Below are 72,089 nucleotides of genomic sequence, written 5' to 3'. Positions count from 1 at the left end.
ACTTTCCCTCTCTTCAGTTTACCCTAGTTCTCAAATTATTCAAATCTCCTGAAGCTATTTTCACCCAAAATTATTAGTGCCGACTGAATGAACTGTATTACAAAGTGCATCCAAAGAACGGGTGTTGAGGCATGGACACCTTCATCCTTAGGATTTCGTTTCAAGTTCAAATAATTGAAGATTTCTGTTGGCATTTGCTTCACTTCTTTATTTTAAGAAGTTCCGTCTGAAGTTATTTTCATCCAAAACCTCTGTTATTTTAATTTAAGAAGGTCATTTTCATCTTTTATAGTTAAGACGCAAAGATCGTGTAATTTTCTTCAGAGTTTTGTTTCTCTGTTCCTTTTTTATAGTTCAATACAGTTATGCCAGATATCCAATAAATTCTGTTTACTTCATCTTTAGGTATGATTCTTGTGAACTGAGCTATTCACCTATACTAAAACGATCAAAAAAGATAATTTCTATTATTTGGGGTTCTTTTGTTAATGTAGTAGAATATGGTATTTCTAGTGATGAAAAGATTAAAGTCCAATGTACTCTCTGAAAAAAAGACTACATATACCATCCTAAATCCGAACATCGAATTTGAAGTGTCATTTGGTAATAAAGTATCCATTGAATAACGCAAAAGAGGGTCAAAATAAACCAATAAATCAAAAAATTTATCGAGAGAAGATGTTATTGATCATACTCAAGAATAATCATGCTTTTAATTTTGTAGAGCATAAAGGTAGTAGGAACCTTTATTGGTACTTGAATTCAGTAGGAAGCACATATCAAGAAATACAAACAAGTCAAATTTCTTGAATATATGCTAAGAAAAAAGAACTTTTAAAATTGCAATTTATTCCTAGTAGAGTATGTTTGACATCAGACATGTGGACTTCATTAGCATTTAATAGGTATATATATGTAACGACCTATTCTTTAGGAGAGGATGTTAATCTTTTGTCATGTTCCTTCGGGTGCGATTTTAGGTTTCTTATTGATAGCTTTCCTAAAGAATGGGGAATCGAAAAAAGAAAAATATCCTTACTTCGGATAATGTTACTTACATTATTTTTTATGCGTTTACTAGTTTGTGAGAGAAAGTTTCTTCATTTCCTTTATGAGAATTATTTTCTGAACTTAATTTTTAAGACGGGCTTCGAGAAAGCTAATGCAGCTATTACAAAAATAAGAGAAGGTGTTAAACATATCAAGAATTCATAAATAATAATAAAATTTGTAGAATGTCTTAGTAATCTTGATCTACCACGTTCTAAGAAACTTCGATAGATCAAATGTTTGAAAGTACTCTTTTTAATTGGCAAGCTTATATTCACTATAACTTGCTTGACATTAATTTTGGACATGGCCTTTCTGAAAGATGACTGGAAAAGGGTTGAGATTATAACTAAGTTTTTCAAGTTATTTTATGATATTACGACTTGTTTCTTGGATGTAAGCACCCTACGACTAATTTGTATGATTATAATATATGAAAAACTAAATATTATGAGTAGAATAAAAAATAATGGAGATTCTGTAATGAGTGAGATGGGCACTTCGATGTTGGAAAAGTTTAAAAAATATTGGGAGTCGTATAGTGTAATTTTATCTATAGTAATTGTCCTTGACCCTGATATAAATTAAAGTTTATTAAGTTTTGCTTTTCAAAGTTTCATTCTAAGGAGATTGATGATGAAAAAGTGAAGGCTATTGAAGATAATTTATAATTGTTGTTCAAAGAGTACTTGATATCTTCAACTACAACCTCATTATCAAGGTATCATGCTTGTAGTAGTGGTAGCAATAAAAATGAGGAATGATTTTGATGAGTATGAGAGTTAGTTGGAGTGAAGTACCGGTAAAATATAACTAGACTTCTATTTGGAGGAAGCCAATCTTAACCATAAAACAAATCATAATCTAGATGTACTTTACTTTTTGAAGGATAACAAACATAGGAATATGGAATTCTCATTAATGTCACGGCATGTCTTGAGTGTTGCTATTATTACATCAACCTCTGAACATGCATTTAGCATTGGTGGTCGTGTCACTAGAAAGCTTTGAAGTTCTATTCTTCCCGCGATTGCTAAGGCCAAGTTATGTACTCGGAATTGGGTTTGTAGAGGATAATATAATTAATCTTCTATAGATTGATTTATTTTATTTTTGCAATAACTAATAAATTGTAATATCCGTTTATTTTAAAGATTTTGATGAAACTCTGATGAAGAAAAATGAAATTGAAGCTGATCTTTAACCTTATCTTGCAAAACTTAGAGGTAAGAATATCCTCCATTTTTCTCATTTTCCTTGTTTCTCTTTCTTTTGTTTTTAATATACGAATTTTCTTTTGTGGTGCTCAAACGTGACGTATAAGCAATTATATCGACGTCACAACTTGTGGAGGTACAGATAAGGCCAAGCTTCCTAAGGAGATTATTAGTTAAAAGTTGTTTTTCAACGGACAAAGAAGCAAATCTTGGCTTTAACAGAACAAGAAATGGAGACAGAGAGAAGGAAGAAATTTTCTTCTTCAATTGTATACATTTTTCTATCTATTACAAGGCCTTTATATAGGTATGAAAAGTGAAGAAAATATGTCATGGAATATGTCATTGAAAATAGAAAATATGTTGAAGGTGTTGGTTTATGTTTAGTCAACAATGGCTTACCAATTGGAAGAGTTGGTGGAAAGAGTTGGTGTGGATGTTAGGAGGAAGCTTCCTCCTTTGATGTCACACATGACATCAAAAGGAGGTCTTTACCTCTATAAATAGATGCACTCCTTCATTTGTAGAAACCATCCCAAAAATAATTCAACACATTGTAGTGAGTAGAGAGTTAAGAGAGAAATTCTCTTAAGTGTAATTGGAAACTCTCCCCTTCCTTTGTTAATATTAAAAAGACAACTGTTCTCTGGTGGACGTAGGATTATTTTGATCTGAACCACGTTAAATCTTGTGTTCTTTCTTTTACGTTTCTGCTAACAATTGGTATCAGAACAATAGGATTCTTTAACGATCCAAGGAGGAAGAACAAGCAAAGATGAGTTCCATGAAGTTTGAAATTGATAGATTCAGTGGACGCAACAACTTCAATATCTGGAAAATCCAGATGATGGCGTTACTGCGGAGGGAAGGTTCAATCCATGCTATTGACGGAAAGTATCCTAAGGATATATCAGCTCCCGACAAGGAGAAGATTGAAGGGGATGCATTGAGTGCAATCCAACTATCCCTTGCACCTAACGTGCTTTGTGAAGTGAGTACGGGTACCGAAGAGACGGCCAAACAGTTATGGGAAAAGCTAGAAGGGCTATACCAAGACCGATCAGTGACAACAAGGATGTTGTTACAACGGCGTCTTCACACATTTAAGATGGGGTCAGGTACTTCGTTACAAGATCATTTAGATGCGTTCAATAAACTTGTCATGGACTTACAGATTGCAGGAATTAAAAGGAGGAGGAGACGCTTGCATGTGCTTTGCTATTTTCATTGACTTCAGGAAATCGTGATATGGAGAATTCAATGATGTATAGCAAGGAGCCTATCAAGCTTGAGCAAGTGCGGCAGGCACTTAACTCTAGTGATGTGCGGAGGTACATTGAAGGAGATAGAGATGACCAGGCAAGTGGGCTCTTTGTGAGAGGCCGGACTAGCCAACAGGGAAAGAGCAAATCAAAGCACAGATCAAAGTCTCGTGTGAACAAGAAGAATACAGAGTGTTGGGGTTGTGGCAAGAAGGGGCACTTTGAACGAGACTGCCCAATGTCAAAGTCCAAGGAAAAGGCGAGTGCATCCACAGTTGAACAGGTACATGATTTTGATAATGATTATGTACTAACAACATCGTGTAATAATAATAGTAGTTATGGAAACAAATGGGTGTTAGACTCTGCTTGCACTCTACATATGACGTTCCGAAAAGACTGGTTTAGCAGCTATGAGAAAAGTGGAGGAACCGTAGTAATGGGCAATAATGCAACTTGTGCAATAGTTGGCATTGACTCAGTTCGGGTTCGCTGTCATGATGGAGTCATGAGGACTATTACACAAGTCCGTCATGTTCCTGATCTGAAGAAGAATTTGATCTCCCTGAGTACTCTGGATGAACAAGGCTACAGGTACATGACCGAAGCAGGAACTATAAAGGTGACTAAAGGTTCTTTAGTCATGCTGAAAGGCAAGCTGGAGAACGGCCTTTACACATTGTCCGGAAGCACCATTGTTGGCTCTGCAAATGCATCTACAGTGCAGTTATCTAATGATGACAAGGCAAGACTATGGCACATGAGACTGTGTCATATGAGCGTACGTGGACTGGAGATGTTGAGCAATCGTAACCTTTTGGAAGGTGAGAAGATCAGCACACTTGACTTCTGTGAGCACTGCATTCTAGGGAAGCAAAAGAAGGTCAGCTTCAGCACTGGCAAATACAAGACAAGAGGAGTGCTAGACTACATCCATTCAGATTTATGGGGTCCCTCTAAACTTCCATCGAAGGGCAAAAAGAGGTATCTTCTCACTTTTATTGATGATTTCTCACGAAAGGTTTGGGTGCATTTTTTGAAGGCAAAAAGTGATGCTTTTGAAGCATTTAAAGAGTGGAAGATTTTGGTTGAAAATCAAATGGAGCGGAAAATCAAGTATCTTCGCACAGACAATGGCTTGGAGTTTTGCAATGAAGAGTTTAATGAATTCTGCAAGGTTCATGGGATCTCAAGACATAGGACTGTCAGGCATACCCCACAGCAGAATGGAGTTGCCGAGAGAATGAACAGAACTCTTCTTGAAAAGGCTCGTTGTATGCTCCTACAAGCCAAAATGTCCAAAGTATTTTGGGCTGAAGCAGTTCACACTGCTGCTCATATTGTCAATCGATCTCCAGCATCGGCAATTGACTTTAAGACTCCGAATGAGGTATGGTCAGGTGAACCCTCTAACTATTCATACTTACGAGTATTTGGGTGTCCAGCTTATTATCACGTTAATGAAGGAAAGCTTGAACCAAGGGCTAAGAAGGTCATATTCGTAGGGTATGTGGATGGAGTAAAAGGGTACAAACTTTGGTGTTTGTCTTTACTCAAATTTATAGTTAGTAGAGATGTCACCTTTGATGAATCCTCTATACTTGATCCCCGTAAAGTTTCCGTGGAGTTTTCAGGAAACAAGAACGACGAGCAGGTGGAGCTTCCGGTGGAGCTTGCCAAGGAAAAGGATCAAGAGACTCAGGTTAAAGATGAGTCAGAAGATGTAGACCTTGAAGAACTTGTTGTCAATGAACCATACACAATTGCAAAGGGGAGGGAGAAGAGGCAAACACGAGAACCGGAACGCCTTATAGATCAAGCAAACTTGATTGCATATGCGTTCGTAGCTGCACAAGAAGAGATTAAAGATCTGGAGCCCTCCTCGTATATTGAAGCAACTTCTTGCAAGGATGCCGCACAATGGCGGTTAGCCATGACTGAAGAGATGGAGTCTCTTCACAAGAATCAGACATGGGTCTTAGTGAAAAGACAAAAGGGGAAGAGGACAGTTGGATGCAAGTGGGTCTACCGAAAGAAAGAGGGAATTCCTGAAGTGGAAGATGCTAGGTTCAAGGCGAGATTGGTTGCAAAAGGATTCAGTCAGAAGGAGGGAATTGACTACAATGAGATTTTCTCTCCAGTCGTGAAGCATAGCTCAATTCGCGTGCTACTAGCATTGGTTGCCCAATTTGACTTGGAGCTTCAACAGCTTGATGTCAAAACTGCTTTCTTACACGGTGATCTAGAAGAGACAATCTATATGGATCAGCCTGAAGGTTTCCTAGCTGAGGGAAAAGAAGATCACGTATGCCAACTAAAGAAGTCTTTGTATGGTTTGAAGCAATCCCCTAGACAGTGGTACAAGAGGTTTGATGCATTCATGACTACACATGAATTCTCAAGGAGTGCATTTGATAGTTGTGTGTATCACAAGAAGATGTCTGGTAACTCAATGATTTATTTACTGTTGTATGTTGATGATATGCTTATTGCTGCTAACAACATTACAGAGATAAATGCTTTGAAGAAACTGTTGAGTAAGGAATTTGACATGAAGGATTTAGGAGCTGCAAAGAAAATCCTTGGTATGGAGATTTCAAGAGAAGACGGTGTTGTACATCTTTCTCAGAAGAGGTATATTGAAAGGGTTCTCAAGAGATTCAATATGCATACGTGCAAGCCTGTAAGTACACCATTAGCTCCTCATTTTAAACTTTCAGAGTTACAAATGCCTCAGTCCGAGGATGAGGTGGAGCATATGTCAAAGATTCCTTATGCCAGTGCAGTTGGTAGCATTATGTATGCTATGGTATGCACACGTCCAGATATTGCTCAATCTGTAAGTGTGGTAAGTAGATACATGTCCAGCCCAGGAAAGAGGCATTGGGAAGCTGTCAAGTGGATATTGAGATATCTCAAAGGAGCTTCTGGTGTTGGTCTGACCTTTCGAAAAAGTGGTGGAGGTATTTCAATTCTCGGTTATGTAGATTCTGACTATGCAGGAGATCTTGACAGAAGAAGGTCCACAACTGGATACATCTTTACCCTCGTTGGCAGTGCCGTTAGTTGGAAGTCGACTCTGCAGTCGATTGCCACTTTGTCTATGACAGAAGCAAAATACATGGCAGCAGCGGAGGTGGTGAAGGAAGCTATCTGGTTGAAAGGTTTAGTAGCGGAATTGAGTTTGGTTCAGCTGGAATCAACTCTTAGATGTGATAGTCAGAGTGCTATTCATCTAATGAAAAATCAGAGATTTCATGAGCGCACTAAACACATTGATGTCAGATTTCATTTTATTCGAGATGTTGTTGAAGAGGGAACTATCAAGGTCGTGAAGGTTATCACAGACGATAATGCTGCAGATATGTTGACCAAGATAGTCCCACTCGCTAAGTTTGCACACTGCAAGGACTTGGCGGGGGTGTGCATCAACTGATGCAACTCCGAAGAGAACAGTTGTTAGGTGGAGGTGGTATGTTCAACAATGGTTTGATTCTTCTTGTTTCTTACAACGGGGTTGCTCAGTAAGCTTAGAAGTTTTGGCCAGAGTTGTTCACACACACGCTCGAAACGCAAACCAAGGTAGAGATTGAAGGTGTTGGTTTATGTTTAGTCAACAATGGCATGCCAATTGGAAGAGTTGGTGGAAAGAGTTAGTGTGGATGCTAGGAGGAAGCTTCCTCCTTTGATGTCACCCATGACATCAAGAGGAGGTAGTTTTATGTCACCAATGACATCAAGAGGATGTCTTTACCTCTATAAATAGATGCACTCTTTCATTTGTAGAAACCATCCCAAAAATAATACAACACATTGTAGTGAGTAGAGAGTTAAGAGAGAGATTCTCTTAAGTGTAATTGGAAACTCTCCCCTTCCTTTGTTAATATTAAAAAGGCAACTGTTCTTTGGTGGACGTAGGATTATTTTGATCCGAACCACGTTAAATCTTGTGTTCTTTCTTTTACGTTTCCGCTAACATATGTCATTGAATATGTCATTAACCATTTGAGAGAAAGATCATGGAGGAAGAGTAGACATCCACCATATTTTGATTTTTGTCATAACACTCCCCCTTTGATGTCCATAAATAATGTGTCTCGTTAAAACCTTATTAGGAAAAAACCCTATGGGAAAAAAATCCTAATGAAGGAAAAAGAGTAGACATATTTAGAAATACGCCTTTTGGTTGTCTCGTTAAAAACCTTGCAAGGAAAACCCAATGGGACAAAACCTTGTAAGGAAAAAAGAGTACAACGTGTATTAACTCCCTTGATGAGATCATCAGTTCACATCGTTGAGCCTTCGTATCCCAATCTTGTACACTAGTTTCTTGAAGGTTGACGTCGGTAGATATTTGGTGAATAAATCAGCCATATTATCACTTGAACGGATCTGTTGCACATTAATATTACCATTCTTTTGAAGATCATGAGTGAGCAATAATTTAGGTGAAATGTTCTTTGTCCTAACTCCTTTATGAATCCTCCCTGTAATTGGGCTATGCATGTTGTATTTTCTTCATACAAAACTGTGGGTAGTTTGTCACACTTCAAACCACATTTGTCTCGAATAAGATGTATAGTAGACCTCAACCATACACATTCTCGACTTGCTTCATGAATAACAATTATCTCAGCATGATTAGAAGAAGTAGCAACGATTGATTGCTTAGTCGATCGTCAAGATATGACAGTGCCTCTACATGTAAACACATAGCATATTTGAGATCAATCCTTGTGTGTGTCAGATAAATACCCCACATCGTCATAACCAACAAGATCGGTATTGCAATCATTGCCATAAAATAAGCCCACATCGGTAATACCCTTTAGATAACGCAATATGTGCTTGATTTCATTCCAATGTCTCCTTGAGCGGAAATATATCTTGCTAATACATTAACTGAAAAAGTTATGTCAGGTCTTGTAGTGTTAGCAAGATATATTAGTGCACCAATTGCATTAAGATATGGTACTTTAGGACCAAGAAGCTCTTCATTACTTTAATGAGGTCGGAGTGTATCTTTATTTATATCGAGTAATCTCACAACCATCGGGGTACTTAATGGATGTGTTTTATCCACATAGAAGCTCTTTAAAATCTTTTTAGTGTATGCTGATTGATGGACAAAAATTCCATCTTTCATATATTCAATTTGTAGACCAAGACAAAATTTTGTCTTTCCAAGATCTTTCATTTCAAATTCTTTCTTTAAACATTCTACTGCTTTATGAAGCTCCCCGTGAGTTCTAATGATATTTGAATCATCAACATACACGGCGATTATAACAAATTCAAATTCGGATCCTTTTACAAGGACAAATTGAATTATCCTTGTACCCTTCTTTCAACAAGTATTTGCTCGGGCGATTATACCACATGCGCCCTGATTGTTTCAATCCGTATAAGGATTATTGAAGCTTTAATTAATAAATTTCTTGGGAACCATAATATGCTTCAGAACAATTTAAATCCTTCAATTATTTCCATTATACGCATATCAAGTTTTTTTTATGTATTGCCAGATTAAAACCTGAAATGACTACATCCACCACAAGAGAACATGTCTTTATATAATCAATGTCAGGATATTTACAAATCTTCTTGTGACACAAGTCGTCTTTATGTCTATCGACTTGTCTTTTTTCGCACAAGAGCATATCTATACCTCCACTGGCTTTATACTTTCAGGTTTGGGACTATCCGTCCAACTTCACATTTTTCAGGTGAAATCAATCTTGATTGCGTATATTTTATTTTATTTTGGTCAATCATTTATCTGTCCAAATTTCATGACAGATTTAATCTCAAGATCCTCGTCAATATTAATAATATTGAGCGCTACATTATATTAACAATATCGTCGACGGTCATTTTATGTTGGTTCCATTATTACCTAATAAAGACATAACTTATTGAGATCTCTTTATCTCATTATTTTTAGGTACCTGAGCCTCTCCCATGATGTCTTATGAAGTGTTATGTCATGGTGCTCTTCTAGGGTACTTGCCTCCTTATTATGACCATTTTGAATATTTGTCTCTCTCCTTCTTCAAGGAGTTTTATCTTTGGAACTGATTGGTCTGTTACGCTTCATGCGTGCCATAGACTCTGTCCCTTATGGACTTTATTCTATTTGGAGCATTAGCAGCTGAAATATGACATTTAGCTTTGGGTCAACAAATGTGTCTGGCAATAATTTGTAAATGAATTATCACTTGAACTTCAAGTTCATATTTTCTTGTACGAGGATCTATATGTATTCATAATAATTTATTTCACATATCACTTTCTCAGCTGCCCATTTTATCCCCCTAATGTTGGGATCACCAACACATTTCTCAACCTTCTTTGGGAACTATATTTGTGCATTTTGGTGGCATAATTAAATCATATAGCACATCCATATTTCTATATAGAAATTATTTGGTTCTTGACCCTGAACCGATTGTGATAGGGAGAAATTTTTATAACTTGGCTAGATGCGTACAAGCGATGTTGTATATTAAATAATACATCTCATACCAAATTTTGTTTTTGGGAATTTTGATTTAGCTATAATTGGAGGCATACAAATTCTGCTAAACCAACTTGGATTTAAACCAGTATTATTAAGATAAATCATCATAATTTATATTCTGGAATTGTGCTCTAATAACTTGAGCAAGCAATCTTGCAAAAACCAAACTGCAAGTTGATAACAAATGCACATGTGACCATATAATAGATGCATCTATTAAAATCATGTAATAGTAAATGGTCCACATGGCAGGTGACTTGACCTATATATTTATCACCTTTTATTTGTTCCGGAAATCAAGGGATTCAATCCCAACCTGTAACTGGTATATCATGAGAATAAGCATCGCAAGAGAATTCTTGAAGAAACTTTTATTACTTCAATATATGCCAATGTAATTCTCAATTAATTTTTCGCATCGTAATTGAACCGAGATGGCCAACTGGTCATGCCAATTAATATTTGTTTTAGTAAACCTCTAGTTTACTTGTGGCATATGATTCCAGCATCATGCTTATATTTTTGTGTAGTACAAATAGAAAGAAGATCGGGTAACCTTTCATATTTATCCGGTATGATTATAGAAATATGAAGATATTCAATCTTTCTTTCATTTATAGTCTCAATATGCCAACCACTTTGACTTATACATTTGAAACTCAAAAAGTTTCTTTTGAGACTTTACAATATCAATGTCATGAATAATTTTATTCATCCGGATAGTAACAAATTAGTTTTTTCGGAGCTCTTAACAACTTTTATACTACAAGATCTTATATCATACCATTCATATGGTAAATGTCTTCTTCATGGAGAAACTTATATCATAATAAATTGTCATAGTCAGAATCATCATAAGCAAAATCATTTCTTGCTTTAATTTTGCTTTTAATAACTTTTTATAAGGCATGACAAAATACCTTTTGGCGTATCACATGTACACGACCAATGACATATTCATGTAACCATATAATAATATTTATTCTCTTTATTTCACTCAAACCTCCCTTAGAGGTGAGTTGTGTGGTATTCATATAATCATGAATTGCACGTCTTTATTCATTACTTTTATCACATATTGACACATTCAACTTTATGAATGGGTTTGCATTTTCAATGCTTATCACAAGTCACATTCTCTTCAAGGAATGAATCATAATCATCGACGTGCTTTATTATTTTCATACCAATTTGATGGTAAACATTGCTTCACATTTTGAAGGACTATTTTGAGAACCCTTATTGTTCTTCTTTTATAATCATAGTGATGATTATTATTATTTTGATATTTGGAACGCCCACGTTCATTGTTCAACCACTTGTCTTCATTGAAACTTATTATGCACTGCTATCACATTCACTTCAAGAATAGAGCAAATCAAGTGGGACAATTTTCATGCTTTTTCATGAAAAATATATTATTTTTCTTTAGTCATCATTATACCAATATGTTACATTGGGACTCAAACCCAATGTTTTACCAATATAAAGGCATGTTAGACAATAATAAATTGAGACTTAAACCCAACTCTTATCATTATAGAGCATCAGGACTTGATCGCGATGTCTTACCCTCAATCAATGGCATAATAGGCTAAACAATATTGAGATTCATTCTCAAGCCTTAATTTCAATCACATGCCAAGAAAGTTATACACAACTAATTTGCAACTTAGCAAATCAAATTTTCTTTCTAAAATAAGTGTACAAATCTCAAATCAGCGTAAAGCTTTATTAATTATTTGTAGCATCTATATGAAATACAACCGTTTGTAGTCAGAATATTTCTTCTAAATTCTATTAGAATTTAAAAGGATCATAAAATCATTGTCATAATATTTATTGAGTCTTTCTCAAAAATATTGTTGTTTTCAGGGTATATCCTACCTATTGGATTTGATTTAACGCCAACCTTCACTCAATTCAACCAAGCAATTAGTGAATAAATTTATCAAAAGTACACTATATAGGTAACAACACATATATAATACTAATACATAAATTCAGCATTTATATTACCTGAAAAGTGATATTATAGGTAACAACTTACCAGTTGTAGCTTGTGCATCATTCATCTAAAATACTTAAAAATGGTAAGTCAGTAGCAAGCATCAAGTAGGTCATGGATACTCAAAAATACCTCTTCTAATAGTCATACTAATCATTATTTGCTTTCAAATGATACGACCATAAATTATGAAGTACACTTTCTCAATAGCTGGTTTGTTTTCCAAATTTCAAAGAAGTAATTAATCAACCTAGATAAAGATGTGAAGTATTTCTTGTTTTATTCAAGATGATTTATGCTTTTAATCAGTATGTCCATTTTTTTTATTCCTTTTTTTTGGTACTATATGCAAGTGTAAAAATCCAAAAGGAAAAAAATATTCATCCAAGTAAAAGAAAATGTTAAAAGCGGCATGACAGATTGAAGATAGTTAACACACAAATATGCATAAGAAAATTTATATAAAATATCCTTGGTTACCATGACATGCATCATATCAACAATTAACTGCTACTATGATTTTCACATATAGAACTTCGAAAATTTTATTCCATTCATGTAATATAAAAGATGTAATATTAATATGTGCTTATGCAATACAGGTGTAGTACGAAGTTGTGTGCATATGAGATTTTAGAGGAATGACAAGTGTAAGATAACCATACCTTCTTACATTTCATTACTTACCATATGTAGTTTCTGTTTACATTTAACCATGTGATGATATGTATAGCTTTTAATTGTAATCTTTCCGGATGTAGGAAATTTTTTGTAGATATATATACAATTGGTTAGAGACTCGTGTTGATAACGTGTTATGAAATATAACTCAAAGTAACAATATGAAACAAGGAAATAAAAGCAATTTAGTAAGACATGAACAAGAAATGGAGATAGAGAGAAGGGAGAGATTTTCTTCTTCAATTGTATGTATTTTCCTATCTATTATAAGGCCTTTATATAGGCATGAAAAGTAAAGAAAATATGTCATGGAATATGTCATTGAAAATAGAAAATATGTCATTGAATATGTCATTAACCATTTGAGAGAAAGATCATGGAGGAAGAGTAGACATCCACCATATTTTGATTTTTATCATAACAGCTTGAGCATTGTTCAGCCTGTAATTTAGCTAGTTTTTGAATTTTTAGAGTTTTTCTAGATGTCTTAGCTCGAGCCTAGTTCAAGCTATAATTTTTCTAGTTTTTGAGTTATTTTAATATTTGGAAAAATGCATAAGTATCCCCTGACCTATACCCGAATTCCAAACTACACACTCTACCTTTGTGGGGGGTTTTATTACCATCCTAAACTATTTTTAAGTAGAACTAGTATCAGTACCCGCGCGATGCGCGAACAAATCATTTCAAATTGCGGTGTAGGTTGTTTAAATCATGTACAAATAACCTTAAAATATAAACCTCTCAGATAAAAATTATATAACATGAGAATTTAATTATGAAACATGATATGAAATTATTGTTCAAATCTCGTAGTGAACAACCAATCTTTTTAATATATAATTGTAGCAACCTAACCCCTTGATTTTGGTACTTGTATTTCATTCCGTTATCGATATTAAAGAATGCTAAACATGCCATATTGTGATCTATCTTGTTCGAGCACATTAGATCACATTATCTTAACAAAATTCTTATTATCACTTTATTTTTATCTCGAAGTCAAATATATCTTATTCATCACATCACTTTTACATAAATTCTTTTTTTTTCTTTTCTTATAGTTATTGTATTATTTAATATTTAATATTATTATACTATCATATAATTTTTTATTAGCTTATAATTAAATTAATGTCTTGCTTTTTATCCTTCTAATAGTATTTAATAAAAATAAATATTTTATTCTTGAAATTTGGTATATTTTTATGCTTTTATCCTCTTATTCATAATATTTTAATCATTTAAATTTATCAGTAATATTTTTAAATATAATTTTATTATTTATTTATCTATTTTTAAATTAATTTAAAGTATAAGTATCCTCACACTACCTCTATTTTTTTTTATGTACATTCTCTTCCCTACTACAAATGTTAATTAGCTTTTTTATTAATGTTTTACCTAGAGCCAAAATAATGGCATATTTTGTTTTAAATTGTAACTTTTAATTAGTCTAAAATATTAATGCATAAGTTATTTGATTTTCATTTTCCAAATGTATTGAGTTCTCATATAATTAATTTTGTATTAGATGCAGTTAAGTTTTCTTTCTTTTTTAGCTATAAGATACAATTTAATTTTTAATTTTCATTAGTAAGATTACCAATATTAGAAATTTATTTTGTATTTTTAAAATTTATTTAATCATAGAAAAAATTTCTTGATTGTTTGAATACATTATTTTTAAATATTGTAGTAATATTTTTACTGTCATTTTAGTTCTTTACATAATATTTTTTTAAAAAAAATCTCATCTCAAATTCAAATAATTCTTATCATTCTATTTTCTAAAATGGACCGCATTTTTAAAAAATTATGCTATGCATTCAAACTCAAACTAACACACTCGATTCAAATATTAATCATAGAAAAACATTTTCTTAATTATTTGAACATATTATATCTTTGTATAATATTTTCACTATCATTTTATTTCTTTACATAATTTTCTTTCTTTTTTAGTTTTAAGATGCAAATTTAATTTTTGTAAAATTACCTATATTAGAAATTTATTTTGTAATTGAATTTTTTTATTTTTTATTATTGTTTTATTTTTCATAAGTAAGACTTCAATTTCGTGGTATTATCCATAATTTGAGCATTCGCGTCATAGTTTTTAGAACTTTCTAATCTCAAATTCAAATAGTCTTTTCTTTTAATTTCTAATAGTAAATTTCTAATAATTTTACATAATTTTGCTATTTTTTAATATAATATATAGTCTTATTACATTTTATGTGACTTTTCATTAACTTGTAAATTTACTTAATATCATTATCAACTACTTTTCTTTAATAATATAAGATAAATATATAATTTTTTAATTATGAAATAAATGTTTATTTTATTTTAAAAACATTGCTCGAAAAAATTAAATTATTTAAAATTGAATAATATTTTTAAGTATTGTATATTTATTTTATTTTATTCTCTAAACTTATGATTTATAAATGTCCTTACATTATCTCTAATTTATTTTTTATTGTTCAATTTTTTTAGTTATTGATTTTAACTGTTAGACTTGAGTTATGTGAACTTATATTATGACTTTTCTTTGTATAATATAAAAAACTTTCTCATCTCAAATTTAAATAAGTTTTACCCTTTTTCCTATGATAAAAAATCTGATTTTTTATTTTTTCTTTATTCTTTATTTTTTACTTTATATTATTCGATACCTAATATTATTGCATTATCATGTGAATTTTTATTAGCCTATTTGAATTTAATATCTATTTTTACCACACTCATTATAATATAATATAGATAAAAATTTAAAAACTTTCTCATCTCAAATTCAAATAATTTTTATCATTCTATTTTCTTAATTAGACCATATTTTCAAAAAATTATGTTATGCTTTCAAATTTAAACTAACTGAACTTAATTCAAATATAATCATAGAAAAATATTTTCTTAATTGTTCGAACACATTATATCTAAATGTTATAGTAATATTTACGTATAAAATATTCGTTTGTACGATTTATCAATATTAATATGAATTTATTATTCTTATTATTAAAATATCTTTTGTTGATTATTTAATTTTTCTCTTACCTTATAAATAATTTGTATATTTTATGTAAGATCTTATGTTGCTGCTTGAAATTACTTAATTTTTAAACTCAATAAATTCTTAATATCTTAAGAAGTAAATTTTAGTTTAATTTTATATTTTAACTTACTCCAAAGTATAAATAGTTATAGGTTATCTCAATTTACGTCTTTATATATTTTTAGTTTTTTCTATTATAGTTTTTAATTATTTTTTCACCTTCATATTTCTAGCTAATATAGAAAAAAATCTATGAGTAGATCAATATATAAATATAAATATAAATATAGATATAGATATAGATACAAATATACATATATATTTAATTATAGATATATAGATTAGATTTGTCTAAGATCTATTTAGATTATGTATAAGATTCATTAAACTACTTCCATTAATTATGTTTCTATATATAATTTTAATTATTAATGTTGTCCTAAAATTGCCAAGTAGCTTCATTTTAGCTTACCACTTGGCTTAACCACAATGCATACTACTCTCCTTTTAATATAATATAGATTATTTGCACCCTTAAAGCTGACGTGACAAAGTGTGTGTATTTTTACCATTTTTTCTTACTTTTTTTCCTTTTCCTTTTCCTTTTTCTTGTCTTTTTTCTTTTACTTCTTTTTTCGTTTCTTCTCACCGGTGACTTTGTCTAACCGTTTTCTTCCGATTATTCTATTTTTTTTCTCCTTCTATCCATTTCACACACAAATTAAACTCTCAAAAAGATCTATTGATAAGCAAAGCAAATACACTCAGATTTGAGGGGAAATAATTCATCATCGAAAAACCTTCCCACACCGGAAAAAATTGAGGTATTGAAATTTTAACTGAAAAAAGTCTTCTATACTTATATTCGTTTTTCTTTCTTTTGCTCTTCCTCTCACACATAAATTACACTTCAAGAATTTTTTTTTATATAAAGCAAAACACATTCAGATCGAGATAAAAATCTGTCATCGGAAAATTTCTTTTTTGCCGGAAAAAATGGTGTCCTTGAAATTTCGATGACCACCATTTTATGTCGCCGGTGACCAAAACAAAAAGAAATAGAATGAAATAACTCAAAAATGAGAATAATAAGAAATAAGAAAAAAAAGAATAAAAAAGCACTAAATATACGTGTGACAGCGCGTGTAGTTCACCACTTGCCAAGAGTTTCCTGTCTAGTTTTAGGGTGGTATTTATTCCATTTAAAAAAAATTAGGGGGTAATAGGATTCCCGTAAAGATAAAGTGTGCAGTTGGAAATCCGGGTATAAGTCAGTGGATACTTATGCATTTTCCCTTATTCTTTTTTATGAATTTATGATTGGTTTGATCTAAACTTTTAAATGCTTATTCGTCATATTTTTACAACATCAACCCCAACAATCTATAGTAAGATTTAGATCAAACCAATCATAAATTTACAAAACCCTTTTCCAGATTTTCAAGGTTTTAAGAAGTCTTCCGTGAAGCTTCTTTTTTTTTTGGGTTTTAGCTCAGATCTTCAAACCAAAAAATCAGTTGTTAAAGTCCAATTTTCAGCTTCATTCACAATATCCAAGCAATTTACAATAACATACAATTAAATCTCTTCAAATTTGATATAAAATTTCTGCACTTCAATAACCCAACAACAGCTTAAAAAAAATTCACCAAGAAGGTTTCAAATCAGCAGCTATTTTCGAATTTCGACACACAAAGAATGGCTACACAAATTTTCCAACAACAATCAACCATTTGAATTAAAATTTTAGCCTCAGATCTGTTGACCTTAAAACTAAATCAATGAGCTCGATCCTTTAACACACATGTACAACTTCAAACAATCTTCAACACACTTCAAAATTAGAGTTTCAAAGTCCGTAGAGCAAGTCAAACAAGAATAATGAAAGAATATTTTTGGTGTATTTCAGTGTTCTGATTTCTTTTTTGTATGCATGGGTCAACAAGGAAGAACAAAGCACAAAGGAAGGTAGGGGTGCTTATCGGGCGGATCGGACGGATAATTATGTTTAACGGTTTGGCTTAGCGATCATCGGATTATAAATGTAGTAATTTGTTAGCCATCCAATAAAACGACGAGCAGATTGATAATAATTATCGGGCGGTTATCGAGCGGTTTAACGGATAAATCAAATAATTTTTTTTGAACAATCGTAATTTGTTGCTACATGATAGAATTTGTTAAATCTACGTAATTTGTACCCGATTGTCGAATGAGTCAAAAAAGAAGTATTTCCACCTATAAATTAAGGCTATTATGCTACCTAACAAAGCTATTAATAACTTTAGAAAAGACTAGAGGTTTTATCTCTAAATTATTTTGAATTATTTAGGTACTAAAAAATATGACATGAATGCACATGCTTTCATTTTTACGTGACCTCGCATAATACCAGGTTACATACAAGATTTTAGTTTTTTTTTTTCTTTTTAAAATTCAATCTACTCGACAAAGGAAAAAATGGAATAAAAAATGGATTCCAATGATTTTACTAACATAGGGGTAAAAGTATAAATATAAAAATTCTTAACGGGTTAACGGTTTATCCGATAAGAAAATTAAATAATCCGCTCCCAAACCGTTAAACCGTTAATTACAAAATCTCAATCCGTTCACCAATCATTACCCCGATAATCCGATATCAATAAGCCAATAAGTCATCGGTTCGGTTCGGTTAACGGTTACCTTTTGGTTTTGAACGGCACTAAAGGAAGGGTATTTCGGCCACATCAACAAATTTGATCCAATTGGATTGCCATTTCAGCTCTACTGGTACGACTAACTTTTTAAGGGCATTTGTGGTCCAAAACATAGACGGCAAAGATAGTTTTGATACCAAAAACAAACTGAGGGTAATTTGAACTATTTCAAATAATTCAAGGATTTTTTTGGCTCTTTACCGAACTTAAAAACATAAGTCCTTATGGTCACACAATAACCCAACTTAAGGACCATTAGGTTTAAAAAAAACGAATTTCTCTTTTTTCTTTTCTTGGTCCCAATGTTCATGGTCAAGTACACGACCACAAGTATATCTGCGAGGCAGAGACATTTTTTTGCGGTTGCCCTAAAACACTTTCCTTAATATATGCTAGAAACCAAAACCAGACAACAGCTGCAAAACCCTAGCACCTCCTCCTCATCATCATCAGCAGCTGGTTTATTAGCTTTCAAGCCTAGGCAGGTGCTTCTAGCTCAGTCCTCAAAGTCCAATCTTGTTATTATGGCTAAGAAGCATCAGCCTCAAGAAAACAAATCCCTTTTACACCAATCTATACTCCATTATCTTAACCTCAATGGCTTCTCCAAAACCCTCAAATACTTCCTTAAAGAAACTCAAACTGAGGTTTGTTTTTACCCCTTTTTGCTTTCTTGAACATTTTACCTTTTAAAAATGTGACTTTTACCCATGATTTTTGAAAACTGTTGTGTTATATGTTTGCTACTATTGGTTGTGATTAGAGGGTCAAATGGTCTAAGTTTTAGTCTCAATTCAGATGGAAATTCCTATTTTTGAAATGAAATTTAGATATCCAAGAACCGGTGACTTTGTCCCATCTGCCTCGCATTGATGATCAGAGTCAAGAACTACATAGAAGTAATATAAGTTACAGTCTCTATAGTTAAAATTAACACTTCTCGAATAATTACTATGTTATATACAGTGTTATCAAAAGGCGTGCTTAAAGCGCGCTTAAGCGAGGCTCAAAACATGTTGAGCGCCTTGCTTAGCGGGCGCTTCAGCCTTGTCATCAAGGCTCCAAGGCATATTTTTCCTTACCAATGAGCTTAATCCTTAAGAGGCGACTCTAAACAATTGATACTTCACTTTATCTTAAATTTTCTTCAATTTTTTTGTCCATATATTTGGCATTCATGCTTACTGATAATAGTCTTGGACTACACATACATATTTGTAGTTTTTCTCTATTTGCACCTTTCTTCGTTAAAACCCACTCTTTATTTGTGCTTTGCGCTTAAAGCCCCTACCGACGTTAGAGGTTTTTTGCACTTTTCGCCTTTGATAACACTGGTCATATAAATATTGAAAGAGGGAGTAGTGTTTTTGGGTAAACCAAAAAATAAAGTATACCAATATTCTGATTGATGGAGTTCGTTGAATGCTGTTTACACTGAATTCTTTGTTGGTGTTTTGAATTTCTGTCTAAATGAATTGCATTCTGTAATTAAAGTAGGATGGTTGGTTGGTTCTCCTTATTAATAAAAGAAAGAGGATAGCTGGTTTCATGAGAAGAAGCTGAGTAGTACAGAGTCAAAATATCATAAAAATCGGAGTTTGTTTGATTGACTCGTATGAATAAGTGAGAGAAGGGAGATATTAAGTAGGGGTGAGGTGGCAATTATTAGGCTAAACAGTGAGTTTGCTGAAAGGAAATGGTGTTAAGGCTTAAGAGGAATACTGTGGGTGATATCAAGGAAGAGAACATACAAACAGTCTAACACTAAAATACAATTGCATTTCACTTTGGGCTTATTGGTGTAAAATGAAATATTTTTATGATGTTGATGTTGATATTCTCATAGATTTCCTTAGTTCTCTCACTGATTAGTTATGGAACTGCAAGGCTACAATTGTAACGTTCGACACCATCTTAGTGCTTGTGATTAATACAACTTTTGCTTACCATCTAAAAAATGGTGTTAAGAGGAATGACATGCCGAAATTCCTTGGAAACTAGAAAGTCAAGAATTTTTTCTTAATTTTCCTCTTTTCTGTTATTCGAAGGGGAGCCTTGGCGTAACTGGTAAAGTTGCTGCCATGTGATCAGGAGGTTACGGGTTCAAGCCGTGGAAACAAACTCTTGCAGAAATGTAGGGTAAGGCTGTGTACAATAGATCGTTGTGGTCCGGCCCTTCCCCGGGCCCCGCGCATAGCGGGAGCTAGTGCACCGGGCTGCCCTTTCCTCTTATCTGTTTTTCTGTGGAGAAGAAAATGTTCAATAAACGAGTTCTTTTTTGCGCTTGAAAAATGTGTTTTTCATTTATATCCCGGATTATAGTTTTCCACTGTAAAAGAAGAATATTGCCTTCTCTTTTATGAAGAAGAGCAAAAAATGCTACTTATTGAGGTTTGCTATGTAGAAGTAGCCTCCACTTTAGTGAATCACATTTTATGTCATATCTGGCATTGTGCTCTACAGACTGAAGTATGTGCTAGGTCTCAATGGTCCCGTGTGTGAGGGTTTAAAGGATTTGTTGAGAGAATACCATATGTACTTTTGTGGTTGATTCCTTCATTTTGATGGAAAATCTTGATGTCACTATTGAATCTTCAACTTGCCTGTTGTACAGTCATTGAGGTCTTTGTGCTTTTGATGCAGGGTGACAGTTGGAAGTCTTGCTCCCACAGTTTGGAGGATATATTTTGCAAGTATCTAAACAACTGGTATGTTGAGAAGTAATCACTTAACTAGACTTATCGTGACGATAACTGTTTGTGTTGTACTACTTTCCTCTGTCTTGGCATATGTGGAAGAAAGAGTGCTTGATTTTAAAACTTCTCAAGTACACATCTATATTTACTATTTGTTGACTGAGAAAAGCAGGTTTTGGGGGTGGGGAGGGGAGAATAAATGGTCTAGGATTTAGAGGTAGCGGATGCACATTTGGTCAATTGCATTCAACCAAAATTTGCTTTGTATATAGGGTGCCACTACTAATATATCACTATCTTTTAAAGACATATACATGTATACATGGATTTTTTGCGGAACATTACGGGTGTTGGTGACCCCTCATTCTATAACATAGGTCCGCCTCTAAACACAATTGATATGGTAGTTCCTGTACGCGGCGTGCAGGTCGATAGGTTCCTTTAGCAAAGCTGCTTTCTTCATGTACTCTCTTACTTGACTGTGCAATTATTTTAGTAATTTTATTTCGGATCCCCTTTTCTCATGCTACTTCACTTGCTGTAAAATATGCAGTACCGATAAGGATACAATCTCTAAGGGCCACCGTGAGGCAGGTAATTTTATCGGTATATCTTGGTTCATCTTAAACTTGGTTTCTTTCGTGAAGCTTGTATTTGTGATGTTAGCGGTGTTGTTCTTTCTTGATTTTATCTAATGTGATTTGGTGTGCAGGGCCTGATGGCGCAAATGGGAACATCGTCGCTACTAATGCTGCTGACTCGCAGGAAACAATTAGTAAGAAAAAGAAGAAAAAGAGAAGCGAAGACAAAAATGGCGATGTTCCAGATGCTTCTCTTCCGGAAAGTGTTGATAAATCGGTGAAAAATACTACTACAACTCAAGAGGTTTTAGCAGATGATAAGGTTAGCAATCCAATTTAGATGAGTGATTGAATATCTGATCATCTGTGTTATTGCGAGAATAATCTGAAGCAACCGAAGAGTCTGTTGTTATTCGATTGCAGGTGGACGTGCCCTTGAAGAAGAAGGAGAAGAAAAAGAAGAAAACTGAGGAGAAATCAGACGGTGTAGTACCTATAGGCAATGATAATGATGATGTTACCGAGAAAACAACTAAAAAAGATAAAAAGAAGAAGTCCAAGGAAGAGAATGGTGCTACTGACTCTAAGGATTCCAAGAAGAGGAAAAGATCAGCTTCTGATGAAAATTCAAACGAGGGAGTTGAGGTGGTTGGAACCGAAGAATCAAAACGCAGAAAGACCGATGGCTTGGAAGAATCAAAGGCTATTGCCGAACAAGAACAAAATGGTGAAGTCAGTGTTGGTAATCATCAGGATGAGTTGAACAATTCTGCTAAGCAGAAATCATCGAGGAAAGAACTTCATGGATCAGCAGAGGTATGCATGCGTCTATTTTCTACTATTACCTTTTTGACCTTAGATTGTCAATATGCTTAAGTCTTAACAAGAGAGGTTCGCAATTTTCTGTCAATTGTTAATGTCATAGTACAACTCTTGAATTGTGGTCGTGTACTGAAGGGACTATGATTTAAAAGGATTCCTAATTTGCAGAACAATCTCAATCTTTTAAGGTTTCTGTCATGCTTGGATAAAGTTTTCGTTAAATAATCTTGAATCGTGCTTGATTTTATTTATTATTACCTATATTCTGAAAATGCATTTTGATTGCTTGTGCAGCCAAAAACTGTAAATGCATTTCAAAGAGTGAAAATCGAGCAAGTGCAGTTTAAAGATGATAGACTTAAAGATAATTCTTATTGGGCAAAGGTAGGATCTGATTCTGAGTCTTCCATCGTCTTTACTCGTTTAAGTATATGTTGGTTATTCATTTTTTTACCATGAAACCGACGTTTCCACCTCTCCACGTACCGCTGTTCCAGGATGGCGCAGACATTGGCTATGGTGCAAAGGCACAGGAAGTTTTGGGCCAGGTTAGAGGAAGGTATATTTTCCAACTCCTGTCCAGACCGTTAATTTACTCTTGATGAGGTTGAATTAAAATTAAGGGATAATTACATTTTTGGGCCTCCCTAAAAAATAATAGCTGGAAAATGTATATGTTTTGCATATTAAGTATAAATATACATACGATATACATAAATATACATATGATATACATAACCAGTGTAAACACATATTTGGGCTGGCGCCCGGGACAAAAATGAAAAAAGCCCTTGAAATAAATTATAAATGACTGTTACCTAGTAGATAGCTCTTATCATGCTGAGGGAAAAGAAATTTCTGGACTCGGGTAGGAATACTTAGATTGCTTACATTTGTTAATGTCACTATGCCTTGGAAAATCACAAATCTTCACTCATCAAGATTCACTAGCAATAAATATCATTTTGCACTAAGCTTTTCACTTGTTCTCTACTTCCTTACTCTCTGCTCATCTTTTTTTAGGGGGCTGGGGTGGGGGTTATTGAAGCTATTAATTGCTATGCTCTATAGTGAGAGTCGTGATCATGTTCATGGTCTGCATAGGTTCTACCTTGTGTTTCATTGGCAAAGTTTAATTATGCATTCTATTTTCTCAGGGATTTCCGACATGAGAAGACCAAGAAGAAGCGAGGTAGTTACAGAGGAGGGCAAATCGACTTGCAATCACACTCGGTCAAGTTCAACTATTCGGATGAGGAGTAACATTCTTTCATGCTGTTGCCCAAGTAAAACTTATAAATCCTTTAAAAAGAAAAGGAATTCTTTTTGTAGTTGTGGGTTTTGAATTTATAAGCAGAACGGTAAAAGATTTTGTTAAACTTAGAAGTTGACCCTATCAAGATAATCCCGCCTTTGAAACACTGAAAAAAGGGTCCTTCGCGTTTTCTTTTTCTTGTTTCTTAATTTCTTTAAGTGTGTTTTTAGCTCAGAAACTGATAATTCATGAATTTGTATTTATATTAATCAATCAAGTCTCTTAATATGAGGGACTGGTGTTTCCTTTTTATTTTCTCAATTGGTTTTCTTTGTCATTTTATTTATTTTTAACTTCTTCATTTTCATTAGTGAGATCATAAGGTTTAGTTCCCTGTTTTAAGGGTTTAGTTGATTGGATCATTGAAACAGATCCCACAATAATTTTTTTTTTTAAAGTCCAAATAGGTTGTTGTGAACAATTGAACCCCATGGGCCATGATATTGTAGCAAAGGTGGCATGGCATGGATATATAAAAGGATAATTAATTGGAGATTCCTTTTATAAAACAACGTGTAAATTTTTTGAATCTTAACCCGCTGATCTTAGGTTAACTAACTTGGAGTATAAGATAAATTAATGGAGAACATGTCACTTACCATGGTTAAATGATAAGCGTGTATATATTGATATTAATTGATTTCTGAATTTTTATCTATTGGTTCAGAGGAAGCAAAACGCGTTGTATATTTCACTCGGGGTGAAATATTGATTTCATACTATGCTTCCAATTGTTTATTAGGAATGTAAAGTGAAAGCAATATTCTTCTTTAATTTCTTTTCATCCAATTCTATAGCGATTTTGCATTGGATGGAATTCTGATTTGTTTTGAAAGGGATAAAAAAGTTGATAGAGAAAGATTAGTTCGGATTCAACGATAGGCTTTAGTGTTTGGAGGTTGCTCCCTATATATATATGTGCGAAAAATAAATATAATTAAAATTAGGTATACATTATAGAACCTACACTCTCCTTGAGAATTTAAATTCGGAATCTATCACGAACAATGTCTTACCTCTCTCCTATTTACCTCAAATCCTGTATATCGTCCTAATCAAGCATAGCATAATACCCCAACAACATATATATATATATATATAAAAAATTTCACTAACATGTCTTTACTAATTTTAGCACAAAAACTATTGCGTAGGGTTTGGTATATGATTTAGAATAGAAGTTTAGTGCAGAAGAAAGAAATAAACGCAATGGACGGTGGAAGTCGGCCATTATCCAAGTCACATGCTCGTCATCTCATGTTTGTTGGAAACGGATCAATCTTTTTCACCATGCAAATCCAAATCGCCTATAAGCCAATGAAAAAGGGAGAGAATATATGGAAAATGTGTGTCCTAGGCACCTTGCACCTAACATCGCTTCGTCGATTTGTAATCTGTATTTATAAGTAATAAATATTTTAATTATATTTATTTAACGTACACAAAAATTCCTGCTTGTCGCTACTGTAATATATTTATTTATTTATTCAAATATTAATACCGCTTAGAAAAATTCTTGTGTACGTAACTGAGTCTTAGAAAAGCTGGATCCAAATCAAACTCATACAAAGCTAGTCTTAGAAACTGCAATCAACTAATAATTCTGCAATAATCAGCTCGATTTTGATATCATAAGGGATTGTGGTGGGATGGATAGGAACCTTCCATGCTTAACCAAAAGGTTTGAGTTTGAGCTTTGCAAATATTTTTTTTGGTAGAGAGCACTTCCCCCTATAATGGGTAATAGGCGACCACTAGTTAAAAAAAGGAGAAAAATCGATTATCAAAACCGACCGATGTTGGTCAGTAATTGGCAAAAATCGGCCGAAAACCAACCGTTTCGTGGTGGTCGGTAATCGTATGGTCGGTAGAGCCAACCGACCGACTTCGATCGGTCAATTAAATTCCAAAAAATAAAAAATTACCGAAAAATTAACCGTAGTCAGTCGGTTTTTTAATCATGTAACTAAAAAATGTACCATCTGGGAATCGAAGCGAGGTCTATACTCAAGATACTATTCTACCATTAGAACATTAGTGCTCTTTGTTTTAAGACTGTCTTTTATTTCATTTATACTCTTTAATTGTATTTTCATGCAAAAAAAAAAAAAGATGTCGATCGATTTTATTAAAAATAAATTATCAACCAAAATTGTTCGATTTTTTAAAATGACCCGCCGAAATAACCGATCGATTTTTGAATATTAATTTTAATTTATTTTAAATGAAAAACCGGCCAAAGTTGGTCGATTTTTTGAAAAATAAAGTTCGCGAGAAGCAAAAATAGTTTCCCGCATTTTTGCGCAAAAAAAAAACCCGACCAAAGTTGGTCGATTTCGTTAAAAAAATTGAAAAATAAAATATTTTGAAAAAACCGATCGGCTTCGGTCGATTTTCTGGCCGTTTTTTTTACGACCGAAGTTGGTTGATCGACCGCGGTCAATTTGGCCGAATTCTAGTAGTAGACGTGAATCCAAATTTAATCGCCCCAAGATGGATACCAAACGTCAGATGGAACCAAAAATGAAGAAGCTCGATCCTGATAGCTTCGGTCGAATATTCATTATGGAACTTTTGAGTGCTTGCTCCAATTTACAAATATATACTAACAAAATTCTAGGGCAGAAGAAGCTCAGATAGCTAGAGATATTGATTGCTATCATTCAACCTCTGCATGTAGTCGGGTGATGACAAATAGTGAAATTTCTAAATGTTTTCCTTTTGATGTTTTTATATATAGAAAAATTTAAAAATATAATTTTTTGGTTGAGAATATCAAACAAGACTTGATAACCTACCAAGTCATGGTATACTGATCAAAATGCATGATAATAGATGCATGAAAGGCACCACATACAAGTGTAATAACAAAATTTCTATACGGAAGCATATTTAGGGAAGGGAGAATAAAAACAATATACATAAATAGGAAGCCCAATATAATTAGTGAATAGGAAGTAGAGTGTTATATGATTATGTGTTAAGAAATTCACTAAATATTTATAAATATTTGACTGTAAATTTAATTATCATTGTACTGAAAAATTGGTATTGATACGATTAATACTTAAATCGGAAATCAACATCGGGTTCCGACTATCCGAAAAACGCAGACTGAAGCGGAAGATCACAAAATACAACACAACAAGGGAGTCGTTAGACCTCCGCTTGCTCGAATGAAGAAGCTTATCAATCAGAATTGAGACAGGGAGGAGAGGCGAAAGAGAGATTTTCGAGTCTGCAAGCAGCAAGCAACAATGGCAAGTTGAATTACAATTGAAGTTAATCTAATTATGTGTTTGGAAGACAAGATTATTGATGGGAAATCCCAACCTTAATCTATTAGTGCGTTTGATTTACTCCCAAATTAATGAACTATTCCAAGAGATACCTTTCACACAAAAGCAACTACACAACTTGTGATAAATTTTCCAACCTTTGATTTCTAATTTTCCATCTCAAAATTATAAAGCGTGGTAATATATTTCATAGTAACCAAATTACACAAGTAAATTAATAGCATGTTTAGTCAAGCTGTAAAAATAAGCTTATTTTGAAAAGTGTTTTTTTTTCTTAAAAGCGCTTTTCTCAAAAGTACTTTTGGCGAGAATCAGTTTATGTTTGGCTAATTAATTTGAAAAACACTTCTGAACAACAATTAATGTTTGGCCAAACTTTTAAAAACTGCTTCTAAGTGTATTTTTCTCAAAAATGTTTTTCAAAAAAGTGCTTTTGGAGAGAAGCTAATTTTTTCTGCTTCTCCAAAACTGCTTATGCTTATGCTCGAAAGCGCTTTTTTTCTTCTAAAAGTCTGGACAAACACTTCAACTTTGAAAAAAAAAGCATTTTTAGATTTGGAGAAGCTTGGCAAACGGGCTATAAAAACCCATTTGTCCATTATTTTTTTCTTCTTTTTTAATTCAAAAAATGTGTTTGTGCATGAAAATTTGCAAGTATTTAGAGATTTTTCGAAAATGAATTTTTCAAAAAAAACACTTTTTCAAAATTTCCAAAAAAACTTTTTTTTTAACTCAGAAAACTGTAATATTTTTCAAATAAAATGCATGTCCAAACATAATTTTAAATCCAAATACCATTCTCAACTTAACTCCAATTTTTTCAATACAATTTTTTTGTCCAAACGCGTGCTAAGAAAAAAACAGCCAAACAGTTACTGACTCACTCTCACACACGCACAAAAAAAGAAAAGTCCATGTTTCAAGATCATAACTCTTCCTTACAGAAACTGAAGACAGAAATTAATAGCTCAAACATAAGACAGAAAAGAACAAAAAACCATTAATCCAAAACAAATACATCTTATAATTCACAGAATTAAACCAACAAATCTGTTCTATCAATCTTTCTTAGCAGCACATTGGTTTTGCATAATCAATTACAATAATTCTTTTCTGAAAAAAAGAAATTGGAATGTCCTTCAATTCCACTTTTAATGGGGTCATGGTCATCTCAGCAATTTCCTGGAAATTTCCTAAAGCCAGTTAGAATGACCAAGACTTGTCAACTACTCATGATCTTTAACCAAAAATATAAAAGGGAAAAAGAGTAGTTGCAATTTAAAGATTGACATCAATTTAGTATCTTTGAACTCTTTGCAATATCTTCCTTTCTCACTTCCAACTTCACAACACTTTGAGCTTAAGTGATTCTGCCTTTTGGTCACATCAGAGTAAGAACCAAGGAAAAAGTATATATTTTTTCAAGTAAAGCACAGTCATCTTTGCGCAAGATTTGGCTGAGTTGGTTGGGTGAGTGATACATGCGAGACCTCATATCGATTCCTCTCACTAGCAGTCTCTTAGTTAGAGCTCATCGTATCGGACTTGCCTAATGCGGTTTACATATTTTTATATGATTTGTACATGAGCTATTGCACAGTGAGCAAGTTACCCAGTGCACACCCAAAAGATAGCGACTGCGAGTTTCCCTAAGAATTAAATAAATAAATACAGTCCTCTTTATTTCAAGTTTTACGCGCATTTGGCTTTAATATCTTCGATATTATCCTTAGATTCTTGATTATATTCTTGACACTTTGTATTAATTCATGTTTATTCTATGTCTCTCTGTGAATAGGTTGGTGGATTCGAGAAATTGCCTATTCAGATTGATTCTTGAGGACTTTTCCTTCACCTCAAAGTTTAATTATTCACAAGGCAAGTATATTTCACTTTATGTCCATAAATAAAATATTAAAAGTAAAATGAATAATTGTGCATTAATTTGATTCTTTTCATATACTATTTATTTATTTTACAATTTCAATCAACACAAAATCTTATTTTTGGATAATGTGATAGAGATGACGTATGTATGTTCCTGAGCTCGAGCTTCCAGGAAGCTCGATGTCTTTCAGTAAGAATTAAGTTGTCTATTATCCAGATATTATTCGGGAAAAAGTGAGGGGGGAAAAAGCAAAAGAACAAACTTTTTGGTATGATATTGCAATAATTCTTACTTACCTCGTTGACTTTAGTACTAGCAGAGACCCACCCCCAAAAAAGAAATAAGAAGAAATTAAAGATGAATTATATGACCATCTAATTTAAAGGTTTAAACATAATGTTATTTATAGAGTCCATTACTCAAATGATCATTTAACTATCCGAAATTACATACTAAAGTCATTTTCCTTTCGTTTCTAACATCAAAGTCATTTAACTATTCTTATAGCATTCAGAAGGTCACTCAACTAGATTTTTCAAATTTTTGATTGCCAAATACCTATGTTACCCTTTAAATTATCAACTTTTGTTTTCTTTTTATTTTTCTTTAACTTTTTAATATTTTTTTTTCTCTTTTCAATTTATATTATTGACTTACCTATAGAATATATAAATTTTATTTATAAATTAAAAAAATTGTATTAAGCATATATAATGTTGGAATAATAAAATATTGATCATGATAATAAAAATTAATTAGAATAATTTGTTCGTAATAATAATTTTGATATTAACAACAAAAACTCAAAAAAATTATTTACACAATTGAGAATGAAAAAAAATAAATGTTTTATAATATTTATTCTATGCAAGTAATATAAAAAATAATTATTTAAAATAAAGGTATATATATATATATTAATAATTATGCTAAATTATATTATTATTTTAACATTATATATGCCAGAAAACTAACTTTTATTTTTTATTTCATAAATAAATTTATTTGTTCTATAGGTAAGTCCACAATGTAGATTAAAAAGAGAAAAAAAATCATAATATTTTTTTTTTTAAAAAAAAAGATTAAAATTAATAATTTAGAGGGTAAAATAGGTATTTGACAGTTAAAAGTTTTAGAAATTAGGTTGAGTAGTCTTCTAATTGCTATAGGCATAGTTAAGTGACTTTTTTGTTATAAACGAAAGAAAGATGACTTTACTAAATAATTTCGATTAGTTGAGTGACAATTTAAGTAATGAACTCGTTATTTTTATAATGGGGTTTTGACACAGTTACCCACAAAAATAAAACTATTTACCCTTGTTTACCCATTTGTTTTCCTACCCATAAATTAATTACATTTCCTACCCATAGTAGGTTTTGTGGGAAATTTTTTCTTTATTCTCCAATTCTTTTTTATTTCTATGCTTATTTTCTTTTCTTTTTTCTTTTTTTTCTTTTCTCCTTTTCTTTTTTTCTCGTTTTCTTCTTATTTTTTTCTTTTTTCCTTTTCTAATTTCATTTAACTTCTTTTTTTATATTCTTTTTCTCTTCATAATCTTATTTCATTTACTGTTTTCACTATTTTTATTTTTTTTTATATTATTACTAAAGAAAAATCAAATTGTGTACCAATTAAATGTAGTTAATAAAACCAAAAAATATTAACTAACATATGATACTAGTATAGTATATAGCTATACCAACAGAGTATACAATTGTACGCATTGAGTTAAAAAAAATTAATTCAATTATTGAACTAAAATAGTATCAGTTGTCAATAAAAAAATTAAAAATTCTAAAAGGATTTAATTGTAAGAGTATATCGTTACATCATATAGCATACTATAATTTTTATTTATTTTTTGCATTTTCAATTTGCCCCTCACGCTTGGTAAAATCTTAAAACAAATTAAAAGGGAAAAGGCAAGTGAATTTATGGGTAATAAGTATACTATTATAGTATATTGTATACTATTACAGCATATTGTTACAGTATCTTGCATATTATTACAATATACTATAACAATATATTGTATACTATAATAGTATATTGTTGCAGTATAACTATATACTCCTATAGTATATTAGTATACTGTCGCGGTATACTATTTTGTAAACTATAATAGTGTATTGTTACAGTATAGCTATATACTCCTACAACATATTGTATACCTTAGCGGTATACTGTAGTTGTGTTCTTCTTCGATTTTCAACTGAAAATTTCGATCTCAATCACCTCAAATCAGGTCTAAATGCTATCAAATTTCAGTATGAACTTCCAGAAGGTACTATAAGCAATATTTAACAGCACCACTTTGAATCAAACAAGAAATCGTCAAAAATAAAATTGAGCTTCAAGCCCAACAATGGTGGATATTCAATCTTAGGAGTGAACTTTTCTCTTCTGAAATTAATCTTGTCGATTTGCCATATTTCTGAATGGAATTGATGTGTTGTTGTGTCTGTTTGTATGTTTCTTCAAAAAGAAATATTACTTTTTCTACTTTCTCCACCACCTCGTCCATTTGGGGGTTTTGCAAATATATAGGAAGTGAAACTAGCGGGTAAATAGTTTGGGAAGTATGGGTAGGAGTAGTAAATAATTTGAGTCTGGGCATTAAAGGGTAAATAATTTGGAATTAATAGGTATAAAGTGAGATTTTCTCTTTTACAATTATGTAACAACCTCACAAACTCAAACTCGACTTCATTATTTGGATTTTCTTCTACCTCGTCCATGTCCATTTGATTCTTCGATACAAGCCACACTTTTCATCTTTCTCCTTTAAGAAAACCAATGCAGTACTCAAAGCTTGTTCAGCCAATTTTGTATTTGGTTTCTTTAGTTTTTCTTCATATAGTTGCAATTTACAACGTTTGGCAAATTAATTCATCTTTATATGGTTATCGTGCTTAATACACAGAATAAAGAATATACAGATAGCAATTTAATACGAAACCTGACAATGTAGAGGATATTCTGACTAATGTCACAATTTCCAAACGTACTGTAACAAGTTCGACATTCTATAGGCTTTTAATTTAAACCATTGGTTGTTCCGTTTTGTAAACGTGTGAAAAAAGAGAGTAAATTTTATGTATAGTCATTTAACTTTGGATTTATTACCCGAATGTTATTTTCTTTTATTTGTTACGCAAAAACCGTTCAACTTTGTGTTCATTACCTAAAAGTTACTTTTCTTTCTTTTGTTACACAAAAATTATTTTACTATGCTCTAATTATCACAATAGTCACTTTGATAATATCTTATAAAACTTTCACCTGAAAAGTCAATTATGCATTTGATATTGTAAATCCTCTTATTTATATAATACATTCTGTATTATATATTATATAATATATTTTCACATAGGTATTTTATTTATAATTAAATAAATTTATATTACTTTATTTATTATAGTTATAATATATTCGTATATTTAATTTTTTTCATGGCACTGAATTTGTTTAATTATATTCAAATATGAAGATATTGTAAAATATAAAAATTACAAAAACAATTTATTTGAAACAATAAAAACATATTTGTTTAACAAATGATAGTTTTTTATAGTCAATTTTTTAAAAATTCAAAAATATTTGTGTTTAATATTAATTTTTAAAAAAACTATATCTATTAATATTGTTTTTTTTTTACAGTGTTAATTTGATGTGTCACTGTGCTAAATGTTGGTATTTTATTGATTGGATTAATGAATATGACTTGGTTGATAAATCTGTGAGCTTTGATTTTATAATTTTTATTAAAAGTATTTAATTAGACAATAACTTTGACTTGAGATTTATTCACAGTAATGTTACTGACAAATTTAATAATGCTATCAATATATCTTGAAAATTAACGTTAAAGAAAAATTAAATGCACAAATATATTATAAAAATAATAAATAAAATAATATTAAGTTATTTTAATTATAGATAAAATACCTAGGTAAAAAAATATTATATAATAAATGAGAGGATTTATATAATGTCAAGGGCATAATAGACATTTCGAGTAAAAGCATTATAAAATTTGGCCAAGATGACTTTTGTGATAATTATAGCCAAGTAAAATAAGTTTTGTGTAACAAAAGAAAGAAAAATGACTTTTAAGTGATGAACACAAAGTTAAATAATTTTTACGTAATACAAAAAAAAATTAACTTTTGAATAATGAACACAAAGCTGAATGACCAGCTATAAAATTTACTCGAAAAAAAAAAAAGTATCGACCAAGTTAGTCTTTCCAACTCTCCAACAAAAGCGTAGAAAAAGGAAGTAAAAGTAACTAGTTGAGTTAAATACGATTTTTATGAGTTTTAAAACTGTATATCTAAACAGACAATCAGAATAAATCCACCGTCCACAAAAAGAAATACTCCTAAGTAAAACAATGTAACTTCTCAAAGTGCACGTTTGTCTTTTTTTCCAGCTTCATATTTAGGGATTATCTACTTTCTGTAGAATGAAGAAAGGTACTGTTCTGGTCGTGATTTGTAGGTTGGAAAGCCACAAGTAATTAACACTAATATATTGTAGATAATTAATAATTAGTTGTTATACATAATTGCTATACAACGAAAGAAAGAGATCAAGTAAAGAAAAGGATAAAACCCCAATCCATCATTATATAGGTACTTTTATACTTTTGGATAGGGGTGTTCAAACCGAACTGGAAAATCGTACCAAATCGAAAAGCCAAATCAAACCGATTAAAAAAATCGACTAGGTTTGGTTTGACTTGATTTGGTATTGAGTAAAAAAATCTCAACCAAACCGACATATAAATATATAAATTTTATTTATATTTTTAAGACTATAGTGAATTTTCTTTAGAAAACGTAGAAATATTTGGGATCCTCTCATGTATTAACCTTGAAAGCGTAAATTAACGAAAAATTATTGTTAGACGACTAAAAAAATAACTACCACGTATTACTAAAAAAATTCTCCCATTAAAATATTTTAATAGATCATATGTTTGTCAATTTTTTTCCATATTTACTAAACATATATTCACTTATCAAAACTTTATCTATAATTTTAACAAAGTAATATTGAAATAATATTCATGTAACAAAAAAAACCCGAAAACCCGAAAAATCCGACAAAACCGAACCAATTCAAACCGATATAATTGGTTTGATTTGATTTTAATAAAAACCGAACCAACTCGGTCCATGTACACCCCTACTTTTGGAATTGCTTATATTATAAGACGCTTAAAGTAGGTTTTACTAGTGCATCGATATCATTAAGTTTAATACCATGGAAACATAAATCTATTTATTGTTTAGTATACACATGAGAGAAGATGTGGAAGTCACTAACGGTGGATGAATACTAAGAGCCCGTTTGGCTTAGCTGATCTACAGTAGTTAATAAGTATTAGGTGTTGAAAAACACTTTTAAATGCTTAAGTTGATTTAAAAAATAAGCAGTTACATGTTTGGATAAAAGTGCTGAAATTAATAATATGCAGCTTACGAACTGGGTATACGAAAAGTTTTGTTTTAAAAAGAAGTATTTTAGGGATAGAATAGTAAATATTTTGGTCAAACTTAATGTCCTTATAGGCTGAAATTTGATAAGTTGGGGGAGACCAACTTATGGCTTTGACTTATTTTTGGCTTATAAACACTTTTAATTTTACCAAACGCGTAGATAAGCCAAAAAATGCTTATAAGCCAGTTTGACTAGTTTATAAGCTTAGCCAAACACCCTTTAAATATCAAAATTAGGTAGATCCACTCGATACCTATGCTGGTGAGAGGTAACATATATTCGATAGAATAGTCAAATAACGCGCAATAGTTGATCTGAACATCACTTAATAGAAATTGAAATTCACTAGTTATCCCTCTCATCAAGATTTAAAAGTGTCAAATAAGACAAAGGATGAAAGACTAAGTTAAAAGTATCAGTTTAATTTGTTTGAAAAAAACATTTAAGGGTTAGTTATCGACTTAATTTCGTATTGTTGAATCATTTGGATATAGGGTGTGTTTGATACGGAGGAAAATGTTTTCCTAAAAGATGTTATCATGGAAAATGAGTGGTTTTATCACTTATTTTTCCTTGTTGGTTGGTGAATGGAAAATATTTTCTATTAGTGTTTGGTTAGAGAGTAGAAAATACTTTTTTTAAGAAAATATTTTTTATGCTACTCTCCTCACCGCCCCCTCCCTCCTCCCCCCCCCCCCCAAAAAAAAAAAATTTTACTCTTTTACACAAAAATAACGTTGAAATTTGTGCTCCATCACTAAAAAGAAACTCTTTTTTTAGTTGAAAAAGAAAGTACTCTTTCTACAACATGAAAAATAAAGTACTCATTTTATTGAAATAAAAGAAAATACTTTTTTTACACCATGAAAAGAAAATACTCATTTTATTGAAATAAAAAAAATATTTTTTTACATCATAAAAAGAAAATACATTTTTGGTTGAAATGAGAAAAAAATACTTTTTCTACATAAAAAGAAAGTATTTTTTTTTGTTAAAATGAAAAAATATTTTTTTATATCATGAAAAAAATATACTTATTTGTTGAAATGAAAAAAAATCTATTTATAACATGAAAAAGAAAGTATTATAAATAATATTTTTATTTAGGAGGAGGGGTGGGTACTAATTGAATGACAAGAAATTATTGTAGTGTTGAGATGAAGCCATGAAATTAATCTGCCACACTATCTTAATGTCGTTAATTTACAACCCTCTTAATTATGTAATTTGTGTATTTTTGGTTTAACCATCTGGTACCTGGAGGCAACATACTCGTTTAATCAAGATACATGTAGGGGCAAATCTACAATTCGAACTTTGTGTGTTCAAGTTCGGGATTCTATCACAACCCATTAATTTACTAGGTTCAAAATTTATTATGTTTTGATTTTTTACTATATATACAGAATCTGAACCAAAACTGCTAAGTTCAAATAAATCATAATAAAAATTAACACTACATCCGTAAAGGGCCTATGTAAGAGGAAAATGCTCTCTATCATAATTTTTTCATTCTCATAATTTGAAATTGAGACCTATGAAATAGAGATGCAGCGATTCTATCCGCCCCACGAAATTAGTTGGCGGTGTAGATTAATTGTGCACTAGCATTGATACAAGAATTAGAATATTCTCTGTTTAATATTGTGGATATTAACCTGCCTTTCTTTGTCCATCCACATATATATGATTCTTTTCCAATGTAAGTTCTAGCTTAACTTTATGGTAATTTAGAAATGAAGAAATATATACAAACACAGAGTACACCAAAAAGACATAATATAGCTAAAAAAAAGTATCTCTTGGTTACGAATTTACGATCACAACTTGGGAAAAGATGTAACCTGATACCTGAAGTACTAAAGCCAAGACAAGTACAAACGAAAGTGACATAAACCTTTTAAATAAACCAACATATTCTATTTGAATTAGTATTAAATTAATAGATGATGTTTGACTTGAAGTATTACGGCTTCGGTCTGAAATCAGCTCCCATAGTTGAATTTGAATGAAAAAGGAACCCTCAAATGCGGTCTAAATCTCTATGTTTATGCTCACCTTGACTAAGTTGATACATTCAATCCTCTCTATAGTAGTTTGTCTCAATATTTTTTGAATACTATAGTGAACGTTATTATAGAGGATATTTATTATAATATAACATAAAATATTAGTCCCGAGAAAAACTTGACTTTAATAATAAACGGCTATTATATAAGAATATTGTTATACAAAGATGTGACTGTAACTCTTATTTTTCATAGGCACTGATCAAATAACTATGCCCATCTAGAATTATGTAATTATGTAAAATACTGAAGAGATGGTGAGCTCCGATCTTAATGAGGATGATGAGTTTCTAAAAGAATATAAGTAACTTCTCAGGCAAATCTCACATCGATAAACAATAAGAAAAATATTGTTTGTAGAAAAAAACATTAATCCTTAAATCTTCACAACACATTTAAAATCGTGTCAAGCCTAGGAGTAAAGTGGACAATAATACAAATTGTCAAGGCCCGAAATTCTAATCGTGGAGTTGTGATGACGTCTAACATCCACTTACCGGGCAAACCAGTGTTAGTTAATTAATTAATTAATTAATTAATTTTAACAATTTAAAATAGAATAGTCATAATAATTAATGATTGGTAAAAACTAAAATACGTATGATAAATTCATAAATAGCACGATCTATACCAATCTCAGAATCTGGTGTCACGAATACATGAGCGTTTAAAATACTACAAACATAGTCTGAAGTGAAATACAACTGTTTGAAACTAGAATAACAATAAAACAAGATAGAAGAGGACTTCAGGGACTGCGAATGCCAAGCAGCTCTACCTCAAGTTTCCTGGCAAGTCAATCCGAGTGAACTCCTCTACGCATAGTTGGGACCAACATCGGGATCTGCACAAGAAGTATAGAAGTACAGTATGAATACAACCGATCACATATACTCTGTAAGTGTCGAATCTAACCTCGACGAAGTAGTGATGAGGCTATGACAAGACACTCACTATAAACATGTACGAATAATAGTAACATAAGACAAAAATATAAATAAACCAGTAAACTCATAAAAGCGAACCCGAAGGTCAACTTCCAGAGGGGCGCAGAATAACATCATCTCAAATATCATATCACAGTACCGATATAAAACTATATAACTACAAACATCTACAACGCATCATACTTTGTTGCGGCTCGCAATCAGATCTTAACATTTATTACAATACCTATTGCGGTGTATAACCCAATCCCATTATCATTTTACAATATTTATTGCCGCGTGAAACCTGATCCCAATATCAATTCATTTCTTTACTGTTATGGCGCACAACCCATTTTCAATATTAACTCATTAACACAAATCACGCAACACAACTAATAACATAATCTCAATACAAACGGAGAATGAAACGTATGGGACATCAAGGAACTACCAATACAAATGGAGAATAAGCAATACCTCGTAATCACAAATCTTGACAATTCAGAATAGCTAAATAGCTGACATAATCGGAATAACATATTAAAGTGGAATGAGTAGCGTAAAGATAATAAAGGAAAGTAAAGACATGAGACAATAAAGATATACAACTAATACAAGTAGGAACGTATAAAGATAAGCAGGTATTGAGTGAGGAATAAATAAATCGAAACAAGTAGCAATTTAGTAACATATAACAAGTAAGGTATGGATAAAAATTAAGTTACATGTAGCAATCAAGGCAATTAAAGAGACATAACATGTTATAAATAATGACATAAATGTAAATAACTCAACTGCTTGTTATAACCCATGACATCGCATATACACTCGTCACATTGCATATACGCTGTCCCCGCATACAATTCACGTAGCAAATAGACCAACAAACAGTTCAAAATAAGCTTTAGAAACTACCCATGAATGTTAAAGGTTCAATCTTTGACGAAATTGAAAAAGTCAACAAAAGTCAACTCCGGATTCTTTTGGTCAAAATTTGAGATCTGAACCAAAACCCAATTATCCATTCCCCTCATTGTCCGGTTATCTGGTTTATTTCAAAATCCGACCTCAATTTGAGGCCTAAATCTCAATTTTTATAAAATCCTTAAATTCTACCCAAAACCCCTAATTTCTACTGTGAAATTCCTCAATTTGATTTTAAAAGCTCATGAAAAGTAATGGATAATTGATGAAAAATGAATTAGAGTTGCTTACCAATGAATTTGGAAGAAAAAGTTCTCAAAAATCGCCCATAGAGTATTTAGGGTTAAAAAATATAGTGAAATGAGCTAAATTCCGACTTTTCCCTCTTTTACCCAGCTGCAGATGTCACTTTGCCGAGTCTTGTATGCAAATGCGATATCTGCAATTACGAGACACGAATCACAAATGCGATCAGTGAATCAAGCTCAGTAAAGTCGCAAATGCGACAAAAGTCTCGCAAATGCAAAGAGTTTCTTCATCGCAAATGCAAGATAAGCTTCGTATTTGCAAAGCTGCTAGCCCACATTTCCATGTCGCATTTGCGACCTTGATGTGAAGCCGCCAGCCGCCATTTCCATGTCGCAAAAGCGACTCCAAGGTCACAAATGCGACCACCCATTGTCCGCAAATGCGATCCCCTTCTTCGCAAATGCGAAGACCCAACCCCAACCCATATTCGCAAATGCGATCTATTGATCTCAAAAGCGAGGCTTGCAAATGCGAGCCAGACCTCGCAAATGCAAGATCTGCAGGCTTGCACCAATAATCTTCAAACTATCCAAAACTCATCCTATACACATTCGAAACTCACCCGAGCCCCTCGGGCTCCAAATCGATCATGCACACAAGTGTAATAACATCCTACAAATTTGCTTGCTACCTCAAGTCATCAAAATAACATCAAATAATACGAATCGGTCATCAAACTCAAGAATTTCAACTTTAAAACTCACGTTCATAATTTTTTACATAACGCGCCGGAATGCACTTGGGTCACCCCGGACCCTAACCAAACGCGCGTACAAGTTCAAAAATAACGGTCGTACAAACCTACCAAAATTGTCAAAATACCGATCCGAGATTGTTTGCCAATAATGTTGATCGTGGTCAACTCAAATCTCATTTTAGGTCAAAAATCACATTTTCTTCAAAATTTGACGTAAAAACTTTCCGAAAAGTGACACAGAGCACGCACACAAATCAAGAAATATCAAGTGAAGTTATGACAAATCTCAGAACACTGGAATTAAGGCTAGTACTTAAAACGACCTATTGGGTCGTCACACAAATATAATAGTCATAAAGATATGAAAAGCTACTATATTATACATGAATTTTAATGCAGAGATTAATTATGTATGAATTAGTAGTACACAAATTATTTCTTGGTGGGTGTTTAATTTATTGCACTAAAATTAGACATACAACATATCATTCAAATATCTATTTATTTTTTTAAACTAAAAAGGAATGAGCTTACAATTATACCATTGGATACTTGTCCTTCATTTGTTTGTAGCAAAAAGACAAGGATAATTTTATTCTTTTTGTTTTTTATCCATATATAAGTTACAGATGTATTAGTTATTCCATGGTAGTATAAGATTATACATCAATTGATATATTAAGTTATACAAGAATTAATTATATATAATTCGAAATTCAAATCAAACATTAAATAAAGTTATACAAAATTATATATCATGATTAGTTTTCCTTATACACCATGCCAAATAACCCCTTAGTAAATTGTGTTAATCTTGTGCAGAAACCTATGATGAATTTATTATCCGAATATACGGTTCTAAAGCTAAAAAAGCATCTTCAACTGTAGTTATATCTTGCATATCCATGTTAATAGCAGGTCCGATTCCAGAATTGAATAGTTCGGCGAATAAGAAAATTTCTCTTCCTTGAAAAACTAAGAATAGACAAGAGGACGATTGAATTTCAATCACATTAACTTTTCTCGTTCCACTTCGTAGGATAAGTCACGTCAAGTAAGAAAGTAGCACTAGTCAGGTCGGTCTGCTAATATAGGAAAATAAAAATTAGCTGTGTGGCTGGAAAATAAAGGTAACATAGTCAGGTCGGTATACTAATATCTAAGTTGGATTAAAGTTTAAACCCTTCATCATATTGCACTATATTTTACCCCAGAATTGCATTTATATGTCTTTTATTTTTCACAATATATGATGGTGAAGTCAAAAAATTCAATAAGAATATTTAAATTTTAAATATCTTTTACAAAGGTGTTTAAAATTTATTTCCTATTAATATAATAAATAATATTTTATTATATATACAATATAATTTTTTGACGAAAATATTAATTGATTAATTTTGAGCACACATAGTTTTGCCCTGCTTGTCTCATTATAAGGAGTCGCTTTCTTCTTTACTTCTTTACTTCTTTACTTGTATTGGGTGGTAAAGAGAATCAAGAGATAGGGAGTTGTTAGTCGGCAACTCAAAAATTTGCTTTGCTGGCTTTTATATCCCCTTGACAGACCCTTAACGTGAAATCAGCTGCTCATGACTCATCAACTCATCAATCACAGCTTGTTTGTTTTTTTACAGTCTTTTCCTAGCAATTTACACACAAAGGAAAATTAGGAAAAATAAACAAGGATATCCTCTCATATTTACTTTTAATTTGAGACGATCATACGATTCTATATTACTTAAAAGCCTCCCTAAACTTAGCTCGGACACCCAAGTTTAGGATGATTAAGATTAGATGTAGTTTGAGGAGGGAACTAATACTCTGAACCAAGTTTAGAGGTATTTTCAGATATTCTGCTTGAGCCTAAAATAATTGAAAAATATCAGTGTATAAGCCCATAATTGCAATGTGTCCTCCACACAAGCCTCTGATCACCGAGTCGACCTCAACCATTTGGAAGGACACAAACCTTGGCCACGCTTTCGAGTTCTATCCCCCTACCACAAATATCCTAGCTGATACATTGGTCGAGGGTATACCTAGTGACGATCAAGGGTGTTCAAATTTAAAAGCAGTGAATTTTCTCCCGATAAATGGTGTTCAATATGTGTTATATACTTCTTCCCTATGTATATAGTATAATTTTCGACAACTGACCACCCTTATGACCATGTGGCTTCGCCACTGGGTATACCTCCATTATATTCCTCAACTGAGCAAAATCGAAAGTCTTACGCTTAAATTTTACTATCACCTATTATCGAAGATAAATTCACATGGTTAATATATAAAAGGAATTTGACATGCACGTTAAGAGATGCGAATTGAAAACATAACTAAATATAGTAAAATGCACATTGTCTAACAATTTAATCTTTTATAAGATAAGATATCGCACAATTTAATATTTCTTGGTTGGATTGTCTTGCTTTGGAATATATTATAAGTTGTTTAATAGCTGGAACAAATACGTCCTCAAAAATGCAATTTACTCAGCAGTTGTTTTTTAATGGAGTAATATAAAAAAGAAAAAGGAAAGTGAAGAATCTCATAATCATAAAGGGCCTGCATCCAGCGATTACTGAATGGGAACATTTGGCATTCTTTAAATTCTTTTCTTTCAAATGAAGCATAACTAGAGAGGAAAAATATATTTAAAAAAAGTAGTAAGAGAATATAATTATTTATTTATTTATTTTATGTAAGGAATGATATAAAAGGGCAGTCGACGATATTTATGGACAGTGACCCATCAATTCAGTGCAGATAGATGTGAATGTCTTTGTAATGGGAGCCAAATGTTTCATCATCATTTCCTTTTTATAGCCAAAGAATTGAAGTATTTCTTTTTTATTCTTCCTCTCTCTCTTGCATTATTTATTTATTTATTTATTTAAGAGGAGTTCTTATCTTAGTTTCCATCTATAATTTTCAGCTTTATTTTTAGCTGATTCTGAAAGTTAAAAGAAGAAGAAACAAGCTAAGGGAGACGAGGAGCCTTTCGTTTTTTGTGGTACTTTCCATTATCTGATATTGCTTTCATTTTTTTTTTCTTGGGTTATTTGCCTGGCTAATTATCTAAATAATAAAATAGGAAAAAAATGAAACCTAGATTTAAGGAGTTTTCATAATCACGATATTATATGTTTATATTTAGTTTTATTCCACACAATGCAATTAGTATTTTTTCCATTTACTAGAGGAATATACTAGGAAATTGTTGGAAGAAAAATTGTTGTCGGTAAATTATAGCCTCACACAATCAGAGACGAAGCCAAGTTTTAACTTTATAAGTTCTGAATTTTAATGTCAGTTTTTGAAACTGAGTTCTAATTAAATTTAATATTTATATATATTTAATAAATTTTTCAACAGAAATATACTGTTCAGTCGAACCCGTATCCGTACTTCTAGCTCCACTCCTGCACACGTTAGTTTGAATAATTATATATACAATCACCATATTATTTGAAACTTCATATAGGTTTCATGATTCCCTTTTTCAAATGTATTTTTCTATTAAATTCAAGTTTTTTTTTTTCTGTTGTATTCTGAAGTGAGATACTTGATAGATACACTTCTAGTGGCAAGATCATGTTCCCAAAATAAAACTTTATTCTACAATAATTCATCTTAATTAGTGTAATCACATGCAACAGAGAAGAGAACCCATAATAATGAAAGAGACCAAAAATGAACCATTATGGTACATGGTTCAATTTTATGATTAATACTTTTATTTTATAACTTAAATTTATTTTTAATATAATATTTATGTGATTTAAAAAAAATTACTCGTTGAAACAGGATACACGTACAATGTGCATATCTTGGGACTAGTTTTAATATCATAAAATAAAAGGTCTTAGAATAATCAATAACATATCCGGGTTTGTTTTTTGTAAAAAAAAAAGGAAAAGCAAATTTTTCGGATTCAGTTTTTGAATTTTTTTTTTTAAAAAAGGTGCTCATTTGAAAAGTTTTTCCAATCAAAAAAGGACGTGCATATTTTTTTGGAAGATTTAAAAACTGAACTTAATTTTTTTTTGTAAAAGACATTATGTTTCTTGCATAAACATGTCAAACCAACACTTTCCACTAAACAGAGTTAGCAAAAGGAGTTTCTGCAAAAACTCAGACAAAAGCCACCTAATTGTGACACTAAATAAACAATACATACTTTTAAAGAAACAAAACAATTAGATACGCCCTTTTTAAGTTGTCATTTTCAGTTATATCAGACAATACCAAAATATAAAGATATACTTCTCCTAAACACGTAGTTAACCCCCAGAAGAAGAAATTAATATTTAATGACTCATATAAAGTCATAGTCATGTGGGGGCATTTGTTGGGAGACACAGCAATGTCCTTTATATCTGGTATGGTGCATGTAACCCATCTGTCCTTGTAAATAATGTCATATATTCACAATATTTATATTTTAAGATTTAATGTAAGGGTCGTTTGGCTGTATCATTAGAACAATTAATCTAGTATAAAATTTTGTGAAAATTTTTGATAAGAGGCGGATCTACAATTTTTAGAACATGGGCACACTATTAAAGAAATGAGAAAAAAAAATACTATGTGAGAATCGATCCTTGTTTTTTTGGGTAAATAACTCATTTTTCAATAAAGTAGACCATTTAATATTTTTAGAGCATGAGTGTCAACAAACAACATTAGACCAATTATAAAAAATATATACATAAAATACCTAATTTGGTGGAAAGATTATGGGTTCAGTGTCCTGCCCTATAAATCCGCCTCTGATTTCTATTAATATCATAAGTTATGTGAGAATAATAAAAATACATGTATTAGTAATAATTCAGATAAAGATAAACTTTTTTATAGTAAATAATTCATGTATAAAAATCCTTTACATTTAATTACTCAATTAAGCTATCTATACCCTACCTCTTAGGGTGCGATCCTTTTCCGAACTTCGTGTAAAAGCAGGATGTCTCGTATGTATTAGGCTGCCTTTTTTTTTTGTTAATCAATCAATTAATTATTCCATACTATAATCTCAACATAATTAGTAAGCGAGACAAACAATCCTTAAAAACATGTCGTAGTTTTATTATATACTATAGTCATTATTAGTAGGTTCCACCAAATCCCACGTATCCTCCAACGTGCCTCCCTTTTAGAGCTTCCTCAAGATACAACAAAAGTAAAAACCGCGTTGTTTTTTTGCAAAAAATGAAATAAATATTTTACTCCAAATACCATATTCAATAAACAAAAAAGTAAGATTAAATAATTAAAAAAAACGCGTTTCTGAGAAAATGAAAAAGCTAAAGACTAGCGTGGTCCAGCCAGATTGGCCTGCTTCATGAGAAAGGATCAATAAATACGTTTACAATTTTTAACTTTAATTTCCTATAAGTAAATTAATTTCCTACTTCATGTAAACATTACAGTACTTTTACTTATTCCACACGCAACAGACTTACTATCTACGAATAGAATTACTTACTTGCCTAGTACTAAGGTTGGGTAGCAAATAAAATCATAGTACCTGTAACAACCACTGTCAAAATCAAAAGAAAAATAGCAGTGCCAATATTGGGGTACATGAGATGAAATAAAATTAATTGTTGGGTAATACATGCTTCACTTATTATACAACATATAAAAAAAATTAATTTGGCACCATCACTTATAGTTTATAATAAGTTTAACTTGTACATTAGGTAAATTCCGTTATATCATGCTCAATCAGTTTTAATTTATGTGTCTTACTTTCTTTTTTAATTTATTCTGTTAAAAAAAATATTTCTTTTTATAACTCCAACTTTTTACATAACATATTTAAGATACAAGATTCAAGAATATTTTCGTATAATGCACACATTTTTAGTTTAAGACAACAAGATTTAAGCGTCTTTTTTATTTTTTAAAATTTTATGTCCAGTCAAACTAAGATATATAAATAGGAATGGAGGGAGTGTTTTTTAATTGGGACATTAGTGCAATTAATAACCCTATTTGATGAAGTAATATCTACTTTTTTGATTCCTTGGTGTATATTTCGTACCCCACCGATTAATTCAAATTAGCTTGAAGTCCTATTTTTAGCGTATGTTTAGTATTGGACCCGGAACTTTTGATTAAAAATGAAGTAATAGTATGGTTTAAATCACAAATTTTGATGACCCAGGAAAGAATATCACCCTACACTACGTAAAAATATCATTGTTTATAATCAGTAAATTACGTTCGTATTACACTTAAAAATATCCGAAAAGGGATTTTTTTTTTTTTTTTTTTAGACGTTGTACCATGTGCAGAACCGCTTGTACAAACTAAGTTTCATTTTTATGAAAGGGAAGTTTAAAAATCTTCTTTTTCTTTGAAAAACACTCCTAAAAAGGGAACGAAGCTTCCTAACACTTTCTACGAAAACACAAAAGCAATTTACTTTACATTGCTCTCTCTGCACTTCAGTTGTCACATTGCGTCGGTTACTCCAACAATCGGTAATTCTCTCTCACTACATTCTCTTCTATGAAATTCAAAATACAGTAAAATAATTCACGAATATATAATTTAGCGACAGTAAAATTGAAGACAGTATGTATGTTTTTTTTTAGATTTTTTTATGGTTAATGGCACATAGTTCGAGATGAAAATACTGATTTTGGTTAAATATATGTTTTAAGTAGTTGATCTGCTTTGTTAAAGAATTTATTCACTTATATATTTATGTTTTTCTTGGTATTTTAAATATTAATGTGGTTTGGTCGGTGTTAGGCGATAAACCCTAGTAAAATTATATGATTTTTTTTGTGTGTTTATTTATATGAGATTTGAAAATATACAGTGAGAAAAAAAAAATTGTTGTGTCAAATCTGGTGTCATCTCTCCTGCGACAGTCACAGAAGATGAGTGGTGAAGAAAATGTGAAAACCTCGCCGTATAGGCGGCATCAGAATAGTAATGAGGATTTGGAAGCTGGGATTAATGGCAGCAGTAGCAGGTCTATGGATTGTGGTGGAAGTCCTTTTGATATTCCAAGGACTAAGAGTGCTCCTATTGACCGCTTGAAACGCTGGAGGGTTAGTACTTCCTTTTTGAATGGATTTTTATTCTAATATTTTTCAATTTTTCGATTTGTACTTGCATAATATTGACATGATACGAGTTTAAATGGAGTAACCTCCTACATATTTTTCTATTGCGATTTTTGGGGTGAAATCTTATTCGGACATTTCTTCATTGTTTGTTAATTTTGTTTTATGGGTTTTTTGGGTGCATTTTGTTAGGGTGTATTTATAGGCGATACATATTAGTTAAGACCCTTGTGGAAACAGTTTCGAGTTGCGGAAACAGTCTCTTACAGAAATGCAGGGTAACATTGCATACAATAGACTCTTGTGGTCCACCGCTTCCTCGGACCCCGCACATAGTGGTAGTTTAGTGCACCGGACTTGGAAGAAGGAGAAGATGACATATTAGTTGAGAATATGTTTTAGACATTAATACTTTTTACGGTAGGTCTATGCTTTATTGGAGTGATTTAGCCTTTTTGAGATTTACGCATTGAGAAAAATTACATAACTTTGAACACTTTTTATTGTATTTGCATAATTGTTGGCATGAGATGAGTTTAAGTATAGCTGAGTCCAACTTGTTTGGGACCGAAGAGTAGTAGTTTTTTGTTTGTTTTATGTGATTTTTTTTGGGGTGAAGTCTTATTTAGGTGTTTCTTCTTTGCTTTTCTTGAGTTTAAGTTATATGCACTGTCAATGTAAAAATTTTCTGTGTATTTTGACATATTTTAGAAGATTGCTTTCCATTTTTAAAGGTTACAAATTAATGTTTGTATAGAGAACCTGCAATTGCGTTTTTAGATCACCTGGTGATCTAAATCTTTTTTACATGTCAGGGCATACAGTGGGATTTTTTTGGGGTGCATTATGTTGGGGTATTTTTTACTTTTGTTGGTGTTATGTCTTGTCATGTGTAGGGTGAAAATTCAACTGGGTGTTTTTCAATTTGTTTTCTTCTTTCAGTTTTGTGCTTGTGATGTGTGTGTGCTAGGTAGGTGGCTAGGGTGATGGGTTCAAGGATCCATGGTTTTGGCTTATTCTTTGTTTACTGTGTTTGTAAGACCATTTGCCTATTTGGTTATTTTATCTTTTTTTTTTTTGGTTTCAACTTGGTCAATTTTGATTTTACATATTGAGAGTGCTAAATAATGTGGTAACAGTCTTCAGTGTTTTTCTGGTAAGTCAAAACATCCAATTTTTGTGGGTTTTGATTATTAGTTTTTGTTTAGTGTTTCACCTATCATTTTTTTGGTGGTAGTGTTTATTTTATTATGAGAATTGCGTATTGGTCTTCTATGGGTTGAGCAGTTGAGGGATATATGTGGTGTCTCAAAGATTTTCTCTTACCCAATGCAATGTGGCTATCAACGTCCACGTTCCTTTACTATAGCATTATGTTTTTTAACATTACTTTAAGGGTGATTTTTTTTTTTAAATTGTGGAATGTATGGACACTACTACAGTGGTGAGACTGTAATTGAAGCCAATCCCAGGATCAAGAAGACAATAAATCTTATTTTCCAAAATGGGAGAGGGCACTTCGTTTGCTGGTTATGTGAATTGTCTTTTCTTATATCTTGTTTTGTCGATGTGTTGGAGAAGCTGGTGCTTTAGATTTCTTTGTTTCTTTGCCGGTTAGACAACTGCTGCATGTTTGCCTTTTCCCTTTATGAATTTAATTTGTTATTCAAAATTCTTGGGAACTGCTTTTCTTCCATTTATTTATGATCGGTATAAACTTTTGCTGATCTGACTAATCTTTCAGCAAGCTGCGCTTGTCCTTAATGCTTCTCGTCGATTTCGATATACCTTGGACTTAAAAAAGGAAGAAGAAAGAAAGCAATTGATTGCTAAAATTAGAACCCATGCCCAAGTTATTCGGGTAAATATTACTCTCCAATCTTCATGTTACCCTTCAGTGCTTTAAATGGAAGTAAATATTGTTTGTTCCTTTTTTCTTTGCAATGAATCAGGCAGCTGTTCTTTTTCAAGAAGCGGGGCGAACAGTCAATGGTAAACACTTCCTGATGCTTACTTTAAGTCATAGAGTGAAATCTATGTTGTGACAGCTCTGACTGTTTAGCTTCAACTAAATTTGTCCGTATCTAATTACCGGAATGCTGATGTAAGTGGGGAAAAGTGGGTAGTAAAAAAATATGTCTCATGGTTGTTATACTAAAATTAAAAAATAGGTTAAAATATGCTTGTTGGCGCAAACCAAGAATACAGAAGCAGAGTTAATTGCTGATAGATAATAGTTGCCGCAAAGAATTTATGACAGAAAGGAAAACTTGGTAATCAAATTACGTAGGACTTTCTTCCATAGTTACTCTCTTACTGCAATTGCTACATCTTTGCTGATATTTTATGCCAAAAGAATCAGTGACTTTGTTTTGTAGTTGAAGGTGAGTAATACCATTGGGCTGTTTCGCTATAGTTTTGAAAAATTTGCTATAGGTGCACCTTTGAGGAAGCATCTTTTAGTCGTGTTTTCAAATAGTAGATTTTTCTGTTTGTCACATGTTTTGGCAGAATACTAATTTGTCTTACATGTTTCTTATTTTAGGGGATGGGGCTCTTAAGACGTTGCCTCCAACTACTACCTCCCTTGGCGAGTTTGATATCAGCCTAGAGGAGCTGGCATATATGTCTAGAGAGCACGACGTCCCTGCTTTGCAGCGATGTGGAGGGGCAAGTTCACCTTCAAAACTTTAGTTTTTTTCTTTGAGTCATACGAGTGCTGGATGAAGTAATAGTCTTCTCTATTTCTGTTATGAAATGTTGTAACATCAGGTTAAAGGGGTGTCAGAGAAGTTGAAAACAAGTTTAGATAAAGGAATTGATGGAGATGAAGTAGATCTGCTGAAACGGAAGAATGCATATGGATCCAACACATATCCTCGGAAGAAAGGGAGGAGTTTCTGGGTATGTGTTACAGTTATTGCATCATTTAATGCCGTGATTTGTTGTTGAGAATCATTATCACATTATTTATCATCAAACATAGTTACCCTTTTCTTGTGTTCTCCACTGTAGAGGTTTGTCTGGGAAGCTTGCTGTGATACAACCCTGATTATTTTGATGGTAGCCGCAGCTGCATCATTGGCGCTGGGCATAAAGACTGAGGTGGGTCGAAACACATAATAATTTCTGTTCCTGATTTTAAGATATAAATCCTGCACTGGGAAACTATTTATTGAAATTTCAGTAGAAAGAATCTTTGTTTTCCTTTATTGATATTGAGTGGAGATATAATTTGAAGATTTACACAACTGCGGCCGGGGTGAGTGGTTATAGCTTTGTAGATCTTGAAAAACACATTTGTGTTAGTAAAATCTTTTGCGTTCTTAACTATAAAAAAAGCTCTTATGTTCCTTTTCTTTTATGGGAAATGCACATATGATATAGAGAACAATGCACCAATATCCATCAATTTGTGTCCATGAACATCTTTATTCTTTTCCTTTTTCTCATCAATTATTTGGCATGTTATGTCTAACTTTTCCACTATGTTTTGTCTTCAAACAAGTAATTTAATATCTGTCTTGTGAGTTTCTTCTCTGCTCTAATTAAGCTTGCTCTGTTAGGGTATAAAAGAAGGATGGTACGATGGGGGAAGCATTGCTTTGGCAGTGATTATTGTCATAGTTGTGACAGGTACAAGGATTTACATAGAGATTTTATTTCAGTAGAGGTCTTGATGTTAAACTTGTGTTTAATTTGGCTGATAAAAATGTGCAATGTCAAATCAACTCTTAACACTGGATAATTTATCAATAACATGGTCGGATTCGGTCTTTAGATTGCTTAAGTTGATTGATTTAGAAAGGGAAAGACTGAGAGACTGATTAGGTTAGTTGATATTTAATTCAGGATGGTATAGACTGAGAGGCTGATTGATGACCATACTGATAATCGTAGTTTGATATATATGCCAATCATACTTGGAGGGTTTTTACATAGTAGTAGTCCAATTTGGAGTCATTTGCTATGCCCGATGGGATAAGGCGAGATCATTATTTTGTGCATTATACTAGTGATAATGTATAACAGACTTAAGACTCAAGCTCTGGATGAACATATCCTGCACTGGGGTAAACATTTCATGAATAATTCAATATCTCCCTCCAAGTTCCTCATCGGCAAATTGATTTTTATTAGCAACCAATGCTTCTACAACTTAACATTTCCAGTATCACTTCTTATTTAGGTTTTTTTCTTGAGGTAAACTGCCCATTTTTGCAAGCAACTTGTAGGATAAAAAAACAACTCCATGTTCAGTGCCAATACCGAAATACCAAAAGCATTATCACATAATTTTGTTGTAAGGATGCAGATGTTGTCAAGTCTGTGATTCTTCGTCTAGTTAGACGAGTAAACACAGCATATGAGTTGGAAAAGAAATTGTGAAAGGAAAACGAGTTCAGAGCAGAAAATCTTCTGTGCTCTTGATTAGTAGTTTCAATTACAACAATAGCATAAACAGCTGACTAAAAAGGCATCTAAAGTCTAACATGCCTTTACTTGTCTTTATTTGTTTTCCCAAATTTAAAGTTGTTGATGTAAGCCATTGCATAGAAACTTTTTAGCCTCTGGATTATATCTGACTAATGAATAAAGCCTTAGTTTAAAAGTTCATTTTCTTGCTCTCCTGTTTGTAACTGGACATTTCTACTGTATGTATTTGCAGCTGTTAGTGACTATAAGCAATCACTTCAGTTTCAAAATCTTAATGAAGAGAAGCAGAACATACAAATTGAGGTTTGTCCTCTACTCTTTCCTGGTGTATTGCTTGTGACAGTCTCCTGTTTTCTGTCCTTCCTTTTTGTTTTCTTCAAATATTCTTAGGGTACTTTGTACAGGTTGTTAGAGGTGGGCGGAGAATTCCCGTTTCAATATTTGATGTAGTTGTTGGTGATGTTGTGCCTCTGAAAATTGGTGACCAGGTCAGTTTCTTTTTCTTCCCTTTTTGATGTTGTAACTATGATATAATCTTTCTATGAATTTATTTTTCTACATTGATTGCAGGTACCTGCTGATGGAATATTAATCTCGGGTCACTCTCTTGCAATTGATGAATCAAGCATGACAGGAGAGAGCAAGATTGTGAGTGTTTCTAGTAATCTCTTAGGTTACACTGCTGTTTCCTTTTTAACTGGTATTAATTTGTTACCCAGGTTCACAAGGATTTAAAATCACCTTTCCTTATGTCTGGATGCAAAGTAGCCGATGGCTATGGAACGATGCTGGTAGGCTCTTTTTCTGTATGACGTCAGTGTGTTGAAGGGACTACTTTGGTCATTTCCTGTTAAACTTTAATTTCTAATATTCAAATGGCTTTAGAGATCCCTAATTTGTTGCAAAGACATTATTAAAGCATTGGAATGATTTGGGCCTGGATAGAGCGGAATGCTTACACGGAATTCATATGATCAACTCCAACTTTGTTTGAGATTGAGGCATGCTCGATTGATCGATCGAAAGATTTTAAACACATCAGTGTTCATTTTCAGGTGATAGGCGTTGGAATAAACACAGAATGGGGATTGTTGATGGCAAGCATTACAGAGGATAATGGAGAGGAAACACCATTGCAGGTTATTTGAGTGTAAAATGTTATGACTGCGTTGAAGGATCAACATTCACTGCTTAAATTGTTTTGATTAATTCATTTTAGGTCCGTCTGAATGGGGTGGCAACCTTCATTGGTATAGTTGGTCTCACTGTAGCTTTAGCTGTTCTGATTGTCCTTATGATCAGGTAGTGCTGGAATTCAATTGACGCTCTTATCGCTTGCCTCTACTGTTCCGAGAGTCTTAAGTTTGAGATTTTATGAACAGATTCTTTACTGGGCATACTTATAACCCAGACGGCACTGTTCAATTCAAAGCTGGGAAAACAAGGGTTGGCAAGGCTGTAGATGGAGCTATAAAGATCTTCACTGTTGCTGTATGTGCTCTTTTTAATGACCTTATGTTCTTTAATTGTTTGTCATCTGAAATCAGCGAACCTGTGGAAAATGTAGGTTACTATTGTGGTTGTGGCAGTGCCAGAAGGACTTCCTTTGGCAGTTACCCTAACGTAAGTATGGTCCTTCAGTTCTTGCTTCTCTTTTAGATGCCTTGGTTGTTAAGCTCAAATCTGAGTGTGGTTGTGAAGGTAGATCTCCAAGTGATTAATTATTTTGGACCTTGTGTTCTTCATCAACTTTGGAGTATTTACTATTTGTCTTTGCAATAATATATTCCTCTGTTTCCACAACTGGTTTGAAGTAGTCTGACTTGTGGTCAACTGTAATCTTGCAGGCTTGCCTATTCAATGAGGAAAATGATGGCAGATAAGGCTTTGGTAGGAGCAGTAATCATTCTCTGAATTCTTTTCTTAAGATATTCTCTGTGTTCTAAACAACATTTAACTGCAGGTGAGAAGGCTTTCTGCTTGTGAAACTATGGGCTCTGCAACTACAATTTGCAGTGATAAAACTGGAACCTTGACTTTGAATCAGGTGGATATTTTTTTAAAAACCTCTTGTACTTTTCCCCACTTTCTCTTCCTTTCTTTTTTTGTTCCACTTTCCCCTTCTTGGTTGTGACTGTGTTTAGCGCTGATGTTGTGTGAAGAGCCAATTTATACTGTATACAGCTTTGCTTTACAATCTGCCGAGCTTCAATTCTATTTTAATTTTTCCTTTGTAGATGACTGTGGTTGAGGCATATGTCTGCGGTAAAAAGATTGATCCACCTGATGATAGATCTGCAGTGCCTCCAACTGTGTTGTCTCTACTCCATGAAGGAGTAGGACTGAATACCACTGGAAGCATTTTTGTGCCACAGGTAAGTTAATAAAGAATTGTCAGCTCTGTTGAGAGCCTAGACGTGATTTCTCTCCTTTGCCTTCAGATTTTAATTTAATTCGGGTCACAAAATGTTAAGTGTCCGTACTCCAATTTATATTGCATTGTCTTTGGATTTTTCAGAATGCTTAATGCTATAGTATTCATAATATTATTTCGTACGATTTTCACATGTTTCAAGTGTCAAAGGCATTTAATATATTGATTTAGATTTTGATGTAATGCTTTTTCCATCATATGAGCCAACCCCAACTTGTTTGGGACTGAGGTGTAGGTTTTTTTGCCTTTTCCATCATATTAACTTTTCAACTGTTACAAAGTATTCTCTTTCACTACTAATTGATACATGCACGAGTCGGGCTATATATGTTGGGCTACAGATCATGTCAAATGGATGACCGGGGAATCATTTCCTCGGTTATGGTGTAAACAAGTGGGTCTTAAGTTAATGATCTGAGGCTGAATCTACTAAAATGAGAGAGAATGGACTGTGCTTTTATTTCTTAGGTTGTGGCGTATCATTAGCTGCTCCCAGCTGATAGTCTCAATCAGTGTTTGTATTGTTTCCAAATGGGTGTTTATTTTTTTGTCCTTTGAATAAATGAAACACTTTTGGTAAAGTAAAATCAAGTTACACTAACACCTGACTTGTGGGTCTATTATGAATAGAGAGGAGTTCTTGATTGCACTTATGCTTAACAATATGCTGCGGATATATACTATAGAAGTTTGAGGAACTTTTGATGTTGAGTATTCTAATAACTCTGAATGGTGTGAATCTGCTGTTCCATATATACTAGTTTAGAAACTGTATTCCTCGCTTATATTTATAATTTTCTACGTTTTAATATAGTAGTTGAAATTTTTGAGCTGTATGTTGCCCTTGTCGTCTGCTAGAAGTGATGGCGAGTTTTGACATGAACGAGTAGCCTTGAAATATAGTGTTTCAATTAATGAAAGCTTACTTGCTAAGTTGACAGGGATTTACAGTGCTGGTGCACTCTAGGCTTTTTGAATATTAAGAGGAGAATGAACTGCAGGATGAATAGCAATTATAAAATGGTTGTATAAAGTGGTGGATTTGTCAGCAAAAAATCCTCTGGGTGGTTAGATACTGCTTGATATGTCCAGCAACATGGGCCCTAGGGTCCATGCTAATGATTTATGTGTACAAATTTTCTGCTTATCAAAGAAAACAACAAATATTGTTTTGAGAATACTCTCTAACTAAACAATTGCTGAAGCACCTTCTCTGCCACTGTGGAGTCCTTTGACTCTTTATGGTGTGACTTCGTGTTATCACTTATCAGTTATGAGTGGTCTTACCGCTTTTGCTTTATCATTTTGTGGGGATTACCTTTATGCATCTAGATAGAGAAGATACTGCAATTGAAGATCACGTGCTTGCTCATTTTCTGATAGGGTGGTGGTGCTGCTGAGATTTCTGGATCGCCGACAGAGAAAGCTATTCTCCAATGGGCTGTCAATGTAATTATGCTTGCTTTATGCTTATAGTAATTGATGTCAAAATTCTCTTTAGTAAACTGTTTCTTGCTTCTACAGCTAGGGATGAATTTTGATGCAGTACAATCAGAAGCATCCATTATTCATGCTTTCCCATTCAACTCAGAGAAAAAAAGAGGTGGCGTTGCTGTGAAGCTGGTAATGCAATGCTCAATTCTGAAACTTCTTTTCTTAGCATATAATATGACTGGTTTTAGTGTTAAACCTTTGATACTCTACTTGAGGACTTTACAGGAAAATCAAACTAATATAAAAACCGACATATGATTCCCATATCATCATTGTTAAGAATAGTAGCCATATAGTGTAAAGGTTGTTTATTCATGTTGCTTTTATCATTCTGGCACTTCCACAGGATTTTTTTTTCTAGTTGATTAGCACAAAGACCAAAAGATGCTTAGTTGATGTTCAGAAAACCTGGTTCTTTTATTTGGTATCCAGATGATTCACAGAAAATTGCTTCTGTGTCCATCTCTTCTTACTTGTCAAAAGAACATGTCCATCTCTTCTTTAGGTGCCATAAGTTTTCCTTGTGATAGGGAAAAAGTCTTAAAGCTATCTGGAAGGTTGGAAGTCGTAATTTAGTTCTTACAGCTTTATGATCGTTGAGAAACCACCTTATTAAATTGGTCTTATATCCAAACAATGCTTTAGGCGTTACCAATACCGTGTTTCTTGATTAGAGAAGTATTGATGCTGCATGTGTGGTTTGGTGTTTTGCAGCATGATTCTGAGGTTCACTTGCACTGGAAAGGGGCGGCTGAGATTGTTCTCTCTTGTTGTACAAGTTTCATTGATGAGAATGGGTCGGTGGTTCCTCTGGGTGATGATAAGGTTTGTGTAAATGTTGGTCTTATCAAGCAGTTGATCCGTTGAAGAAACTAAAAATTATTTATTCACTAGCAATTTTAACCTGATTTAAAAAGTGCACTATTTTTTCTTCATTTTGAGGAATATCGGTCAGTTATCACTCCGAGTATTTGTACTGTGAACCATTGAATTTGAATTGGGCAATTCAAAAGATAAGAACAATGCGAGGTTGAATGGTGTGTTCCTTGAAAATTTACAATTGACCCAGAAAAGATTTATCATTATTCTATGAATTTTCAGTTATCAATTCTATGCGCTGCTGCATAAGATATAGCATAATTCTACTGACCCGAAAATGATTTAGCATTATTCTATAAATTTTCAGCTTTAGTTCTGAGTATTTGTGGTCCACAGGTGTCACATTTCAAGCAATCCATCAATGACATGGCAGCATCAAGTTTGCGATGCGTTGCTATTGCCTACAGACAATTTGACGTTGAGAAAGTTCCCAACGAAGAAGAAGTAGAGCAATGGCAAATACCTGAGGGTGATCTGGTATTACTTGCCATTGTTGGCATTAAGGTACTTTGCAAAACCTTTAAACCTTTTTTTTTTTTTTTTTGTTTTTGTTTTTATAGGACATTTCTCTCTTCTACGCGCCAAGGGTAACTTTTCTGCAGCAGACTGAAGAAAATGTTAAAGAACTCCAAGTTATTCAATTATTCTGCTAGTCTGTTTAAAGGGTGTAAATTTGCATGTCAAATCAAAACTAAGCTGAGATCTTTATGGGGTAATCTTGAATTGATCCTTTTCTGTACTGTTTTTGGGCTTGGCTGACTGAAAGTTGCGGCTCGTGCTCACACAAAGGAGATGATTCAGCAACTTGAGATTGTGTGCCCCGTAGGCTTACCTAGGGCAGGCAAACAGATAAAGCGACTTTGGAAGCTGACAACCAAGATAATTTTCAAGTTTGCTTTATTTAACCTGATAACGCTTCTTAATTGAAACCCATAAATAGTACGTCTATGAAGGCAAATCCCCAAGCTTGAGGTTGGAGATGATATATCGCCTTGTTGACATTAATTCCATGAGATCTTCAAAATAAAGTTAGGTTTTCCAGCTGGAAAGCAGCAGTAAGAGAGTGGAAGGTAGTCAGTCTTCGGGCACTGAAACTTATAGCGGAGATGCTATGGAGCAACAGTGGTGAAGAACAGGGTGAAAAAGATTTAAGCAGCGAAGCAAAATCAGTCTGGTGGGGAACCAAAACCATGGGGAGGTTGAATGGTGAACATGTTGCTACGACTTGGAGAAGAAGTAGCAATGGTGGCTAGGAAGTTGGAATGGATGGAGAGATAAGAGTGATGGTTAGGGCCACTGGCCAAGGACTAGGCTTTCCTCCTCAAATATTTTTAATTGCAGAAATGATGACTTACGTCTTTCTCAATAAAAACAACAACAAGAACAACAAACAACAACAAACCCAGTGTAATCCCACATGTGGGGTCGGGGTATAATTATACGAGAAATAGGAAGAAAAGCTAGCTCGCCGTTTGAATTTTGAATGAGTCTTTGACTGAGCTCAACCTTGAAAAAAGTATAAGTCGACTCCGGCTTCAACTCTATCTTTAACCCTGGATAACTTAAGGAACTGGGTGCTAAGTTTTAAACTTACTGTGCACTCTCATAGCCTGTTCTGCAGTTACAATTCATTTCACTTTCTCTTTTCTCTACATACCTTTCCATTTTAAGCATATATAATGCATAAGTATCGTATAATTTGCTCTTATCACATGTAATTAATTCTTCACATGTATCTTATAGGATCCATGCCGCCCAGGTGTAAGAGATGCAGTTCAATTATGTAGTGATGCTGGAGTGAAGGTAATTTGGAACAATGCATTTGCATTTGGTTCTTTGAAACACAACGTTGTATTGAGTGTAATCCTGCCTTAATTCTTATTATTTGTTTTTTCATGTGTTATTAGCTCAATGATGGTCGCATCTCTGTGTTACCATAAATTTGAAGGAAAAAGCCTTTGCTTACTGGACCTCAGATTACATACTTTATCTAGAATGATTTTTTAACTCTCTAGTTATGAACACATATGTTTCAGTGTTTGTGCTTTTGCCTTTCTGGTTTCGTATGGTAGTTATATATATATATATATATATTGTAATTAGCCTATTTGCCTATTTCTTAGTTAAGATAAAGTATCTATCTTTGCTTCTGTATATATCTGTATTTTATTTTCTATTAATTGTCCTGTTTGTGTTTGTCGATGGCATTTTGCTCAAGCATGTCAGATTGTCAGTTTTCATACAGTTTATCCAATTGAAGGTACTTGTGTCCTTAATATAATAAATACTTGGTTTCTGGTGTCATAAGGAAACAATGTGGAGAGTTGTAAACTCCATGGATGATAGGCAGTTCTTGGTAGGAAGTCTGCGATACTCGTCTTTTGTAATGCATATACCAATATTCTTTTTGGTTTGATCGTAATTGTGGTTTTGAATGAACGGTACGATGCCTGAACAATAAAGAATTGAGCTTAATTGGTATACTTTCTTAGAGATCGTTTCAGATTCATGGAACTCTCAAACAGATTAGGCAGATCAGCTGCTTGTTAATCTGTGGAAGTTCTCAACTTTTGTGACCAGCTAGACTGTTCTGTGAATGTTCTAGTGAATGTTTTCTTTGACAAGCTGTGTTCCTCTTGCGTGCTTGGTGAAGTCTTAAATGGTTGATACATCTCTGAAAAACTTTGTAGTGTGCAATACATGTTATGACTGTATTAGGCTGTAATATTATATGATTTCTTTTGTTCATATTGTACCCTATACCTTTCATATTTGAACTTAGGAAGTCCCAGCATGGGGAGCTTTGTTATACCCTCATACTGTAGGATGTCCACTACTATAGGATATACTGTTCTACAAGTTGTTGCTTCCAATCCTTTTTGAAATATTTTAGCTGCGCGGCTGCCTTTCAATATATGTAAAAGCATAAATCTGTTGTCCCTCAAATTCACAGGTAAGAATGGTCACTGGTGACAACTTACAAACAGCAAAAGCAATAGCTTTGGAATGTGGGATTCTTAAGTCTGATGCTGATGCAACTGAACCAAACCTGATTGAAGGGAAGAGGTTTAGAGCTTTATCGGAGGAAGATAGAAAGGAAGTGGCAGAGAAAATATCGGTATGGAATGAAACTAGACTATTCCTAGTCGTTCAACAAGGTTTTTCCTCACTTTTAAATTCACATCATGTCCAGGTTATGGGAAGATCTTCTCCTAATGATAAGCTCTTGCTTGTTCAAGCACTAAGGAGTAAGGGCCATGTTGTAGCTGTAACTGGCGATGGCACTAATGATGCTCCTGCACTACATGAGGTGCTCTTCTTGGCTGGTTAAGAATGTAGTTATCTGATATGATTATAGAAAGCATGAGGTCGGCTAGGTGCATGTTAGCTATGTATTCTCTTGTTGAATTGTTTTATCCTGTTCACTGTCCCTTCTGCCTGAGGATTTTCGTTCTGTTGCTATATGGTTACTTGCTGAACCATTGAGAAATGAAGTCTTTTCTCTTGCGTTCTACTCTTTTATTTGCTGGTTAAACTTTCTTGTTTATTCTCAGTTTTTCTTTCATGGGGTGGCAGGTGTTACCTTCACAACGAACCGCTATATTTTGCTAATAAAATTTGCTTTCCTGCTGCCTTGTAGGCCGATATTGGTCTTGCTATGGGCATTCAAGGAACAGAAGTTGCCAAAGAAAGTTCAGATATCATCATCCTGGATGACAATTTTGCTTCTGTTGTGAAGGTCAGTTTATCATGCTGGCAGCTTTAGCAGGAAGTTCTCAGGCTCTTATTATCTTAGTAACGCCAAACTTGTCTTGCATGCTCGACTTAAGGAACATGAACAATATTTTTCTAATTTTATTGCCTTGAAGATATTCCAACAGTCATGTTTATATATTTTGGAACCTAAAAGAAAGTGCATAGTATTACTTTTTAATGGTGGGGAATGAACTTTCCTGCTGGGAATTTTGAATCTTCTGGATTGACTGAAATACTTGGGATAGGCTCTTTGTGAAAAGTTCTTTATTGCTAACAAGTTCCTATCTCAGAATACAAGTTTTCTGTACACGTTTAAATTGCCTTCAGCAGTTCAGAAGTCGATCTATTTTACCTGATATATTTTGCAAACCCATTAGTATCTTTTCTAGTTGCAGTGATTGAAGTTCTAAAATTTTTCAGACCAGTGCACGGCAATACTTATTTCTATTGATTTTTTATCCCATCAAATACAGGTTGTCCGATGGGGCAGATCCGTATATGCTAACATCCAGAAATTCATCCAGTTTCAGCTAACTGTTAACGTTGCTGCTCTTATAATTAATGTTGTTGCTGCAGTTTCTGCTGGTGATGTCCCATTGAATGCTGTTCAGGTTTAGTTTCTCTGCTCTCTTATCATTGATCAGTGGTGCGGATGCACACTTTGTGTGTTCGACCTCTATGTTCTGATGTTAATCATTTAGGTTTTGCCATTCACCTGTGCAGCTACTTTGGGTAAATCTTATTATGGACACCTTGGGTGCGCTTGCACTGGCCACAGAACCACCAACTGATCATCTAATGCGCCGAGCTCCTGTTGGTCGAAGGTTAGTTTGTAGATCTATATCTGAAAAAAAGAAGCTTGTTTCAACATTTTAATGGCAAAGATATTGTTTGTTTTGTCAAGTAACATTAGCTTGGCTGCACTACCATTTCTGCGTATTTGTAGTTTGACAGATGGGGTTGGCTTTTAGAGATAACTAATCCATCATGTGGCTGTGCAGTTGATTTCTTATAAGGAAATATTATTGATCTGTTAGATTTTTTTTCTTTCATGTCGTTTCGCATAATGTGTAGGAAGTGAACTTGTTTTGAAGCCGTGAGATACTTTTAAGTTGGTTTGAACATTCTCACTACATTCCTAACGTTAATGTGATTATACTCTAAGCTGGATTCTATACGTTTCTGACTCTTTCCACTTATGTTACTAGATTATAGAGACTTCTATATTGCCTCAATATCTTCTGCCATTCATTTTCATGCTTCGGTACTGATGTGCATCCTACTTGTATTAATAACATTTAGTGGTGGAATATGTTCAGTTGCAGCTCTAGCCAATGATTCCCCAAATGTATCAGCTTATTTTCAGCTTCTTTATGTATTACTAACCTATGTCCTCGTAGTTATAATGTTTCTCGTGCACAGCATCAATTGATTGTTTGTTTAATTCTATCTTAGGGAACCTCTCGTCACCAATATAATGTGGAGAAACCTATTAATACAGGTAAAAAGAATTTGATGGCTGATGTTCCAAAGTGATAAATATTCATTTTACATTAGTTTTCAGGTTGATATCTCCTGCTTGAACATCTGCAGGCTCTGTATCAAGTTACAGTTCTCCTAATCCTCAATTTCCGAGGTGAACAAATTCTGCATTTGGAGCATGAGACGAGGGAGCATGCTGTTAAAGTGAAGAATACCTTGATTTTCAATGCTTTTGTCCTGTGTCAGGTAAGAATAGCTGATAAAGAAACATGCTATGATTGGCTTTTGCACTCCCCATAGTATATTTTTCCTTTCTTACTTAAGAAAGATATCTTGTTTGTACCTAGTGCGAACTCAAGCACGTCCTCTCCCCTAGGAATTGTCTTAGTTACATTTTTGGATTGTAGAAGTGTCCACTTTCCTTGAATCAGCAGGTCTAATACGTTTAATACCATAAAATTTTTAGCCGCCTCGCTTCTCCACCTTGTTATTTTTCTGTTATTGGCTATAAAAAAGTCAAAGCATCCATGTGTTTTCTCAACTAATATTAAACAATTCATAGTTTCAAATCTTCCCTTAATCGTGCCTGATCAAGGGTGGACAACCCAATTCGGATGGAAGGGGTAGTAATCTCTGCTCTCTTTTAGGATTTTGGTTGTGTTTTTGGAAATGATTCTCAAAATAAATATGAGGCAGCTTTTTCTCTTGAGCTCCTTCAATTTCCCCGTGTTCCTAACCTTTTCCTTATTTTTGGTTTTGTTCGGGCGATGGGGGCAAAAAGGGGCAAAAAGTCTGAAGCTGAAATTTCATACTGCTGTTTGTGACGAGGCACATTAGCTTAGATATTTGCCTGTCTACTGAGATTTAATCGCTGAATCCACTGCTAATGACTCGAAACTGCAGGTTTTCAATGAATTCAATGCTCGGAAGCCAGATGAGATAAATGTATTCAGAGGAGTCCACAAAAACCGTCTGTTCATTTCAATCATCGGCTTCACATTGGTGCTTCAGGTATATACCTCATCCCTATCCTTCTATTTGGCGTTGAACATCAACCTATCATATTAACAATATCTTTTTTTTTTTCCTTAGGTTATCATAATATTCTTTCTTGGAAAATTCGTTTCAACTGTGAGACTGAGTTGGCAATTGTGGCTTGTTTCAATAGTCATTGGACTTATAAGGTTAGTCTGGTCTTATCAACTGTCATTAATTGATCCAGTAATTTTTCTGGTACTAAGTGAAGTTGGTTTTACTCAACAGCTGGCCCCTTGCTGCTCTTGGGAAGTTGATACCTGTCCCTGAGAAGCCATTTGGGGACTACTTTTCCAAGAAATTACCGAGACGAAGAAATCAACAGGAGTGTTCATAGACATTTATACATACACGAATTTAACTAACAAGTGTCTCTGCGTTTTGTAAGGGTGGCGTTTCTTTTGCTACTGTACAGAAATTTGCCGCTAATATTTTACTAGTTGGGTCATTTTGTGAATGTAGTAGAACAGCATAAACATATATTTCTTGATTGCCTCTTTAAATTCGGATGTAGGCGCCTCTGCAGCAGATTCGAATTTTGCTGGTATGTACTCCACTTATGTTCTCGGAGGTTTAAAAAAAAAGCCTTTTCTGCTGTTCATATAACATGAGTTTATTCTGTTATACGAGGAATTGATTACATAGCAATTTGCTTTAGACGATAGACCCACCAACGTTTGGCTATGTATTCCAATTTATCTTCAAGGTTGCACTTGATTATATCATATCATTAATTTTAAGATAGCACAAGCAAGCACATCAGCAAGCACTAATACGAGGATACAGGCCCCAAAATAGCATTACCCATATGTGATTTTTTCATCGTCTTTGACGGAGGATAGCTATTTATCCTCATTTCTTCATATTCTCGGTCAATGAATATTTAAAAATCGACTAAACCGTATCGTATTGAATTGAGTTTTAGGTTTCTTTTTAATAAAAATGTAGGTTTTTATATAGATTTATAATCGTACCGATAATTCAGTTAAGTTTTTTTAATTTTATGAAAATAAAATGAAAAAATATCGAACCGTACCAAATAAATTTATATGTGAAAATATATTATGTAGTAATTAAACAAAATGAAACATTAAATTTCTTCTTAAATTTTGGAATTATGAAAACAATTACAATTCAACAAGTAATTAAAACTAAAAATTCTAATTCCCAAATGTATTATGCTACTTCTATTGAAACCAAAATTATTTCCACCATAATCACTAGCAAGCCACAAGGTATTCTACTATTCTGGTGATTATGAGAAGTAAACTACAAAGTATTGAATATGTTTCTTTCGTATGATTTAGATTTATCCTTTTGGATATTTAATCTTCTATAGAGTTTATGTTGAGTCCCAGCTTGGTTAATATCTGTTCACTCCTGTGATTATATTTTCTTTATCTTTGCTTGATTTCTTTTATGCTGCTGCAGAATAGTTGATTGATCTATACGTTGGCCGTCTTTCATTTTTTTTAATTCATCACCCTTTAAACAGTAAAAATATTTAGAGAATTTTGTTAAGTCGTATAAAATTACGTATTTTATTGCATTTTACTTTTACTATAGACTTTTACATGACATTTTAAAAAATACCGAAAATTAATCGAACCGTACTCATATCGAAGAGAAACCGATATGATTGAGTTGGTTTCGAAAAGTCTAATTTTGGTTATACATAATAGAATAACCGAAAAATAGGTATGGTACAAATTTTATAAAATAAGCAACCGAACAGAACTATTGACGCCCCTACTCTCGAATTTGCAACTTGAACAAAAAATTGAGATTTTCCTATAGACAGTAGGCCTAACACGACAGGAAATATCATCTTATTTGTGTATACATAGGGGAAGTCCGTCGTATTTTAGTGATAACCTTTATGGAATTCTGAGACTTGGTAAGATAACCTTTGCTCCGAATAGGGTTAGGAGCAAAGGCGCCTCAAAAAATCATTTAACATTATTTATGGAAACAACGAAACAGTAAGCCCAATTTTGTGTATTTCTAGGTGGCATTTAAAATCTTTTGTTGTCTACCAAACCTAGTGGTACTTGTGAATACATAGGGGAAGTCCGTCGTAACTAAATTCAAATAAGATCCGTTATACCTTGTGATTTAGAACAATATTAAAGCCATACATGGTACAACGAACGGTGCAAAGGGCTAGGAACAGTTAAGATAATTTTCTGGTACAGATCGTTGTTGCTACCACTGAAAATACATCAATTACAAAGATTTTCATATAGAAGACAGTGAAAATGATGCATAGCTTTCTCGACTTGTGGTGCATACCGGCCAGAGTTGTACGCGGGTGATTCGAGGCCTCGTTGTACAGCTTCACATAATTTTATATCCTCCATCTGCAAATTGTAGACAGCAAAATTAGAACCAACACTTGTGACTGTGTACGATCGGATACATATAGTCGCATATATGCATTGACATGCCAGTAACAAAGCTGATCGGAATATTTTACATGTTTTTACTATACCTGCACTGTCTCACTATCTTGGAGACTCTGTGCGATAAAACTCTCGTCACCCTGTGAACAAATAAAGAATCAATTGCTGGAAGTAGTAATTTGATCTTTAAGTAAGAAAACAAAGACTTGGACACACCATAACTTTGAATTATGATTCCTTTCCTTTTCTATCACGTAAAAGTACGCCGTACACCAGTAACATATGGAACACAATGAAGATAAATATTAGAATATAACTATATAGGAAGTCTCCATAAGGATTCACTTCAAGCTTTGAACTTAACTGGATATGCTAGAGATGTGTTTCTTTTTGGTTCAAATACCACGCCACCAACAGACGATCTTGGCTTCTCCTTACAATTGCAAAATCCACTTCATACTAACCTCTGAGCAGCCGACACTCCTTTCCCTGGCTCCACACCCCCCACCCCCCCGGGTACCCAAAAAGATCTTCCATGAAGAGAAAATGGCATTTCAGTAGTGGAGGATCTTCAGGCTTAATAAAGGCATAAAAAGGGTAGCCCGATGCATTAAGCTCCCGCTATGCGCAGGGTCCGGAGAAGGGTCGGACCACAAGAGTCTATTGTATGCAGCCTTACCTTGCATTTCTACAAGAAACTGTTTCCATGGCTCGAACCCGTGACCTCCTGATCACATGGCAACAACTTTACTCCCCCCCTTCCCCCCTTCACGCCTAATAAAGGCATAGCTAGACATAAACGAACAAAAATCCGTAAAAATGCAGTCTAAGATCCACCAAATTAGAAATTATAACACTTAGGCCTCCTAAAAGAAATTGGTGCCAAACCAAAACCTAGACACCATACACTAAATCAGTCTAGTACCAGATGTCAAGTTTTGATCCCAGAAGGAATGCATAACAGGAAATGTCTTCCTGATCATCTCCTTGATAGATAGCTTTTTCTCTCCTAACGTCTAAATTCAACTTAGTAATTTCACGATCTTATCTTGTTGAGCACAACAATTTTATCACCACCAGTGTGAAAATTAACCGAGGAAGTTAAACAATTCAGTGCCTCCAGAGTACTTAGGAAAGAACTGAGGAAGAGCGGTGCGAGAGATGCATATAGAAATTAAACACACGTTACATAGAATGAATTTACATTTACCTTGAGAGATGCATCAAGAAAGTAGTCAAATATCACTAGACATTTCCGTGGTCCTTGAGGCAGTACGAGATTCGTGTCCATCCAAGGACCATACCTATGTGCTCCACAGATTAGTTTTACAAGAATTACCAGTCATGAAAAAGCTGAAGCGAAACCAGCCGGTTTATCTATATATGAAGCACCAACCTGTTGATCATGAAGTTTGGATACACAAATGCATATAAAGCTTTTGATCCAAGTCGATCAAATTCTTGGTCCTTTTCTGCACTACCAGTTTCACATCGTTGGATGCTCACTTTCTCAAGTATCTGCTTCATTATTAATAGTTGCATGCAACAACAACAGACATCCACTTAAACAGTAGCTCTTGTGGAAATTGGATTCAGAGGAAAATTAAGAATGAATACAACTCAAAGTTAGAAAATGGTGTTGAGCATACCGTGGTAGAATACGAGTCAAGCGTCAGACCAGAAGCAAGACTTTTATGAGCATATGGTACATGATAACCGCCATCCAAGTAGTTGTCACAGAACACCTACAACAGAACACACTGGTAATTAGAAAAGGACCGATTTATTTTGGACCAATGAACAGATCTAACCGTAACGTTAGAACTGACCTTCCAGTTACACTCAATGGTGTATTCGCGTCTACATAAAAAACTTAATGAAGAATCGACTCCACCATCCGCCAAGATTTGGGATGAAGTACCCAGCCATTCGTTTCCAACCAAGTCAAAATCAGATTCTTGTTCATACAAAACTCCATTTTCAAAATTGAGAAGTATGAACGGCCCCCATACAGCTACTTTCATTGGAACTAGTCCCATCTCCTATCCTTCATATAGAAAAACATAACAGACCAAATCACCCCCACATTTAAGTATTGACCATTAAATGACAATGTGGTTATTCAATATATGTTTAATACGTTCACTTTGAAGTTCTTGATTCCAGTTATTCTAGTTGCCTTAAGAAGCGTTCCGTCCAATCCATATGTCCACCCCTGCAAAAGGAAGAGCGGTAAAATAAAATTATATTTGATGGTATTTCCTCCACTATGTCTAAAGTTGTATCATATGCTATACCGAACAAATATTAAGATAATAATATCTCTGGGATGCATGTTAAGAAGCTAATAGCTAAGTACATAAAGGAAGCAAGAAGACATACTAAATTGACAAGAGGCAAAAACATAAAGGGCAGCCAGGTGCAGCAATAACCCAACATGTAATCACATTTACTGAAAGAACAATTAATGATAAGACCAAGAGAAAACTGATGGTGAAGTAAGACTTCAAATCGCATTATGTACTGAGAAAAGAAAACTGAAATCAGCTCAAAGCAATTAAAAACTCACATGGTATGGGCAAACAAAGCAAGATCTTTTCCCACTTCCCGAGGCAAGAAGAGAGGCGTGATGCCGGCACACGTTATGAAAAGCATGTATTTTTCCACCATCATCTCGACATACAACATACTCGACATTGCCCAATCTGTATTTTAACTATTAGCTACTTGAATAAAATAGACAGGTACATCTCAAGATTAACCAGACCGAAAGCTCGTTATTCCTTTCGCTTGCATTTAAGCGAAAGCTTTTGATATGAATCAGTTGCAACTAACAAATACCGATGGCATAGTATAATGAAATTTACGGCATAACAGTACCTTCCGGTGAAATATTGGCTTGGCTCTTTGATCTGTTCGGTGTACCCTGAAAATCGCAAAAGAATTGCAGCAAATTCACATTCAGAAAGCGGATCACTTAATACTCTCTTACCAAGAATTGGTAAAATCAATACTACTACTAGATAAATAAACAAGAACCTGCATTACACTCTCGTTTTACTTGTCCTGTAGTCAATACAATTACCATAGTTTTGTACCCCATAACTAGGTTCTTACCAATGCGTCTACGCAATAGCAAATTAGGCAAGTTGAGCTCAAATTGAGCTTTGCAAACTAAACTTTATCAATACTAATTGTGCCTCAAAAAAGCTCCCCTAGCACTATTGGCAAATTACTTCAACAAAGTTCCACTAAAATATTGTCCACTGCCGCCTATATGCAGGAGATCCACAAGAGCTATGTTTACTAATACAGTTGGAATTTGAAAGGGAGTGTGTGTGTGTGTGTGTGTGTAAAAACTTAAGCGCTCCCCTAAGTTTACACCAAACCATACTAATTTACCACAATTAAGTTATAAGTTTGACAATGTGTATTAGTTCACTGCAGTTTAGTGATAAGAGTGTATTTGTATTAATTCACTATGTTGAGCAATAAGAGTATACGTAAAGATATGCGTAATTACAAATGAAGAAGGAAAGCTCTAAACATCCATGCTTCAGGCATAGAGCTAATAAAGGCAAAGATTAATATCAAAAAGAAAAAAAACAATTGCAAAGATTTAGGAGAACTTAAGAGCAACGGTAAAGTTATCTCTGTGTAGGTCACAGGTTCAAGCCGTGGAATCAGCAGTGCGACCCTTCCACGAACCTGCATAAACACGAGATGTTTTGTGCACTGGGCTGCCCTTTTAACTGGTGTAACTACTCTCTCCCCGATAAAGTCTAAAAAATACTGCTAATAAATCTAATATTCCAATGACAAGCTACTAAATTTCCAAATTGAATCAGACCAAAAACAAAATTAAACAAAGGAACCAGGAAAATCCAGAGAAAGAACAAACACAATCCAAAATATTAGTAGTAGTAATTTTTAAGCAAAAATTCAAATATGATCTTTTTTTTTTTTTTATTATTTAAAGAAGCATATAGTAGTATAGATAGACAAAAAAGGTGCAAAGATGTTATACCAACAGCTTGCCATCCTTTGAAGAAAACTTGATTGAGTTCTTGATTATAAAAAGAAGGGTCAGTGTACCAAGAACTAGGTGGGGTCACAGCTTCTTCAATAGGGATTTTGGGGTCAAATTCTTGAACCAATTTTTGAGCATAATCATGGTAGTTTGAGTAATTAGTGTTAAGTGAAGATGAGACTTGAAATGAAGGATGATGGATTCTGTGCTTTATAGGACAACATAATTTGGGATTCTTGAATTGAGATAGTTTTTGATGTTGTTGTCTGGAGAAGTGATTAAAGGAACTGAGCTTCTGCAGAACTGCCATAGGATAGATGGAATGTCAGTCTTAATTTACTTTTGGGTATTTTATGTTTGGATATCTTCTGTTAGATTATTATTATTATTATTATTATTATTATTATTATTATTATTATTATTATTATTATTATTATTATTATTATTATTATTGTTTCTCTTTTTGGCCGGCCAAACAGTAACATCGTTTATCTCATGATTGGTTCCATGTTTTATTATGATTATAATGTTGGGATTATTTATACAGTGGTTAATAATGGAGACATTGTTATACGATGATTATTAATGAATGTTATGGGATGCTTAAATAATGATGAAAGGACTAATACATCGCTTCTTGCATAACCTAATACAGCCAAAAAAATATTACAACAAGCAAGGTTGTTATTAACTTGGAGTGTTATAATAACCAAATTTCTCTATAACAATCTTGTTTGTTTCGATATTTTTGACTTTTAGTAATTTGTATTCGTAAAATAATTCTGGATAGAAAAATAACGTAAAAAATAAAAATGTAGAAGAAGCAAAAATTAATCCGAGCCAACTGAATTCACAGTATTTCCTTAATTAAGGAACTTAATCCCCTCCTAATACCCGATGTTTTGGATTATTTCTTCCCAAGATAGAACGGATTACACACTCATGTAGTGGTACATCAAACCCCAGTGTTTCAGCGAACATAAATGGCGGCAGCAATCACACTTACTTTATTTGTTTTTGCAATAAAACAATGCAGCAAGGAAGAAGAGATTTCAGAATTTTTGTAAGGAGAATCTAAAGGAATGACCTAGTATTTATAGCCAACAGGTTGTGTTCAAACAAAGAGGTGCAACTCTTCAAGATGACATTTCGCATAAAACGACTATTACGTAAATGGCTATTTACGCAAAATAAAACGGAAAAATCAAAACAGAGGAAAATCAAATTGCCGTTATAGAAATAGTTGATTTAGATTAACAATATTAATTTAATTTGACTATTTAACAAATAAATTTAGTCCAAAAAATTAATCCATCAATCAAATCATTTGGCTAAATCCAAATCCAAATCTGAATCCGAAGTCGAAGCCGAGCCGGGCGAGCGACGAAAACGGTGCGATGCTTTCTAACTTGTAAAGAGTAAGAAGAAATGCAACTATATATACACCCAACAAATGAGCTTTCCTCCTTCAATATGGGATAATGTTCCATTGTAAATGAAGGACAATCACAATTTCATTTTCCCCTCCATTTCCTATTCACCTCAATTTTTGAACTAAAAAACCAACAATCCTCCACATGAATGGGGAGTGGTTATACAACGGAAATATGCATGAAAAATTGTGTGATTCGCAAGCAAGGATTAATCGCATCTGGATAAGTAAGTTTTCCTTTGAGCTTTCGTAGTGAACTTATGTCGGATATACTCGGTCAATCGGTAGATTTAATATCTTTGAACCGTTGAACTTTGGTGTATACCTAGACAACCATAAGTTACATAATCAACCCTTAACCGTATTTGGGTCTCACTATTGTGTTCGTGTCATCCATAAACACCGTCTGATTTCATAAGTGCGTAGAGAACTGGCCTTAAAGAATTCTCCTTGAAGCGGCTAACACTTCACACTTACATAGATGATTCCTAAACGTGTCATCCCATAGATATACTATTTGATATATCCCGTATCAAATTTAAAAATCATTAAAAACCTTAATTCTTTATCCTTGGTACTGAATATTATATCATTACGAGAATGGACCAAAATTTTAGCTAACAATGTTGAATTGTTATTAATGACTTTGTTTGATCTCTTTGAACCTAGAACTTGGGATCTCCGGTCTTCTAGGCAGAGTTACCGCCACAATGACTTGTCCTCGGTCATAGTCCCATTTCCCTCGATGATCTTTCAACTACCTCTCTAGTTAGGCCTTTTGTAAGTGGATCCGATATGTTATCACTTGACTTCACATAGTCAATTGTGATAATTCCTCTAGAGAGTAATTTCCTAACGGTTTTATGTCTTCATCGTATATGATGAGATTTTTCGTTATACATAACTCTCTCAGCCATTCCGATTGCTGCTTGACTATCGCAATATATACATATTGATGCTAATGGTTTGGGCCAAATGGAATGTCTTTCAAGAAATTTCGGAGCCATTTAGATTCTTCGCCGGCTTTATTTAAGGTTATGAACTCAGCCTCCATTGTAGAGCATGCAATACAAGTTCTTTTCGATAACTTTCAAGATAACACTCCTCCACCGATAGTGAATACATATCCACTTGTGGACTTAGAATCAGTTGAACCGGTGATCCAATTTGCATCAAAGTATCCCTCAATCATCGCAGGATATTTAATGTAGTGCAAAGCAAAGTCTTAGGTATGTTTTAAATACCCCAAAACTCATTTCAATGCCATCCAATTAGATTGACCCGGATTACTCGTGTATTGACTCAATTTACTTATAGCACAAGCTATATCTGATCTTGTACAATTCATGATATGCATTAAATATCCTAACACATGAGCATAATCCAATTGTGATATGCTTTGACCTTTGCCCTTTCAAGCGTAAGATTCACGTCAATTGGAGTATTTGTAGCTTTAAAACCTAAGTGCGTGAACATTTCAAGTACTGTTTTAATGTAATGAGATTGTTACAATGCCAAACCTTGAGGAGTCCTATGGATCTTAATACTAAAGATTAAATCGGCACTCCCAATTCTTTCATATCAAACTTGTTAGTTAGCATACGCTTAGTCGCATTTATGTTGGCAATGTCATTACTCGTTATCAACATATCATCCACATATAATCAAACGATGACTATGTGATTTGGAGCCTTTTTAATGTATACACATTTATCACATTCATTAATTATAAAACCATTTGACAATATTATGTGGTCAAATTTTGCATGCCATTATTTGGTTGCTTGTTTTACTCTGTAAAGCGACTTAACAAGTTTCCATACCTTCTTTTCTTTGCCCGAAACTGCAAACCTTTTAGGTTGTTCCATGTAAATTTCTTCCTCCAAATCTTCATTTAAGAAGGCCGCCTTAATGTCCATTTGACGGATTTCAAGACCATACAATGCAACTAATGCTACTAACGTCCGTATGAATGTAATTCTTGTAATAAGTGAGTATGTGTCAAAAACATTAAGGCTTTCTCATTGTCTATACCCTTTTATAACAAATCTTGCCTTATACTTGTCAATAGTGCCATCATCT

General features: G+C 33.3%; 3 protein-coding genes across 8 annotated transcripts; 2 read left to right on the top strand and 1 right to left on the bottom strand.

Moving 5' to 3' along the window:
* Window positions 1-18,798: 18,798 nt before the first annotated feature.
* LOC104210131 (uncharacterized) lies at window positions 18,799-24,173 on the top strand. Its single transcript, XM_009758942.2, has 8 exons — window positions 18,799-19,145; window positions 21,142-21,206; window positions 21,748-21,788; window positions 21,907-22,097; window positions 22,199-22,591; window positions 22,892-22,981; window positions 23,095-23,156; window positions 23,755-24,173. Exons 1-8 carry the CDS (start codon window positions 18,888-18,890, stop codon window positions 23,858-23,860), a joined length of 1,206 nt encoding a protein of 401 aa, XP_009757244.1. The 5' UTR covers window positions 18,799-18,887; the 3' UTR covers window positions 23,861-24,173.
* A 4,342-nt stretch (window positions 24,174-28,515) lies between these two features.
* Window positions 28,516-62,800, top strand: LOC104210132 (calcium-transporting ATPase 10, plasma membrane-type). Of its 5 annotated transcripts, XM_009758947.2 has the most exons (36): window positions 28,516-28,681; window positions 29,010-29,089; window positions 42,477-42,554; window positions 46,429-46,611; window positions 48,371-48,487; window positions 48,579-48,618; window positions 49,172-49,296; window positions 49,399-49,530; window positions 49,642-49,731; window positions 50,193-50,262; window positions 51,296-51,366; window positions 51,468-51,551; window positions 51,634-51,711; window positions 51,783-51,854; window positions 52,119-52,202; window positions 52,283-52,365; window positions 52,446-52,554; window positions 52,631-52,686; window positions 52,911-52,953; window positions 53,027-53,110; window positions 53,301-53,438; window positions 54,881-54,946; window positions 55,022-55,120; window positions 55,706-55,816; window positions 56,207-56,374; window positions 57,614-57,673; window positions 58,824-58,988; window positions 59,064-59,180; window positions 59,511-59,609; window positions 60,100-60,237; window positions 60,350-60,450; window positions 61,082-61,127; window positions 61,220-61,354; window positions 62,012-62,119; window positions 62,201-62,292; window positions 62,372-62,800. In XM_009758947.2, exons 4-36 carry the CDS (start codon window positions 46,438-46,440, stop codon window positions 62,478-62,480), a joined length of 3,264 nt encoding a protein of 1,087 aa, XP_009757249.1. In that variant the 5' UTR covers window positions 28,516-28,681; window positions 29,010-29,089; window positions 42,477-42,554; window positions 46,429-46,437; the 3' UTR covers window positions 62,481-62,800. The 5 variants fall into 5 exon arrangements, with proteins under 5 accessions (XP_009757249.1, XP_009757248.1, XP_009757250.1 ...); XM_009758946.2 differs by lacking the exons at window positions 28,516-28,681; window positions 29,010-29,089 and adding an exon at window positions 42,285-42,380 and having other exon boundaries at window positions 46,377-46,611; XM_009758948.2 differs by lacking the exons at window positions 28,516-28,681; window positions 29,010-29,089 and adding an exon at window positions 42,288-42,380.
* Window positions 62,801-64,212: 1,412 nt separating this feature from the next.
* Window positions 64,213-68,909, bottom strand: LOC104210133 (choline monooxygenase, chloroplastic). Of its 2 annotated transcripts, none has more exons than XM_070162930.1 (10): window positions 68,573-68,909; window positions 67,426-67,471; window positions 67,115-67,250; window positions 66,686-66,760; window positions 66,375-66,587; window positions 66,195-66,290; window positions 65,942-66,066; window positions 65,756-65,849; window positions 64,635-64,685; window positions 64,213-64,503 (listed from the first exon to the last, which is right to left on the bottom strand). In XM_070162930.1, exons 1-10 carry the CDS (start codon window positions 68,883-68,885, stop codon window positions 64,366-64,368), a joined length of 1,287 nt encoding a protein of 428 aa, XP_070019031.1. In that variant the 5' UTR covers window positions 68,886-68,909; the 3' UTR covers window positions 64,213-64,365. The 2 variants fall into 2 exon arrangements, with proteins under 2 accessions (XP_070019031.1, XP_009757252.1); XM_009758950.2 differs by having other exon boundaries at window positions 65,942-66,063.
* Window positions 68,910-72,089: the final 3,180 nt, after the last annotated feature.

This window comes from Nicotiana sylvestris, chromosome 11 (genome assembly GCF_000393655.2).
Source record: "Nicotiana sylvestris chromosome 11, ASM39365v2, whole genome shotgun sequence".
NCBI classification, from domain to species: Eukaryota; Viridiplantae; Streptophyta; class Magnoliopsida; order Solanales; family Solanaceae; genus Nicotiana; species Nicotiana sylvestris.
Note: the sequence above shows the minus strand (reverse complement) of the source record. Positions and strands in the feature narration are given on the sequence as shown.

What these genes read in the sequence shown, in the direction of transcription:
- LOC104210132 (XM_009758947.2), top strand. Translation starts at nt 46,438, where the DNA reads ATGAGTGGTGAAGAAAATGTGAAAACCTCGCCGTATAGGCGGCATCAG. An exon ending in TCCCATTGAATGCTGTTCAG is followed by an intron (nt 60,238 to 60,349) that starts GTTTAGTTTCTC and finishes TCACCTGTGCAG; the next exon opens with CTACTTTGGGTAAATCTTAT. An exon ending in GCTTCACATTGGTGCTTCAG is followed by an intron (nt 62,120 to 62,200) that starts GTATATACCTCA and finishes TTTTTTCCTTAG; the next exon opens with GTTATCATAATATTCTTTCT.
- LOC104210131 (XM_009758942.2), top strand. Translation starts at nt 18,888, where the DNA reads ATGCTAGAAACCAAAACCAGACAACAGCTGCAAAACCCTAGCACCTCC. An exon ending in TAAGGGCCACCGTGAGGCAG is followed by an intron (nt 21,789 to 21,906) that starts GTAATTTTATCG and finishes TTTGGTGTGCAG; the next exon opens with GGCCTGATGGCGCAAATGGG. An exon ending in AGGTTTTAGCAGATGATAAG is followed by an intron (nt 22,098 to 22,198) that starts GTTAGCAATCCA and finishes ATTCGATTGCAG; the next exon opens with GTGGACGTGCCCTTGAAGAA.
- LOC104210133 (XM_070162930.1), bottom strand. Translation starts at nt 68,885, where the DNA reads ATGGCAGTTCTGCAGAAGCTCAGTTCCTTTAATCACTTCTCCAGACAA. An exon ending in AGCCAATATTTCACCGGAAG is followed by an intron (nt 67,251 to 67,425) that starts GTACTGTTATGC and finishes GTTAAAATACAG; the next exon opens with ATTGGGCAATGTCGAGTATG. An exon ending in CCATTGAGTGTAACTGGAAG is followed by an intron (nt 66,291 to 66,374) that starts GTCAGTTCTAAC and finishes GTTCTGTTGTAG; the next exon opens with GTGTTCTGTGACAACTACTT.